This window comes from Lepisma saccharinum, assembly GCF_977018435.1.
Source record: "Lepisma saccharinum chromosome 12 unlocalized genomic scaffold, izLepSacc3.1 SUPER_12_unloc_1, whole genome shotgun sequence".
In the NCBI taxonomy this organism is placed as follows: domain Eukaryota; kingdom Metazoa; phylum Arthropoda; class Insecta; order Zygentoma; family Lepismatidae; genus Lepisma; species Lepisma saccharinum.
Genome location: NW_028142891.1, coordinates 4,044,203 through 4,116,291, shown reverse-complemented (window position 1 = coordinate 4,116,291; position 72,089 = coordinate 4,044,203). Strand labels below are relative to the sequence as shown.

The window sequence follows — 72,089 nt, the reverse complement described above, 5'->3', positions numbered from 1 at the left end:
TTCAGCTTCATTATTGAAAAAAAAAGAAACGCGGCAGTGTTTGGTGATTTTGTAGAAAACATACAGAGAGTCCAATATGTACCCTCGCATTTATCGTTAAGAATCTGTTTCGAGTTAATGGAACTATTTAAAAGTGTAAGGAATGAAAGAGCAGAAAATAAAAAAACAGGGGGAACGGGGAAAGAGCTAGAGGAACGGATGGTGGAGATGTTGAAAAAGAGAAAACTGAACGAATAAACATTACTAATCTTACTAATACACTAACACGTTTCGTTCAGTTGTGGGATAATTAAACAATCTATCTGATTTTAAATTTATGCACAGAACCATAGGTTTCCATCGGGAATCGAACCCGAGATTGTACATATAATGTCTACATTGAGAGGTGTTGCATTTAATGGGTATAATGAAATATGTATAATAGTTTTTTGTAATAAAAATATATGGTGTATACAGAAAATATGTTATTTTAATACGAATATGAAATAGGTACGTACCAAATTTCCATCAGCCATCGTACGTTCTTCTTATCCAGCACGAAGTAACAGAATGAGTGGAGGAAAATCTGTTTCAGAAGTTCTGCAGACGTCCTTACATGCTTAAGTCATTAGCAAGCGTGTTACGCGGAAATCTGTAGAAGAGATTAAACTGCGGTGGCTGGAGTTCTTTATCACATCATGACAGATTTACAAGGAGGAAATTGCTGGACTGAGGCCTGCAGTTCTGAGATGAGTTTCACAGTAGTTCCTTGTTGCATCCGGTTGACTCTGATAACGTTATGTACATAGTACTTCCTTGTTTCATCCAGACAGATAATAAAAGTATGGAGATATAATTGCAAAACCAACTTCCTTGTTGGGTCTTCACAGAACGTCTGAGAAAGAGCATCGTGAAATAGATGATGTTGAAAATGCAGTGTTATTGTAATAGCGTCTGTTTCTTAAATAAACAGAATCAGAGTCGATCTACACATAGGGAAAATTCGTTTTTACAGGGTTTGAGTGGACTCGTTGCAAAATACAAAATTAAAGCAATCAGTTTGTTTTTTTTTGTTTTTAGAACACACAGAGGGAGTCGAACCCCTTTCAAAATGCAAAGTTATTTCTATTATTTCTTCCCGGGGCCAAACCGAGTCGGAATCGCCCTTTGAAAATGCACAGATATGGCAAATCAATTTTATGTTAAATCACACAGGGCCGGACAATAGGGCCCCCATGTTGACGGCAATGTAGGGTTTCTGTATTCCAGATCGTAGACCCCTTCCATATACTTTTGACATACAGATTCCGAATCTACAATTGCCTTCACTCTAGTTCAGTTAGGGGCCTGCTGAACGGCCCTTCGAAATTTTCCGGACATGTTTTTCGAGTTTGAGTTTTTCAATTTACCTACAACAGATAGGTGGCAGTAAACATCACCTACGGTTACTACGTAATATTATACAATTAATTGTCATCTCACCTCGTCATGACAATGGGGGCCGCCATCTTGGCCGCCATATTGGTTTTTGTTATTTTGACCGTAGACCTCCGTCCATATACTCTATTTAAAGGTGTTGACGTACAGATTCCGAATCTACAAGTGCTTTCACTCTAGTCCAATTAGGGACGGCTGGACGGCCCTTCGAAACTTTCCGGACATGTTTTTCGGGTTTTTCAATTTACCTACAACAGATAGGTGGCAGTAAACATCACCTACGGTTACTACGTAATATTATACAATTAATTGTCATCTCACCTCGTCATGACAATGGGGGCCGCCATCTTGGCCGCCATATTGGTTTTTGTTATTTTGACCGTAGACCTCCGTCCATATACTCTATTTAAAGGTGTTGACGTACAGATTCCGAATCTACAAGTGCTTTCACTCTAGTCCAATTAGGGACGGCTGGACGGCCCTTCGAAACTTTCCGGACATGTTTTTCGAGTTTTTCAATTTACCTACAACAGATAGGTGCCAGTAAACTTCACCGACGGTTACTACGTAATATTATACAATTAATTGTCATATCACCTCGTCCTGACAATGGGGGTCGCCATCTTGGCCGCCATCTTGGTTTTTGTTATTTTGACCGTAGACCTCCGTCCATATACTCTGTTTAAAGGTGTTGACGTACAGATTCCGAATCTGCAATTGCTTTCACTCTAGTCCAATTAGGGACGGCTGGACGACCCTTCGAAACTTTCCGGACATGTTTTTCGAGTTTTTCAATTTACCTACAACAGATAGGTGACAATATCTATCACCGACGGATACTACGTAATATTATAGAATTGGTAGTCATGTCAGGTTCTGATGCTGGTGTGACAATGGGGTCGCCACCTTTGCTTGGAGGATGAGTGATAGTGTGTTGGACTCGGAATAAAGTAGAACAGTTAGGGATGGTTCGGGGATTTATTGGAAAAGAGTGTTAAGTAGTTCCGAGAATTTTACATGGTTTCATAGCAATCAGGAAAACATCTGGTGAGGACAGTTAGCTATTTCCGAGAATTTTACTTGGGTTTGATATCAGAAAGGACAACATCTGGTGAAGACAGTTAGCTTTTCCGAGAATTTTTCATGAGCATTCATATCAGCCAGAAAGGGCGAAGACGGTTACCTGAGGACTGTTACATATTTCCGGAGAGTTTGCAGATCAGACAGCAAAACCGTTAGGAACGGAAATAACTGGTTTGGTATGCTTGCGTATATAAAGTACGGTGCTCTCCCCACATGACAGTCTTCGTGACACAGACATCGCACGATCATGGACGTACAGTTATCCGCTGACGATCTGTTATTGCTATATCGTGATGGATATTTCACAACACCTAGACAGTTACGGGAAGTGTTGGTGCAAATTGCGCAAAAAATCATAGCAGGAGAAAATCTCCTTGATCGAGGAGTATGACCGGTTACTACAAACAGTGACAACATCCGTACCCGATCTTTATGGAGCAGGTATTTCCGAAGAATCACCAGGTCCTTCATCAACACCCGATCCTGTATCCCCAGCTACCGAGGAGAAGCAGACAACCGCATTTGAGCCTGTTACATCACCAGGACCTTCAAGGAACGTCGCACCTGGATTAGGCTTGGAACCTGTGCCAGGACCGTCATGGAGACCGGATCCCTTGCCCCCAGCAGAACCGTCATCCCAGAGTGTTTCTGTAGCAGATAGAAGAGGTAAGAAAAGAAAACGTGCTTCAGTGTCTCGTGAACAGATAGGGAATATAATATTACACAACATTCAAGAACGTGAATATCCTAAATTCCGTTCCAAAGGACGACGTGTGGAATTCAGTTTCTCGCACCCTCCAGAAAATGTCGATCCTCACACATGGATCCGCGAAGGTGTCGAAAATCTTCTCACCTACGTTAAAAAAACACCAAAGATGAAGACAAGATAGGTTTAACTCTGTCTAACATATCTGACCCCACTGTGAAAGATATTTATGTCGGGTGGCACAGATGTGACCAGTTACACAGTGATATGGTGTGGAATATCATGTATAAAATATTGCAGAGTGCGAAAACATTCACTGCTACAGATCGCTTAATTTTGCGCGCCGACCATGTCGACATACCTGTCGGAGGTGGCGGAGGTAAAAAAACATATTGTTTACCTAATTACATGCTAAGCACGCAAAAAAGAAGTGTCGTCGGTGTGCCGAATAGAAGGAAACCACTCTGTTTAGCTGAAGCTTTGATCATAGGAAAATCCCATGCTGATAATGATCCGTCCTATTCACAGTATCGAAGAAATAGAAATCTTCTCAAACCTGTTTTCGAACTTATGCGTAAAGCAGATGTAGATCTCACAGACAATGCGTGTGCAGGAAGCGGAATTCCTGAACTGAGAAAATTTCAGCAAGTTCTTGCAGAATATAAAATTGTTGTATACAACAATCTTCGTGATGTGAAAGATGTTTTGTTTGAAGGACAGGTTGAAAATGCTTCCAAATATATATACCTTCTCTATGATAACACTCGCCAGCATTATGATGTGATAGTGAACCGTGTTGGAGCATTTGCGGCAAAACAAGAATGTCGCGGGTGTAACGAACTCATATTTCATAGACCGCATAATCATCTGTGTAAACAATTGTGTTCTATGTGTCGTTCAACTCCGCCGTGTGTGCCTGAACAGGGTGTTCGCAGAATATGTCAGACATGTCACAGAATTTTCAAAAATGAAAACTGCTTCACGAATCACGTTTCTACACCATTCCGAAACGGTACAGTCTGTAGTGAAATCCAACAGTGCCCCAGATGTTTCAGAATTATTCTAACAAGCAATACATATGAAAAAGTGCATAAATGTAATATGAAGTTCTGTACTGTATGTAACTGCGTGAAACCTATAAATCATTTCTGTCACATGGCTGTACCGAAAAGTAAAGTGAATTCGAAATTTCTATATATATTCTACGATTTTGAATGTTATACAGACATTCCTTACTCTGAGAAAGAAAAAACGTTTCTTCATGTTCCGAATCTTATTGTAGTACAGACAGCCTGTCACTCGTGTTACAAGAAGGAGGATTTAACAGTTCCCTGTTCTGTTTGTGGAACCAGAGAGTTTATATTCTGGGATGATCCTGTGGACACATTTCTGTCCTATCTCGAATTGCAGCACAAGTTTTCCAACATAACCATCTGTGCACACAATGCACGAGGCTATGATTGCACATTTCTGCTACGGAGAATGTTGGAAAGAGAAATGAAACCTCATGTGATCTTAGACGGTACCAAAATCATCAGTATGTCATACCAAAATCTTCATTTTGTGGACAGTCTCAACTACGTTCAGACAAATCTTGCTGGATTTTACAAACTTTTCGGTTTGCCTGTTCAGAAAGGCTATTATCCGCATCTGTGGAACACCTACAAGAACAGAAATTACATAGGACCGATGCCTCCTCCTTCTGCATACGGCTATGAATATATGAAAACAGTCGAAGATCAGCACCGTTTTATGTCTTGGTATGACATTGAATGCAGCAAAAATGTACCTTTCAACAACAAAAACCAACTTCTTCAATACTGCATCAAGGATGTTACCCTGTTGAGACAAGGATGTTTGAAGCTGAGACAGAATTTCCTAGACATATGCAAGATCGACATTTTCAAGGATTGTCTCACAATAGCATCTGCCTGTTCACTAATTTACAGGCAGAAATTTATGCCGGCTAACACTATAGGAATAATACCTAAAGGAGGTTACCATCATGCAGATCAGATGTCCAAGTTCGCATTGAAATGGTTAACCTACGTGGAAGAACAAAATGATGTAATACTTCTTCACGGTGGACGTACTCGTGAAAAATATGTCATAGGAGGGCGTTACAGAGTGGACGGTTATCACGAGGAGACGCAGACGGTGTACGAGGCGCTGGGCTGCTACTGGCATGGTTGTCAACGCTGCATATCAATTAACAGGGATATGTATCCGAAAGGTGACGAAGAAGATGAAACCGATCAGGATAGTAACAGTGATAAACATAGTGACTTGTTGAACACTGCAGCCTTCAGATACGAGACAACGTGTCGTAAACTTGCGGCTCTACGTTCTGAAGGATACCATGTTGTCACAATGTGGGAATGCGATTTCAAAAAAATATTGCAAGCAGATCCTGAACTCGACAGACATCTATCGTCACATCCTATCGTTTGCTGCATTCCTTTAAATCCACGAGACGCCTTATATGGAGGAAGAGTTGAAACAGTCAGGACGTATTACAAAATCAAGGAAAATGAAAAATTACAGTACTATGATTTTACAAGTTTGTACCCTTATGTGAACAAATACTGTGCCTATCCTGTCGGACATCCTGCCATATTTCTAGGAACTTCTATTCCTTCGGTAAATGAGGTTTTGAACATGGAGGGGCTCATAAAATGTACTGTTCTGCCACCAAAAGCCCTTTTACATCCTGTTCTACCTACAAAAATGCATGGAAAACTGATGTTTGTCTTGTGTAACGAATGTGCTATCAGATTAAAATGTGAAGGTACGTGCAGCCATTCCGATGAACAACGCGCACTTTCGGGGAATTGGGTCATCGCCGAGGTGCGTAAAGCTTGTAGTTTAGGCTACAGAGTACTGTCAGTGTCGGAAGTGTGGAAGTATGAAACATCGATGTACAACCCTGTCACAAAAACTGGAGGACTTTTTGCTGGTTATGTCAACACCTTCTTGAAAATAAAACAGGAAGCGAGCGGCTGGCCTTCATGGTGTCAGAACGACGAGGATAAGAAGAAGTACATACAGAAATATTTCGATAAGGAGGGTATTCTATTGGAAGAAAACAGTATCGAAGTCAATCCTGGTAAACGTACTCTGGCTAAACTTTGCCTTAATTCTTTATGGGGTAAGTTCTGTCAACGGGACAACCTTTCCCAGACGACCATCATCAAGGAATCGAAAGATTTTCTCGATAAAATGACTGATCCAAATATAATGATTGGAGGAGTCGTATTCATCAATCAGGACACCGTTTTAGTGAACTGGAAATATGTTGAAGAGGCTGTCAGTCTGAACAGGAAAGTAAATGTTCCTATCGGAGCCTTCACAACATGCCATGCTCGTCTGAAACTGTACGAACTTCTCGAAAAATTGGGTGACAGGATATGTTATTGTGATACAGATTCTGTAATTTACGTAGATAGTCCTGAAATGGAATATCATCCCCAGACAGGTGACGCACTAGGAGAACTCACCGATGAATTGGCAGATTTCGGACCCGGTGCAGTTTGTGAACAGTTTGTTTCAACGGGACCGAAAAGTTACAGCATGAAAATAACAAAACCGTTCTCCGAACCGCAGTATATCTGTAAAGTGAAAGGAATCACATTGAATACCTCCACATCGGAATTGGTCAATTTTGATACCATGTGCGACATGATAAACAGTGAGCAACCTGAAGTTATGGTCGAAAATATTTTCAGGATCAGAAGAACAAAACAGTTCCAAGTAATCAGTACATATGAAAAAAAGCTGTTTCAGCCGGTACTGTTGAAACGACGTTTCGACGATGAACATTTATCGTATCCCTTCGGATACTGTGCTGACTAAAATATGTCTGTAGAGGTCAAGAGTTTGAACCCTTCTTCGGACAGTCAGTGTATAAAATGTGTTTACAATGTGCCAGATCTTCATTTTTCTTCAAATCTCCAGTATAAAACATGTTTCCTAAACTTTCCCATCCTTTCACCATGATGGTCTGCGGAGCATCAGGAAGTGGAAAAACTACTTTTGTGACAAATATGGTCGACTCCATCGTTCATCTTGTCGAAGGATCCGTCAAGAAAATCGTATGGTGTTACGATCAGGAAAACAGTATTCCGCAAAATCTTCGAGATGTGCAATATCATAAAGGGATCGTCGATTGGCAGTCGTGGAACGGAAAAACCCCTACTCTCATAATCCTGGATGATCTTATGATGGTTGCTCAAGGAGAAAAAGTCGCCGACCTTTTCACAAAAGGCAGTCATCACAAAAACATTTCGGTGGTGTTCATAACACAGAATCTTTTTCATCAAGGGAAAAATTGCAGAGACATTTCGCTGAACGTGAAGCATTTCGTTATTTTTAAAAACCCTCGAGATATGAACCAATTCACTGTGTTTGCACGACAACTTCATCCTCACCGCATGAAGGAACTCGAAAAAGTATATATAGATGCTACCGCTCAACCTTTCAGTTATTTGTATATTGATCTTTCACAGTCAACACCGGATCCTTTACGTTATCAGACAGACATTTTTAACCAGAATTACTCAACTGCATATCTTCCTCAGGAATGTTTAAAACATCGAGATGAGGAGAACGAGGAAGACACGTACCAAATCACGTTCTAACAGGAATAGACATTCGTCTTCTTTCAAGAAACATTCACCTTTCTTGCACGTGTTGAAAAATTCACCGACCAAAATCCGTAAATCATTATTGAAAAGTGCTCCGAAAAAGACAATTCGTTTCATCAGCGAATGCTGCCTGAACGTTTTAAAAGGAAACGTGAAAATTAAACCGTCCACAAAACGTCGTCTGACACCTTACAAGTCGGTCTTACGCAATCTCGTGAAACCGAAAGTGAACATCGAAAAACGAAGAAAACTACTTGTGCAAAAAGGTGGATTTCTATCCTTACTTCTAGGTTCTTTGTTATCGGGTCTTCTCGGTACTCTCATTCCTCATTGAGAAATGACATCTTCCTACAAAAAGATGATCGTCCTTTCACCGGAACAGTTAGCACGTATTCGCGGTTCCGACTCGTCTGTAACTCAGAAATTATCCGTTCTGGATAAAAAAATGAATGATATTCTAAAAATGAAAAATATATCAGACGATCAGAAATGGCGTCTTTACAGAAAGGAACTGGACGAGTATTTATGGCTGAGTCGAAAATCCAAAGAACCATTACAAATTCCTATTGTTCAAGATAACGACGGTTCTTCTACTATTTCGCCAGGATCGACGTTCTTTCCTCCGAACCTGGCTGAGACGTTACCCCGTAATACACGTCATCAGTTACAAAATATCATCGACGAGTACCAATCTACGGCTCAACATTTGATAGACGAACGTCAGGAAAAAACACTTCCTGATCCGAAGACGTTGAACTTCTCAGCGTCGTCAACGGAAAGCCCTGGACCGTCTCATCGACAGAAACAGAAAAAGAAGAAGAAAGCGGCTGTCCGTGTTTCCAGAAAAACTACACCGTTTCTGAGAACACCTGACGCATACAAGCTGGTTCCTCTGAGAAAAAGCCGTAGACAGAGAGATCAGTCATGGGAGTCCCTAAGTTAAAACACGATAAAATCCTCACCAAAATATATTACGATCCCCGATACCGTGCTTCATTCTCATCTGTAGATCGTTTATGGAACGCGGTACGGGATAAAAATATATCCCGCAATACGGTGAAAAAATGGTTGATGCACCAGGAAACGTACACTCTCCACAAACCTGCAAGGAAAAGGTTCCCCCGAAATCATTACAATGTGTGGAACATAGACATGCTTTGGGAAGCCGATCTCAACGACATGACATCGATACAAAAACATAACGATGGATACAGATATCTTCTGACAGTGATCGATGTTTTCTCAAAATATGCCTTTGCATTACCACTAAGAAATAAAACAAGCAATTCGGTAACCGAAGCTTTCAAAATTATTTTCGGACAAAGCAGACGAAAACCTGTCACACTACAGACCGACCAAGGAACGGAGTTCACAAATTCTACATTCCAGAAGTTTTTAAAAAATGAGAATGTAAATTTCTCGATCGCTTCAAATTATCCTGTGAAAGCAAGTGTAGTGGAACGTTTCAACAGAACATTGAAAGAACGAATGTGGAAATATTTCACATCGAAACAAACAAGACGTTACGTAGACATTTTACCGCAACTTCTCGAAGGTTACAATACAACTATCCACAGTTCCATAGGGATGGCACCTCGAGATGTGAACGAGTCTAACGTTTACATCGTGTGGAAACGTCTCAACAAACCTGACAGACATATTTCACAACCGTCTTCAGATCTGAATGTTGGTGATTTCGTACGAATCTCTGTCGTCAAAGGACATTTTGAGAAGGGATACGAACAATCGTGGTCACGAGAACTTTTCAAAATCCACTCCCTTGTTCAGCGATCACCTGTACCTGTATACATATTAGACGATTTAAACGAAGAACCTGTAAAAGGCACATTTTACAAACATGAACTGCAAAAAGTTTATTCGGATCCTGACGAAGAGTATAAAATTGATAAGATTTTGAACAGCCGGGGAAAAGGTAAAAATTTGGAATACCTGGTTCGCTGGCTCGGATATCCACCTAGTTTCGATTCGTGGATCAAGGCATCTTCCGTAAAACAGTTATCAGAAAAATAATTTCCAAAACATATTTATATCAAAATATATCGTCACCACGATCCAGTGAGTTCTTTGTGTTCGGCGAGAATGGACGATAATTTCTATGTTTACCTACCGTCATCTGCATCGGAGAAGTATTTTCCGAACAACACGCTGACCCATTTCAACGTAAAACTTGCAAAACGGATTGATCTGTCTCCAGAATTGTGGGAAGTCGGATTAGCAGAACTGCATTATTCAACTCTATACGACAATGTTTTGGAAACAGATTACGGAACGGTGACCTTTCCTGTTCGGACGTATGCAAATGCTGAGGACCTGATCTCTACCATCGAAGAATCCCTCCCCAACGACCTGGAAATACGGAGAAACGTTCTTAAGCAATTCTGGCATTCTCTGTTGGAAGCGCAATGGGACGCGTCGGGATCTTCTGTTTCTACGGATAATACACTCTATATTAACGAGCAGCCATTTTATTTTCCTGCAGCAACATATACAATAGAGGAGTTCATTCAGTTCCTGAAAACAAACCCTGCTAACGCCTTTGTTCCTACTCATCTCAGATTTTTCTTTAAAGAGGCTGTGAACAAACATCTGTCCGTGATAGGGGTTCCCGATCCTGAATCGGAAGGTGTTCCAACAAATACTGTTACACCCATAGACGAAACTGATGACTACGCTAAATTTCGATATGACGTATTGAAATCTATTTATTCTACGCACGCAGTGTCCAATAACGTCGTGGATAAAAACCCTTACATATTCATTTATTCCGATCTCGTGAAACAGCAATTGGTCGGAGGAGAAATGCTACGTCTTTTACGTCTTGCCCGAAAACAGTATTCGGAAACAGAATCATCTTGCACAGTACCCGTAGCCCATCATACATTTAATCCGATTCATTACGTTTCTCTGGATAAAGGTTCTTTCGAAACAATAGAAATTGCGATGTATGATAGACAAGGATATTTCCTGCCTTTGAGAAACGGCTCCGTACCTACAATAGCTGTTTTACATATTCGTAGGAAAGCAAAGTCCTTTTAAAAAACAGTAAGGAATCATTTTGCTCAGTCTATGTCGAAAAGCTGATGAATCACCATGAATTCGCAGACCGAATATTACAGTAATCAGATCCGTGGGGGAATTGGACCCATCTATCGTTCAACTAGAATTCAAAAAGGTAGAGGATTGGGGTCTCTCTTTGCAGGACTCTTTAGAATGGTGAAACCTCTACTCTGGAGTGGTGCAAAAGCGATCGGAAAAGAAGCTTTGAAAACAGGCGCTAACATTATCACCGACATTGCAACAAGCCAGCAAACTCCGAGAACTATCGTTCGTCAACGTGTACGTGAAGCGGGTCAAAATCTTCAGAGTAAAGCACAACGCAAAATCGACTCTCTGGTAGGTTCCGGTATAAGAACAAAACCTGCAACAAAAATTGCTCAGTCGATGTTAAAACGTTCAGCCACCCGTATTAGAACATCTACGATCCGTAAAAAAAGCGCATCCAAAAAGCGGAGAAAAACATCCACAAAATCTAGGACGACACGCAAAAGGAAAATTAAACAGAAGGCGGCAGGAAAAGATATTTTTGGATAATAATGGAGAATAACACTTGCATGATCTCGCAGTTCGATCTTTTCAGTAAAAAACCTATTCAGCAAAATGTCGAAAAAACTTACACGGTCGCCTACAAGCCTATCGCTTCCATCGATAATCAGAACATACTTCAGTTTGCCGTTCCGCCGGCAGGAACAGATTTTCTAGATCTTTCATCTGCCTATCTTCGTCTGCTAACGCAGATGGTCAATCAAGATGGGTCTCCCATGAGTGCTTCCGAACCTTCCAACGCTCTCACAAAAAACTGCGGGGTCGTAAATTATCCTCTCCATTCACTTTTTTCACAAGTTACAGTGGCTCTCAACGGTATCGCTGTAACCGTTGCCGATAACAATTACGCATATAAATCAATCTTCGAAGCAGAAATCAATTACGGCAGCGATGCTGCGAACACGCATCTCACAAATGCCTTGTGGTACTTGGACACACCTGGACATCAACATGAAATCACCGCCGACAACAAAGGTTTTACCACCAGAAAAGACTTTTTCCAGCACGTTCCGACAACCGGAAATCCTACGGAAGTGTCTGCCGTAGTCGAACTTATGGGAAAACTGCACATTGATTTTTTCCACCAGCCTAAATACCTGGTCAACGGCGTTGAAGTACGTATCGATCTAGCCAGGTCACGTGATGCTTTTTACATCTGGGGAGATCAGACTTCACCAACCACCAGAATAAAAATTTTAAAGGCTGTTCTCGAAATAAATCACATCATTCCTACTCCTACCACCAGTTTAGCCATAGACAGAGCACTCTCTTACGCTCCTGCCCATTATCCGTTCACCAGAAGCGTCATCAAAGCTTATTCTTACGTTGCCGGAACGCAGCAGATTTCGATCGATAATGCTTTTCAAGGTCCTTTTCCGAATGTTGTTCTTTTTGCTATGGTATCCACCGCCAGCTTTCTCGGAGACAGTAAGAAAAATCCGTTCGACTTTAGAAGTTTCAATCTATCTTCTTTCCATCTTGTGAAAAATGGAGAACTCGTACCTTACGAACCCTTGCGGGTCACCACAGGAGGGAACGGCGGATTGATAACACGTGCCTATCAAACTCTATTTTCCGGTACAGGCATTCACCACGCCAATTACGGACACCAGATCACAAGGAAAATGTTCGAGAACGGATCCTTTTTCCTGATTTTCGACATAACGCCTGACTCTTCAGGAAACGACACGCACACCAGTCTCCAGGAACAAGGTATCATCGGAGCCGAGATGCAATTTTCCCCCCAGCTGTCGGAAAATATAACATGCCTTCTGTATGCTGAATTCGAATGTGCAGTAGATATAACAAAAGACAGAAGTGTTATCCTCCATCAGTGAGACCGACTTGTCTATAAATATGTGTGCTCGTGTTTCTGGCTCGCAGTGTTATCGAGACAGTTCTGATGTAGACATTATACTACCTGTGATGGAAAAACCTACCAAAGTGATAACCCGTACTATTAAGCATAGTAGTGTTTCTTCGAAAGTGACAACTTCAAAACCTGTGACCATACAATCGTTTCCCGAACTACTTGACAGCAGCCCTGGGAGCATAGAAATGACCAAAGACAGGAATATTATTATAAACATATGAAAACATATGTAACGTGAGATGGGAAAACTCATCGAACTGATAACCTGTGATGATATTTATAATAGTGATTCTTTGGAAGTACTGTCTGCCAAACCTGTTGACACGCAACCGTCCCCCAAATATTAGAAGAATATCATCTTGAGAGTATAGAAATAACAGAACGCTGTACTCTCATTTTCCGTTTTCGAAAACATAGGCAGCATGAACACGTCGCAGATCAGGGAGATTCTATCTCGAAACTGTTCCACCAAGAACATTTTCTACGGTGTTTACTCGAGAGATCTTTTACCTCGGACGTTTCCTACCCCTGCCTTGATAATCGCAAACACCGACACTTCCAACTTTCAGGGTACACACTGGGTGGCCTTCTATTTTGGCAAAAACAATATGGCTGAATATTTCGATTCATACGGATTTCATCCATTCTATCCAGAATTCGTAACTTTCCTGAACCGTCATTCCTCGGTCTGGACTTACAACAACATTCCCTTACAGGGGGTGTTGGCCACGACGTGCGGACATTACTGTTGCGTGTATGCTTATTACAAAGCACGCCATGTTACGACCAAGGATTTCATTCAAGCATTTCCACCCGGTGTCAGTAAAGATGGATATATCCTACACCGTTTTCGTCAGATCTTCAAATGTTTACCCCATTGCAAGTGCCCGAGAGGGGATCAATCGTGTTGCTCTTTCCACGCGATCCGGTGTCGTGTTATGCAAAAAGCTATATAAATGTGTGCTGCTGCATCTTTCTCTCAGTGCCGTCGAGACAGCTCCAGTGAAAACATCATGGAGGCTGTTAGGGATTCTACAATGGAAAAACACGACAAACTAGTGAAACGCATGACCCGTCAGGATGATGCTTCCAAACGTAAAACTCGCAAACGTGTGCAACCCCTCAAAATCGAAACTGTCCCTATCAAGAACGAACCGATGGACGAGGGAATAGATGTGACTACAGACTGTGATTTCATAAAACGGCGTAGGGAGATCGGCTTTTCTCCAGATACAATCGAATGTCCTGGACTACACAACGTAGAGGCATGTTTAGATCTCTATCTTGCTAACACATATTTTCTGAACAAGGAAAAAAACAAGTTCGTAGCAATAGGATTCGAAAAGCGATCCCCTTTCAATTTGGTGTGGGAGTTTTCGCAGCAGGGGAGATCACCCGTACGCATCGATTCTAAGCAGATTAGAGAACTGTGGGCTTTGAAATCTGACTTACTGAATTACGTCGAAACAGGTTGTCGATTCAATTACTTGGTTACGGGAAATATCACCGTCAGTGGTGTAAATTTTTTCGGGAAACGTTGTATCTCGATGTATCAGCATCATTCATCCGATGCTTTTATTTTCACAGCCTCTGAACTACACTTATTTTTGTGTAACCTTTTTTGGCCTCTGCAGAAATTAAAGAACGAACGTTATGATAAATTGCAACCCGAAATGGAGGCTTTTGTATATTGTATCAAGAACAATATGGTTTCAGAAAAAAAAGAAGTGCCCAATTTAGTGAACTATTTTTATATTCTTTGGTACAACGAACTGATGATTGAAATATATCTTGAGAACAATCATGGACAGACATTGACATTGTAAATAAGTTCTGTTACTTTCATGTATCTGATGTTGTAAATGAACCATTGTTCTTTCTGTGTATTGTTATTTTATGTATTGTAATATAACCCTTCAGGTATTGTAAACCTTTCATATTCAATTGTAAATACAACATTTGTGTTATTCTATGTATTGTAAACCTATATCCATATTGTAAATAAAACATTTGTATATTTTAAAAACGCTTTTATTTCTTGTACTTATTACAATAGAAACTGTACATCTTCCACACATTTTCAACTGCACAGGTTTTTTTTACATTTTTACATTTGCTATGTTCTTTGCATTTTCCTGAAGTGTTTTTCACACTATTCAATTTTGGACATTCAAGTTCTTCGATGTTACGTACGGATATTTTACCCATACCTTTTTCTCCAAGTAATTTTTCAAACCATTTCACTTTCTCCGTACCTTTGACGTACACTATTTGATTCACAAGCACGACATATAACAGATCTCCTAATTTCTCATACGGCAGCCATCCATCTCCCCAGTTGAGACCGTGTTTGTTGGCACGGAGCCAGTAATTCACTCGGTGATACTTTTCACTCAAAAAGCGTAAACCATATGGCGATTTCACTAAACAGTCAAATGCATTGTCAAAAGGAAATTTTAAAATTCCGACTTCTTTCCACACAAATTCTCCTCCTGCTCCTCGAAGACCTTGAACGTCCAAAAAACAGACATCCATTTTGGCATCAGGTGAAAACTGTCAACGTATCTTCAATGCTACCCCGGCATACGGCGCACTTGTCCAATTGGGAAGCACAGGATCCGCAGGAAACAAAATGTCGACACGGGAGAATTACAACACTGCTAGGATTCTGAAAACATATTTTGCACACAGAATCCACACTAGGTTTATCGCATGTTTTCTCAGGAGTCTCTATACTGTCGCAATACTTGCAGCTCTTGGAGTTACGATGTAACGCCGCAACACTCTGTATAAAAGGACACTGGGGTACCAACATGTAATGTCCTAGAATCGGGCAATCTTTGGATGTCCAATCGCAAAGTCCGTACGAACAATGAAAACATAATACTCTGTCGCTAAAGCCTGAATAGTAAAATCCTGCAGTCACTAATTCTTCCGGAGTCTGACGTAATCCTATAGGCCACTTTCTGTATGTTCTGTATCTAGAATTCACTGATACGTAATTGATAACGTACGGCTCGGCGTGAGTCCAGCAGACGTGGTGAGTAAACACTCTCATACGTCATAAAAGGTAAAGTAATCGGATACTGTAGGTGACGGCGTCCCAGGTATCGGCGATAAAGGAACAACCTGAAGATCGTCGGGGAACAGACGTCTGCGGACGCCGAAACCTTCTGCAGGAACCACAGGGAAACAGGGATGTCCTTCTAATTTACGTAACAAAGGACGATCACAGCCAGAACACCACAAGGAATTTCTGTCTGCCAGCAATGAAAGCCACTCTTTCACTCTCTGCTTCAAAGCTTCACCGATCTTGTCCTCTTCCTTCCTGCGACGTAGTTCGCACATACACCCGTGACCTGGAAATCCTGTTCTCTCGTCCGCTCTTCTTTTCCTCTCTTCTATCTCCTTCAACGTCTCGCAGTGATGGTGGACTCCTTTTCCTAATCCGTTGAACAGGTAACATCCACACCAGGGAGATTCAGGTATCGCTACATACATAAACGGGAAATAACTCAGCACCCGATGCAGGGCCGTTGGATCGTTGTCCAGGTCGCCGCAAGATCGAACAAGTTCCCAGAACTCCTCGTAGCTAACCTCGTAGAAATTCACGCCATTATCAGACAGTCTTGTACCGCACACATCCATCCTCACATGATACTATTATCCTGTATCCCTTCTATTTATACCTTCTTTTTTCTACGTCACGATTTCCGTTAAACATACTTCAAACAGTCGCCCTGGAAGGTTAAACCTAAAACATGCTAGGACATGATTTTCAGACCACACCCAATTCCAGGAATTTCAAACTCATCAACGGCCCTCGGAGAAAAACACCACCTTCCCCAGAATGACTCATCAACGCTATCTCTCTTCAAACAACAAAAACACGTACCCAAATTCCCAGAATTTCAGAATCATCAACGCCATCTGTCTTCAGACAACAAAAACACTTACCCAAATTCTCAGAATTTCTGGAATGCAAACGCATTACCATTCCAAACCCATTACCCAAACCACATCCGTTAATTCTCACAACATTTCCTCGAAACAACACTCGACAAACCCCATTTTCCAAGAAAAGGCACTTAACCTTCACCGCATGCCTTAAAAGCCTCATCAACGCCATCTGTTTTCAGACACCGGAAATTCCAAGAATCTCCCCAACCCAAATTCCCAGAATTTCAGAATCGTCAACGCCATCTGTTTTCAGACGCCGCGGGAAAACCCCGAATACTTTTCCAACCAATCAAAACGCTCCTCGCAAATTAAGCCACGCCCATTTTATGACGTCATCGCGAACAACAATAACCCTTGCTTGCCCACACAACTACATTATCAATTGATCTTTGATCGATCTTTTCCAATCAATTGATTTATCGACTCCAAGGCGGTACACTAACTACTATGCTATATAAGGAATTACAAAAGTCCTAAATACTTCCTAATTTGACATAGAACCAATCTTGGAACATGCTCCTCGTTTATTTTGGCTAGTGCTATGCGTTTCTTGCACGAAAATAGATCGTTTTACGTGTGCACAGAGCCCTTTTCAGACATGGCGTCGATGGCCATTTTGTAAATAACGCATGGTTTGGTTTGATTTGGTGTTAAAATTTTGGGTGCGTCAGCACTTAGGCTATTTTGCACCCGTCACATTATACGGGGTCCAGCCCCTTATCTTTACAAAGAACAACTCTAACGTTGCATAAGTAAAATCTTAAAATGTTCTGACTTCCGTTAAAAGCTGAGGCTGTAAAGGGCACTCAGCACACACAAGGACAAAAAACAGGACAACACACACAAAATTATACTGGGCAGTTCCAGTCGCCAGAGCCTCGTTCGTCTGCAAAATGCAGTCCAGGGTGTACTAACGTGGAAGTGAGGTTGACAGTTGGGTGTACTACGTGGAAAATCACCCCTTACACCCCAATAACGCATGGTCTGTGGCGTGTACTAGTACCGTTTCCCATAAGATCCAACACACGCGAGATAGCTATCTCTTAAACAAACTTTGCTTAAACGTAGTAAACACGATTTTCGAGAATTTTCTTCCTCTCAAAGTCACTTAAGATAATTTAATTTTCTCACCTGGTGTGTCGGGAACGAAGAATCCAGCACGCACGAGTCCACTCTTACCTCTCTGCTAACCGAGAGCTCGATTCCTTTCCAACGCCTTTTTTTGCGTTGTGCTTACACTTCATGCTATTATCTGCCGTTTTATCCTAACTGCAGATGTCAGATTCCTCTCGAAAGAACTGAAACAATTCTGATTTCCTCCACTGTCGTGACATAACTCTGTTCACTCCATTTTTTTTCTCCCGGAAGTCCTTCTCCACCACTGCACACCCCTATCGATCACTGTTAGTCATTTTTGCAGAGCACATTTCTCTTTACCAAACAACAATTTTACATGATTTAAATACCACACGTTAACAGATATGTATATGCTTTAAAGAACCCATTGTAATGCTTATTAAGATAAACTTTTTGCTGTTAATTAACCAATGGCATCTAGACCAAAACGCTGTAAATTTTATTCTTTTGCGCCATAACTGCGAATTGCCCATGCGTGCAGTGACCGACACATCAAAATGTCCTTGTGCATAAGGAAACCGCGAGAAAATCGGATCTCAAACAAAGGAATTTACAATTCAAATGCGCACAACGGTCAGAGCCATCTAGCGATTCTTCGCGTAAGTATTAAAGCAACAAAGTTTTCATATTGCATAGGCATTCCACCTATCGTGAATTCTCTGCACTAGACGAGTTCATCGTCTTAGGACGTGAGATGGGCTACTTTACCCCAGCAACACACACACGAAACTCAAGTTTCCAGAATACCTTATGACAGTTCGTCATAAATGGCGCCCAACATAGGGCTGAACCCTCACACAATACTGTTGATACAATACTAAAGTTAGACTTACATCAAATAAACATTCATATTCTACATATTCACTAATATACATATTTAATATATACAGACATATTACTTTATTGTTTACAATATGAAACATCCCGGATCACCAACTCTGGTGACTCCATCATTCTCCAGAAAGAAGGAACCCCGCATGTGTTTTGGCGTCTTGCAGAACATAGTGGCTTGTATATTTTTGGTTGGAGCAGGAAACAAATGAATGCCTAGGCCCACCGCAACATTATACTTACTTGACTATTAGCCCGCTGCAAGCATAACCTAACTTGACCTCTACCGCATCATACCTGCCCCCACCCGCAAACTCAACAACACCCCCATGGAACTACCTAAACAACTCTTAATTCGCTTCTGGATTCATTCTATCTGAGCTAATAACTATTGTAAACGTTTCACCTTATTTGGGAGCAATCAGGAAGATTTCAGGCTCATCTCGCATGCTAGTACGCCGCATAAATTTCACCTACTTGGTCAACTCGCCCGCCGCAGGCTCAATCTCACTTTACCCATACGAGAAATTTTAACCTTGAACTTCCCCTACCCCGCCTATATCTACACTGTCCTTAACTACCACGTCTGATTTACAGCTAAACCCCATCGTCTGTAGCATTTCATCCACACCTTCCAAATTCAAATCTAGTAATCTTTTCACCCACATTTTTACCTTGTCCTCTGAACAATTCCAAACTTTACAATTTTCTATCGACTGGTGATCCAATTTTTCTCCTGTCACACAATCTATCAATGAAAGCGTGGAATCTTTACTGTTCTTAACACAAAGATAAGGGCCGACAAAGAGGTCACAATATTTTCTTATCACCTTATCTCCGGTACCACTTAAGATCTGATTCTTAACGTGTTAAATTTACTTTTACGCAATATCTATATTCAAAATAGATCCAAAAAACTCAAAATTTGGTGTGTCAGATAGCTAGAAATATGTTTTTCTTACAAACACAATTCGATGTTTGGACAAACTCAGTAACCTTAAATGCGACTGTGCAAGGAGAATTCACTGAAGCCAGAAGCTACATCAAACAGATGATGACAACAGCCCCGTAAATACATGGCGCGCAATCACTACCACCAAATGTACCACTAACATTTTTGTTATTACTACTGGAACCGAACCAGGACTCGCCCTGAGTAAACCAAAGATACGTTTTATATGTCTTATGATTTCACGCTGCTATGCAAGATTAATTGAAATTAATTTGTTCCCTCTTGAATACTGGTTACCATCGGGTGGCATATCTCAGATACCCCCTACCATCACCATGTCATGTATACAGAGAAATCAAACCTATTGAATGTCGTTACTTAAACTCTCCAAAATACAGACTCCAGACGAACTTGTGTCAGGACTAAGCCGACACTAATGGCAAATGTCCCCTCGACACCCTATCGTTCTCACATTTTCTATGTGTGGAGACGTATTTTCCCAAGGACGAACAAATACAACATCCAGTGTCCCTGATGTTCCCTTGTGTTTCTTTAGAACGCCAATCAACACGATTCTACCCGAGAAATTTGCACAAAAGTTTACAATGAAACTTGCATGCACATGTGACAACAAATTCAAAATGATACTGCCCACTTAAAAGCTGTTGGCTCCAAAATGATAGTGAGGCTGCTTGACTTGTTAAATACTCCCATTTCAAATTTCCCGCATAAGACTGTCCATCAGATATCTTTCCTGAGCTATAAATTTGACACCAGACCCCAACTGAACTGACGTTTGAAAATAAAAAAAAATAGTATTCAAATGATAATTATATTCAAAAATTTATTTTAAACTTTCCAAAGATCCATACGTTATTAAATCCTTCAAATTAAATATAATATTATCTTTAATATTTACATTTTGTACAAAGCGAAGTTACTTTCACTGATTAAAGAGTGATCAGGCTTCATCTTTGAGCAATCATATTCAACCATATGCATCCCATGCCATTTTCTTCTGACATGAGTGCGATGCCAGATCATTCTAACCCTGTACCAAAGAGACAAAGCCAAGAGAAGACAAATACTCAAAATTTCCCCCAAAACTTTTGTATTGGTACTTTTCCGAGGAGACCTTTTTATTCTTCTCTTCCTAATATGGCTTGGATGGAGAGATACTCTTCCTCCAGCAACAGTTCGACTGACTACCAAAGTTTTCCTGGGAAGTGAGTCAGTAGGTGACTTCATTTTAACTCTGATGCGCCTCCCATATCTGACTGAATAACCAGTGCCTAATTTCATGAAAGAAACGACACATGCCATACTGGCAATTCTTTTGGGCATAAGAACACGCATAGGACCACACCTAATGCAACTTCTGGTTTCGATTACTGAATTCCTCACAACAGTCTGCAATGGATAACCAACTACTGGTATGACTACGTTGTGTACTGAATGATTTTGATCTATGGACACTTCAGGTAAGTCAATACTATTTTCCCCAACTGACACTACAGACAGGGTAGATTTGTTCTGAGATGATACTGCATTTGAGTGTAGGCAATGAGAAACCACCTTACTTTCCGAACACCCTGTATCAGCTTGCACCGTGTAGACACGCTTACACAACGAAGATGAACCCGAAGAACCACTTTGTTTAGAACCAACACCCAATAAAGAAAATTGCAAGCTCGGTTTTGGGAAAGATGCATCTTTTGTGCAAAAGCCGACAGGGAAAGACTCGTCTCTGTTACCCGACACCCCAAAAGACCACTCCTCGCTTATCAAATATTTTCCTTTATTACCCTTGTGGTGTTCTTGCTCTAACGTTCTGTTTCGGTTCATTTCGCTGGTACTCTGTGCATAACTTTCTGACCAGGAAGTCAGAGTGCCTGTGCAGTGGTCATGTTCGACCGAATGTGAAGTACACATGCAATTGGTGACCGCAGAAGAAGTTACCATACCATTCATCAGTTCAACTTTACTCCCTGACAAATCAAACTCCTTCGTCAAAGACTCATGCCTTTTTTCTACCAACTCAGCCCTGTATTGTGATACTGAAAACGTGAGATCGTGCAGACCCTCATTTGTTTTAACTACATCTTGCCGCAAGTCTAAGATACATTTGCTGGTATCACTAAGATCTGACTGAAGTTTCCCCACCACCTTACTTGTATGAGCTGCAAGTTCTGTTTTGAGCAACTGATTGCTTTCATTGAGTTCTGATTTGAGCAACTGATTGCTGTCTCTGAGTTCTGATTTGAGCAACTGATTGCTTTCATTGAGTTCTGATTTGAGCAACTGATTGCTGTCTCTGAGTTCTGATTTGAGCAACTGATTGCTTTCATTGAGTTCTGATTTGAGTTCTGATTTGAGTGACTCAGTGCATTCCTTGTACCTTTCCTGACTTTGTTTAATAAAGGCGAACAAGGAATCTAATGTGACCGGTTCCTGCTCTGTTGCCATTATTAATATTAGCTTTAACAACAGCAATTAACCAACTAAAGATTAACCTACTTGAAACCCAACAAAAAATTCAATAACTCAGCCCCTCTGCACTTGAGTCCTCGTAATCTTGCGACGAGCTAAATGACATTCGTTCAATTTATTAATTTAGACCAGACAACAACGACTCAATAACTGAGTCTCAACGATCCTGAAACGTTGAAAATGTCATTAGTTCGAATTATCTGTATTGATAAACTTTGCCTGGTAACGCTGGTGACGCATGCAGATCGCTGGAGATTGAAATTTTATACCTTCAGATTTCAAATAGGATTTCAAATCATTTACAACTAACAATAACCACTTTCCATAGCAACAGCATTAACCCAATTTACACATGCGAAATTCCCCCCTTCTGAAAGAGAAGAATTATTCATTTAAACATTTTCACAAACAACCACATACAAATGGAAGAAAATGCTGTAATACGTAAATATGAACACCAGAAACAGTAAACTTATTTATTGAATTAAATTTAACACAAATTTCCTGCGTATGAAAGCATCAACAATCTGTCCTTATTAAGTTAAGAGACGTGAAATAACTGTCGATACGTGATCGAAAAATTACCCATCATAGTCATTTAACATGCACCTTTAATGCTATATAAGGAATTACAAAAGTCCTAAATACTTCCTAATTTGACATAGAACCAATCTTGGAACATGCTCCTCGTTTATTTTGGCTAGTGCTATGCGTTTCTTGCACGAAAATAGATCGTTTTACGTGTGCACAGAGCCCTTTTCAGACATGGCGTCGATGGCCATTTTGTAAATAACGCATGGTCTGTGGCGTGTACTAGTACCGTTTCCCATAAGATCCAACACACGCGAGATAGCTATCTCTTAAACAAACTTTGCTTAAACGTAGTAAACACGATTTTCGAGAATTTTCTTCCTCTCAAAGTCACTTAAGATAATTTAATTTTCTCACCTGGTGTGTCGGGAACGAAGAATCCAGCACGCACGAGTCCACTCTTACCTCTCTGCTAACCGAGAGCTCGATTCCTTTCCAACGCCTTTTTTTGCGTTGTGCTTACACTTCATGCTATTATCTGCCGTTTTATCCTAACTGCAGATGTCAGATTCCTCTCGAAAGCACTGAAACAATTCTGATTTCCTCCACTGTCGTGACATAACTCTGTTCACTCCATTTTTTTTTCTCCCGGAAGTCCTTCTCCACCACTGCACACCCCTATCGATCACTGTTAGTCATTTTTGCAGAGCACATTTCTCTTTACCAAACAACAATTTTACATGATTTAAATACCACACGTTAACAGATATGTATATGCTTTAAAGAACCCATTGTAATGCTTATTAAGATAAACTTTTTTGCTGTTAATTAACCAATGGCATCTAGACCAAAACGCTGTAAATTTTATTCTTTTGCGCCATAACTGCGAATTGCCCATGCGTGCAGTGACCGACACATCAAAATGTCCTTGTGCATAAGGAAACCGCGAGAAAATCGGATCTCAAACAAAGGAATTTACAATTCAAATGCGCACAACGGTCAGAGCCATCTAGCGATTCTTCGCGTAAGTATTAAAGCAACAAAGTTTTCATATTGCATAGGCATTCCACCTATCGTGAATTCTCTGCACTAGACGAGTTCATCGTCTTAGGACGTGAGATGGGCTACTTTACCCCAGCAACACACACACGAAACTCAAGTTTCCAGAATACCTTATGACAGTTCGTCTTATCATATCATATATATATATATATATATTAACCTTTTATTATTATTAACAAATATGTTATGTTATTTTTAAGTGATAGAGTTTAATTACTTTATGTTTGTGCAATTATGCAATTGGTAAGGTTGTGAGATGATAGTTATTGCTCGTCGAAGGAAAAGAAATAACGAAATCATGAATATTCCCGGCATAGATTCTCAAGCTCTCATACAGCTCATGTTAGCTGAAAATGATTCATATGTCAAGTGGCATATAAATAAACAAGTAAGAAATGCTTAGAATCGTAGAGAACACAAATTGTTCACAGCATATATAATGCAAAATCCAATTTTAATACTGGACAAATTTGTTCAATATGCCTACGATAGAGCAAATATTTTCTATCGATACGGAGACATTGAACCAATTTGTCAACCTTTCAAGACAAACTTAAAGGAGTTTATATGTTTTGCCTTAAGTAAATGTAAAAGGACACGAGAACAGAATTTGTTACATCAACATGTTCTCAAATGTATATTCAGAGTAATAGAAGAATATCATGAGATTCTTGTACCAAAAGAATCTAGTGTGTTTAATAACTTTTCTTTACTATGTACGGAAGAAAAACCCTTCCCTACATTGATAGCCTATTCTCATGTATCAGAAACAGAGTCTAAGCCCAGTCTGCTTAGAGCTCTTCTTACAGAAAATAGTGTAAGGATCTCATTAGATCCCTTTGATCCTTGTCATTCGAGGAAAAACATGCTATGGAATTAGTATCCCTTAGCTTTTTGGTCAGGTTATATTCCTGAATATAATTAGTTTTAATGTCTAGCATTTTAAGTAATTTCATTTTTTTATTAGTATTATTAGTTACACATATTAGATTTAGGTATTACAAATATTTCCATATATGTATAATCACCGTTCCAACTTATAATTTGGATTGATTATATAAATCTTTTTCATTTGTTCAGTATACACATACAACTGTTTATACTTTCGAATATGCGGCACTCTATTTGTAAGCCCCAGTGAAGTTCGCTTCTAAATTGTTGAACCAATAACTGATTAGTTCTGAATCAAAGAGATAACAGCACCTAGTGTATCTTCGACAATATAATCCAATGTAATCTGCATAAGTAATGATATTAATTACCCCTTTGTTTATAATAAAGTCTGAAAGAAACGCCAGGGATAAATATAGAAGCTATTGCAGCCTAAAGCCTTGTAAATGTTAACGAAACAGATTTTGTTTCACCCAACATTAACATGGAAGCACTAGAGAAAATGAAACATCGGGAGATATTTCAATTTCAGGTGGAGGGGATTGTCACACCTAGAATTTTAGTCACCCACCAGAATCGAACTTCGTAACTACCATATTCCTTTAACCATAATTTCCTTTATGTTATTCATTGCTCAGCAATGGTAAGTTTTTAAGAGGCTTAGAAGAGCTGTTTTAACAAGGAAAATACTTGTTTATCAACTTGGCAAGAAGCCACAACAGGATACAGTTTATCTCATATGTCAGAGGTCTGCCCGCATTGGTTGATAATCTGCATTGTTCGTCTTCCGGAGGGAAGCACGCGCTGTCAAGGGTTATCAAGCCAAGCAGCAGAAAGAAATAATGAGCTTCCTTTTTGTTTGCAGAGTTGATAAGGTCACGCCACTCATATGCCTCGAGCGAATGATTAATTACCATGATTTCCTTATCCAACTCTCCAAGCCCAAAGTACAAAAGTACCAACCTTTCATATATGGTAGCAGGAATTTCCCAATTCTTTAGAAACTTGTTACTTCTTTGTTTTCAATGCAAGTCAGAGTTCAAAGAATAATACGTCAGTCAGAGGGCACTAGTAAATGACCCCACCCAGTGACAAGCCTTTTTCAGTTGTATAAAAGCTTAGGCTTTGTTTTAAAGAGCAGAGTAGAGCAGAGCTTCAGAGAGTTTTCAGAGAACAGTTCTTTTCTTCAGAGAGATTCAGAGTTTTTAGTTCGAACTCAGGTTCAAAGCCTAAGTTATGAAGCCAACTTCACTAGAAGTATAGCCGTAAGGTAATGTATGTGTTTTTGTATATTTTTGTATACCATTAGGCCTAACGGGCCCATGTAACCTAAATGTTCATCGTAAAACTCCACAAGAAAGGAGATTCGATCAAACAGATCGATATGTACTATTCAACCCATCACTCAAAGCGAGTGAATATATTAAATTTTGTATAAAGCCCAATATTGTAATACTTAGGAAAGAATATATGTTTATTAAGTCTATCTTTGTGTTTCTCTTTTATTTATCTTGATTTCAGAAGGTAATGCATACAAGTTCCTTTCCAATAGTCATGGTTATACAAATAGTGTCTAGTCTCTACGGAAATGGTAATAGTAAATGTCAATTTACTTTAGATTCTTAACTCTTAGAAGTTAAGTGGTGGAACCCCCATATATATAAATTGCCCTTTTCTCTTTGTATCTTGTACTCTTCTGCCGGGAGTAGATGAGAAAAGAGTGTACAGCCCAAGAACCTAGTTCTGTGTCAGGTGAGCGCAGTGGCTGTGAGATCCCTGGTGAGCCCCGGCAAACATATGTCCCACGGACTCTGAGGGTAGCCTAGTGGTAGACCTGGGAGTCTATGGTTCGAGTCAGGGTTCGTGACATTTGTTTGGTGTAATAAACCCTCGATCACATCTGTATATTTTTCATTTATTTGTGAAAGTGTTAAGAGTGTAAAGAATAAATTTGGCAACGGTGAGTGGACATCAATAGTGACATCATTGAAGGGTGCTGATTCGTGGAAGAGTTTAGGTGCACATGCAGGAAGATAACGGCCCTGGTCTATCAGCAGCCATGGGAGAGAGAGTCTCCTCAGTTTTCAGTTATTTAAATAATTAGTTTGAACTTTATTATCTAAATGTTGAACCCAAACTATGTAATTAAGTCACTTAAGGGATAGTATGAATTATGTTGTCGAATTTTGATTACTGAAAGTTGAGTTACTGTTAGACTGAGCTTTAAAGCCCTCGTATGGGCCGATTCTGGTAGGAGTTCAGCCCCGAAAGGCAGTTGTAAGTCAGAGCATGGTTCTTAATGCTGTTATTGTGACAGAAAAGAAAATACTCTATTTCCAGTACTGACAATTTCGCAAAAGAGCTGTAGTTACAACTTGGGTAAATGATTCTACTGAACAAGGAAATGAAGCATGTTGAGTCACATGTTTAGTAGCCAACGGAGGTACTCAGTTTTGTTTCCCCTTCTTTTCCTGGCCATAAGTAGATAAGTAATACCCGAGGTTAATCAGTCAAATCAAACTACAGACAAAAATAGCTTTCGCATTAAACCGTCTTGATTGTATCGACGTAACTGGACTACCAGATCCACTATTGGCAACTGATACAGAATCAACTGTGTATATTCCTCCTGTTTCGTCAACTAAATATGAACACGTAGCACTAACGAGAGAAATGCAAACTTCTCCGCTAAACTTGGCAACCCAGCTAAGGGAAGGTCAAGTACAGCGGACTTGTTCGAGGCTTCCTTGTAAGCCGTTGTGTATTGATAGACAGCCCACTTGCAATTCAATGTCTTTCGGTAGCTCAAGTTCTAGTGACGAAGAATTGGTCCTACAGTTTTTTATACAGGGAATGCCTTAAAGAAACTGTCTAAAAATTTAGCATAGGAAACGTTGTTGCAATTAATACAATTATTCCCCTTTGTAAAAGATGACACAGCTGAAAGCATCTTTGAATTTTTGTATAATGTACAATTAATAACAGAAAATAGGCTGTATACCCTAAGAGATATCATGTTGGCTGTAATGAGTAAATTATGGATATAAAATATCTATAAAAGTTATTCTTGGGAGAAAGTCTGTGATAATTTCATGAAGAAATTTGTAAATTCCTCGAGTCGTGAAAGACTGATTACCAATTATGTATTAAGAGTGCAAGATAAGAATGAGGATCCTGTGGAATTCATTGACAGTAGAGTACGTGCAGCAATAATTTTGCCAGTGACAACATTAGAAGAAACATTCGTGAGCATGTTAGTGGACAGACTTTTACCCCACATTTCAAGACAGCTAATGTTTCAAGAACAGATTACCGCACTAAAAATGTTGAAAAGTAAGCTTACCCTTTTTCAACATAGCTGCCTCGCTCAAGATTTTTATGGTGGAGAGAAAAGGAAAATGGAATTAGCGGGAACTAAAAAAGAAAAAAAAATGCTTCTTTTGGTACTTACAGGAACCAGGCATATCCTAAATTTCGAGCGAAGGATCGTCAACAGGTGCCCTCAACTTCTCAGGTGATGTTTTCTTCCATCAAAACCATAAGTACAAACAGTATCAAAGCAGTGTTTGTTAGTGGATATTTATTTGATTAGATTTTAAAATTTTGGGTGCATCAGCACTTAGGCTATTTTGAACTCGTCACATTATACGGAGTCCAGTCCCTTACCATTACAAATAACAACTCGAACGTTGCATAACTAAAATCTTAAAATATTCTGACTTCCGTTAAAAGCTGAGCCTGTATAGGAGTACTCGGCACACACAGGGGCAAAAAACAAGACAACACACACAAAATTATACTGGCAGAGCCTCGTTCGTCTGCAAAATGCAGTCCAGGGTGTACTATGTGGAAGTGAGGTTGACAGTTGGGTGTACTAAGTGGAAGATCTCCCCCTTACACCCCTTAATGGATATTTAGAACATTTACCAGCTCTTTCTGTAGAATGTAGCAATATAATGAAATTACCATTAATGTTTGATTTGATTCGAATTTAAAATTTTGGGTGCATCAGCACTAAGGGTATTTTGCACCTGTCACATTATACGGGGTCCAGTCCCTTATCGTTACAAATAACAACTCTAACGTTGCAGAACTAAAATCATAAAATATTAAAATGTTCTGACTTTCGTTAAAAGCTGAGGCTGTAAAGCAGCACTCAGCACAAATAAGGACAAAAGAACAGGACAATACAAACAAAATTATACTGGCCATGGGGCCAGTCGCCAGAGCCTAGTCAGTCTTCAGTCCAGGGTGTACTATGTGGAAGTGAGGTTGACATTTGGGTGTACTATGTGGAAGGTCACCCCCTTACACTCCAAGAAATTATTGGTCCTTTACACAAAGTGAAAAGAAAAAATGTAAAATTTGTATGGGGGGGGGCTTGTCAACAAAAGGCATTAGATCACATTAAAAGGTTGTTTCAGGAAAATGTAGTGTTAAAATTACCAGACATGAATAAGTGATTTGTAGTTCAAGCTGATGGCAGTCTATCTGGTTAAGGTACAATCCTGTTACAGGAAGACGAGACGGTTACTTTAGGACCAGTCTCTTTCCACTCCAAAAAGACTAAAAGAAAACTAAAAATAAAAAACCATCTGACATAGAATTATATAGTTTAATGCTAGCATTGGATAAATTTTCATATTATTTGAAAGCACAACCATTTATCATTCAAATGGACTGCTTAAGTGTAGCTTCAATGATAAAATGTCCAAAGAAATTTACTAAATATGCCCCTTATTTAAAAAAAAACTGTCAACCTTTAAATTTGAAATTCAACATATTACTGCCGAAGATAACGTTTGTTCAGATATCTTATCTAGAATATTTGACAGTAAAATTTTGCATGCTGAAGAATTGGATGAAGATGAATTACAAAGTTTAACTCTGTCAATGTAGTCTCACCCCATATATTCACATGTATTACCTGAAGAACAAGCCAAATACTCACAATTGAGTGAGATAATAACTAACTGTAAGAATAAAGTACCAAGTAATAAGTATAAGTTAATGAAGGACATATTGTATTTAAAAAAACTAGAGCTAAAGGAATGCCTTACACAATTTGCATGCCACAGCATTTAAGAAATAATTTAATGGATTATTTCCATAGCAATATATATTTTGGTGCACACGGAAACTGGCAGAAAACTCTTAAGACGTCTTCAACGTCATTTCACGTGGGACGGGATGTCCAAAGATGTTAAGGCCTCTTGTCAGATTTGTGATGAGTCAAAGGGCTAAAGAAAGAAATGTAAGACCTGCCAATACTCTTTTCTCCGAAAATGTAAATAAAGTAGGTCAAAGGAAACATAGACATTGTTGGTCTGCTACCAACATCTAAAGGTTATCAATATGTACTTATAATTGTAGACGCTATGTCTAAATTTGTTTAGAGCCACTAAGATAACTTTCATCTAAAATATTTGTGAAACATTTATATAATGTATTGTTAGATCGGGGATTTGTATGGAAGTAGTTTCTGATAACGTTTCCTATTTTGCTTACCAATATTTCATCTCTTTTTTGTTCAATTTAAGCATCAAACACATTACTTGGTCTCCTTATAATCCACAAAGTAACTTGGCTGAAAGGTGTATCAAGACCTTAAAAAGAGCTTTGAGAACTTTTTTTTTGTAAGCAACAAAACCATTGGATGAACGGGTTAAAACAAATACAATATTCAATTAATTGTTCATACAATTTAATAAGCAGTCCAGCTTTGCTATATATGGGCAGAAATTTCTATGATCCACTAGAAATAAAATGCCAACTGACTTGAAATGAAGATGCCTTTCTCAATAACAAGAGTAATGGTAAAAAGAAATAGCCAGTTTGCACAAACATTGGGATAAGCGAAATAAGTTTTACAAAAAAAGATTCGCTGATATTCCCTTCGTAGTAGATCTTGTTCTTGCCAAAAAGCAGGTTATCTCGTCCTTGAAAGACAACATAATAAAAAGCCTCAGTCTTCCTTATGAGGATCCCTTCCATATCATTTGTTATCTCACTTCATCTAGTGTGTTGCTGGAATACAAGCAAAACCGCTCTCTTCAACGTAGGTGTCACATCACTTTGCTCAAGCATTATCTGCCCAGAGTTCAGATACTGCACACACACTTCACAAAAACAGCCATTCTGCAGCAGTGACATGGTTTGGGACCCCACGAGAGGAGAATTTCAACACTGAAAAACAAAAACAGAAAACAAAAACAGTCTCAAGATAGGGTGTCTGGGTGAGAGAGTAACAGACTTTGGAGTACACTAAGCGAATCAGCACACACGAAGACTTTGTCAAGTTATTCATCAAAAATGAACTCTAGCACTTTAAAAATAGCATGAACCTGTTATGAAAATGGAACACAGTAAGACGTAAAACATAACTCTGTACTTGAAAGTTGACAACACAGCACAATGTACTCATTCTTCTCATTTGGGCTCATCTGTACAAAATGGGAACATGTAAAAATAAACATAATTTGTATTCATGTCCAGATATTATTAGAATAATTAAATCAAAAAGACTTAGGTGGGCAGGCCATGTGGCACGAATGGGAGAGGAAAGGGGAGTTTACAGGATTCTTGTTGGGAAACCTGATGGTATGAGACCAGTAGGAAGGCCAAGACGAAGATGGAAGGACAACGTTGAGATGGATTTAAAGGAAATCGGTAGGGATGGAAAAGAGTATATAGATCTTGCTCAAGATAGGGACACATGGAAGGACTATGCTGCTGCAGCCATGAACCTTCGGGTTTAAGGAGGTGTTAGTTAGTTAGTTGTACAAAATGGGATATAGTTAATTTATATTAACTAAAGGAAAGCTCAATAAATCTCGGGTAGAATTTAACCTTTGGTGCAACCAATACCTTCAGGCAAGTTAGGAAGATGCCATCTTTCATCCAGCTGAAGATCATTGGATATGTTATGCTGTTATTTTATTTTATCCCTTATATTTACAACATTGTTACTTTTAAAATAAATTACATTTAAAAAAAATTCAATGCTGGGTCATACATTAAATGATCCACCATCTAATTGTGATATTTTTTTCAGTAAAATAATAAATCACATTGTTTCAGCAGCAGTAGGAGTAGCATGTGGAAAAATCATTGAAAAATATGTTACAGTCAAATGGAGTTAATCCCGACCATGCAGGATAAACCTGAACAAAATAGGGTAAAACAGTAATTACTACTGTTGCAGTAATACTACTTATTGTGGTGCAGTTTAAAAATATGTCACTAAAAGCATGTGTTGTGACAAACATATTTATGTGCATACAATGTGTGAAAAAATTATGTATTGCATGAACCTGTTTTGCTGTATTTGAGACGCAAATTTTACTGTAAAATTTGCTGTAAAAAGTCGGCAGTCCTGGAATGGTATACCATAGCTGAAAGAAAGTGATTTATACTAGTAATTTAAATAGTCATTTAGCAGTGTATGTTGCAACTGTTCTGTATTACTTGAACAAAATGGTATCCATTTTCATCACATTTTGGGGCAATGCTGAACGGACATTAAATGCAGGGCATCCTGAACAACATTTCTATTTCTACCTTGTGTGTGAAATTGTAATTCATTTTTCTTTGTTTCTGCCAATTATTTTCAAATTCTGAGTTACTGGTATTTGTTTTCTTCCAGATTTGAGATTTGTTGACAGACTCTAAAATGGTTCGACAATACAAGAAGAAAGGTGGCCGTGGAAGCCAAAAATACAAAGGAGAAGATCTTCAAAATACAATATACTATGTAAAACAAGGCAATACACTTAGAAGTACTTCAGTAAAATTTTGTGTGTCCTTAGGAACATTACATGCGCACCTGAAAAATCAAAATATTGAGTGCGGTGTTGGTCGAAGACCTGTGCTGAGTAAAGATGATGAAAGTGCCATTGTTGAGCATCTGTGTGTTATTGGTGATTGGGGTTTCCCATTTGACTCACTACAGCTGAGTCTTTTGATAAAGGCGAATTTAGATTCCAAAGGTAATGTTGAGCCAAGGTTTAAAAATAATTTCCCTGGTCAAGAGTGAACATACAGCTTTTTGGACCGAAACAAACACGCACTAACTCACGAGTTTGCCACAAACCATAAAATTAGCAAGAAATACTGAGTGACTACTTCAATAATTTAGAGAAAACGTTTGATGGTGTACAACCCTGGTCCATGTTCAATTATGATGAGACAGGAATGCACAATGACCCTGGCAGGAAAAGGATGTTTTTCAAGAGAAAAATCAAACGGCCTGAACATGTGATCAACACCACGAAGTCTGTGATATCCGTAATGTTTTGCGGTACAGCCACAGGAGAAATGTTACCTCCATACGTAGTTTACAAGGCCCAAGAAATGTACAATGAGTGGCATCAAGGAAGTCCTCATGGTGCATGTTATAACCATTCTAAATCTGGGTGGTTCGACGAAACAATTTTCACAGATTGGTTTACTACTGTAGTCGTTCCATGGGTAAGACGAAACTCGCATCGTGCTCCATTTGTATTGATTGGTGACAATCTATCATCACATTTTTCACCTCGTGTTCTTGACATGTGCACAAAACTGAACATTCGTTACACTTGTTTATCACCAAACAGTACCCATCTCACACAGCCACTTGATGTGGCCGTGTATGGACCTCTGAAGAAGGAATTGCTACTCACATGGAAAAGTGGTGTTGGTAGAACATGCTCATCTATTCCAAAAAGTATTTTCGCATCACTTCTGAAAAAGTTGCTGTCAGTTGCCAAACAGAACATGTCCCAAAATATGATTAAGGGATTTCAAACTGCAGGGATTTTCCCACTTAACCCTGCTTCTGTCCTAAAAAATATTCCAGCATCTTCAGAAGAGCCTCAAGGTACCAGTAGCTCAAATGCAGATGGAAGTACAGCTGGTCCTTCTACCGGTACCGGTAATCTGGTTTCTCCCGCTGTATCCAGTGTACTTATAGACATCCTCAAATCACTGTGTTATGGTGAAGACTTCCAGAAAAAAGATACAGTTACCTCCTGGTATGAGTGTAAGTGCAACTTGTCACGAGACAAGTGATAATGACTCTCCTCCCTGTGCAAATGAAGTGACTGCAAATGCTGAAGAAAGTGATGAAGTACCGGTACTATCTCTTGGTTCAGAAAATGACCCTTCACATGATGAAGAAGTTTTTGATGATTCCCAACAACAAACTTATAAAGGTGGAGAGTGAGTTCTTGAGAAATATGCTGGAAAGAAGTCTGTGAAACACTTTGTGGGGGAATAATTCTTGAAGCTTTCCTGGCGGTGAATAGTGAAGAGGTTTTCTCGGGCAATCAGCCAGGTGATTTCCAGAAAGGCTTCCAAGCTTTCGAGAGCTGTCACTTGAATTCAAACTGCAAAATAGTGAATTTGGAAAATTATTACAATTCACAAGTTACGGAAGGATTACGGAATTTTATCATACGCAGTAAGTTTAAAATAAAATACTTGATTATTTTTAAAGTTACGAATAAATGAGATAAGAGTGAATGATTAAGAAATACAATTTGTAATTTATCACTCTCCTTATACATTCTCGGTATTATATGTTGATATTTCCACTGCGGTTTGGAACTCTCTGCATGCAAGAACCATGAGTGCGGACTGCGGACTCATTTTTCAATGCATAAAGCTACTTCTCTCTTCTCTGTAAAGCAAACAACTTAACTATTGTATATAAGTTAAACAATTGAATCAAACAAAATAAAGTGTCATATTTCCTTACATTATCAATGGGATTTCTGCTTCAGTACAGTATATCCAAGTGAAGTACTGTGAAACTGACAACATGCAGTTATACCATTATTGCTGACGAAAAGGGTATGTAGGTATTAGAAATTTAACGCAAGGAATTTATAGAATTGCATTGTATAGGTACCTGATTTAGCTAACCACACATTAAAACAGAAACACTCTAATAATAAAAGCTTCTGAAAGTTCATATACAAGGGGAATCCTGTACATTCAAGGCCAGGGCTGTACAGGGATTGGTCCAAGATCTCTCACCTGAAGTGATGCAAAGGGCCCGTGTGTACTCAGCTGTATGGGGTTGTGGGGTTGTGCACATTCGATTGGGGTGAACTGTCTGCACCATCGTCTGACCATACTATCACTCACGACGTCTGGTCTGCACACCTCACACGATTGCTGGTGGTTCTGTGCCAAATTCTGAGCATGCAATATAGGCTACATCGCAGTCGGTGGGAGACTGTATGAGAGCTGCAATCTCTAACCTAGAACTGTACCAGATTACAGTTACATGCCACTTCTTCCTGCCTGCATGTGTGTGTGTCGCTCTCCGACCACTAGTGCTGCGTATAGGCACCATTGGAGATTTTTTAGACTTTCATCTATTTGCTTAACTGAAGAGGTTTCTGACAGGACAAGGATTTGACAGCTACACTGCGGTAGAGATAGTTCCAGTCTTTGCTGTCAGACACATATACCATGGGCATACAAAATTTAGTGCCATGCTACGACAAATGCCAGAACAATGGTGCTGATTATGCCGAAAATTAGGTTAGGACTCACTGTTACTAATGCAATAAATTACAACTGATATTCTTGTTTAATTTATGCCTAATCAGTAGGGACCTTGGTATTTTGTTATTTTTTTTAAAAAAATGGTTTATTTTCTTATTTTTTACTATGCGGTGTTATTTTTCACAAAATTCACATTTTTATTTTAGTGCATTTTCTGGCAAATATCTGAAATTATATCTTCATGGTGTTTTTAAACTACTGTTTCAAATTATAAGTCACATGGCTTACGCCTCTTCGTGAGAGTTTGATATCTTGAAAGATATTTTGGGAAAGTTATTTTCCATGCCCCATTTTTTAATTTTAAGGTAAGGATTTTAGATAATGGAATTTTCCTCGTATATACTGAAGGGTGCATAATGACCATAAGTGGTGATGCACCCAAAAAATTAAAATCAACCAATCTCACGTGACAGATACCGATATATTATGGCATCAAAAATTGGCATTATCTTCTTTTGACTTGTTAGTGTTACGTTTCCCAAAATTCGCGTTTTTGTTTTAGAACCTTTATCTGCTAAATATACCTAAATGTAATACTCCATTGTGCTTTTAAACTATTATTTTAAATTGTAGGTCACATGGTCTACGTATTTTTGTGACAGTTTGATGTTGGAACAGATTTTTGAGAAAGTAAAAGTAAAGTGCCCCGTGCACTTTTCCTTGAAAGTGTATAGTAGGGGTGTGGAGTTAGGGCCCCACACTTTCTTGATCATGGCTGAAGGTAGGGGTGATGTGATTAGCACCACGCTCCTGGCTACCTTTATCCCTCAAAGTTTCCTCAAGGTACCAGCTTCATATGATGCTGGGTGGGTACCAGGGCAGTTTGAATAGGTAGAAAACATCCTGGTTCTCCCCCGCCGGGGATCGAAAAAATCGTGGAAAATACATAATTTAATGTGGCTGTCGGAATTATTCCATGTACGTATAATTTACTCTTAAGTAAAATGTTGGAAAACTTGCATGTTCTATGTACACAAACATGGCCTAGAAAAGACAAGGATGTTGGATTTCATGGAATTTTTTGTTGTTTTAGGACATTTCTTTAAAAAAAATTGCTAAAAACGCCAACAATTCACATTTTTTGCCAAATTCGCATTATTTTGATATTTCGAACGGGCGAAAAATGTGTCCAGACATCACTGCACATTCCTAAACATAATTTCGCAGCAATTACCATTTTTCACGGTTTTGGCGTTTGCGAAAAATCAATGTCCCTACTAATCAGAAATTACTTTCTCTCCACCCCTCGTATAAATCAGTAGATGGAAAGTGAAAATTTAGCAGGGCTGGCAGAGAATAGTCAATTCTTGAAGAAAGTTATTTGTTTTTATGATTGAATGATTCGAGTAAACATTAAAATATTTACGTATTTATTATTAGTATTTTATTTCATAACATTGGACATTAACTTCACTCAGTGAGAGATTAATGACCATCTCTCATGAGTTTAAACAGACAGGGCAGAGAGTGGCGTTATTTCATTGCACTACTAGTGTTGCAGTAAATTTGAGGTTGGGAGCATGCACTTGCCAATTTTTATAACGTTCACTAATGCAGATTTATGTTTCCCTTTTTCGTGATAGTATTCAATATATATCCCATTTGGTTGGATTCTTCTTGATATCTAAGAATAGTGCAATGTCATTGTAAACGTACGTTAACTTGTGCGAAACCAGTAATACGTCAGGATGATGAAAGAAAACCTTCGTTAAGCACTGCTACATTAAATAAGGTGAAGTAAGTCAGAAGAGTAACAAAATTCGAGCAGCATATTTGCAGTCTAGAGCTCTTCTTGTTTATGCATACGATTTTTGTTGGATGTTGCAGTCCATGCAATTTCTGTCGCATGTTGTAGTGGGTACTTTGTGGGGTGGCGATATTCTACAAAAATCGTATATATCAATGGAACCTATTTGTTTCCATGTTCCTTTAGTTTGCCCAACAAAATGCCTAACTATGACATCCGACAACTATCGGATGGCACCGCTCGCTCTTATCCCCTCCATCTGTTGACAAATCCCCTTACTACTCCCATACGGACAAGAAAAAAATTGATAATTCAATGCATTTTCCACGTAATATTTAGAGGCTTAACCTTTACTCTCCCGATGATACCATATGGTATCGTGGTGCTGATTACAAAATGAATGTGCTTTTTGTACCTTCATACTCTTATGTTTGGGTGGAAACTCTGACACAGGTCTGGAGCAAGCCTGGGAAATTAATATTGATGACTAGAGCCCGGAAGTTTGGCAAAATGCCAATTTTTATCTACTGCATGTACTGATAAAATTTTTCCGGATATACGTTTCTTATGTTGTTTCGAATGTTTTAGAAGCCTTTTCATTTTGCCTATTTTGCCTATTTGGGACCCCACTGCCTATTTTTAATTATAATGCCTTCTCTTGCCTTTTTCAATGAAATTAATGAAAATTATTTTTCTCCCAAAAAACGTTGTTGGCATTTATTTTTCTTCCGTTTATTATGTGAATAATTTTCGCCTTATTTAAGTAATATTGAACTCACGCATGTTTCAACATTGCTGAAGGAGAAAAGTGTGAGAAAAAAGTATTTTATGCTGAGTCAGGATATTGCCTATCGGTTAACATTTCTTGTGCATGATTGACTGCTGAAGTGGACAGGTTGATTTCGAACACAAAGAAAATATTTCTGAAATCTCCCTCTCGAACCCGAAAATTTCAGGAAGTTGCAATTGAGCTTAGTTTACCTGGATATCAGCAGCTATATATTATGCTAACAACCTTGAAGAAATCAGTGAGGTGATAGATGCTCTTCCAGAAAATTAAGTGGCTTCAATTCGTGAAGTGAAAAAACTCCTGTGCTATTCAAGTTTACTTTTGAACATTATGGTGCATTGCCAGAGACAATTACAATTATAGCATCCATGAAAATCTTCGAGGAATCTATGCAGCAGATGATGGAAGTGCCAGGAGAAAAGGTGTCAGCTGTTGTGGAAAAGTGCTAACGGGTAGTGAGTGCAAATGAGGACTTGAAACAATTTTTTGAAGATAAAACTAACGTTTGCACCTTCTCCCCAAAATAGCGAGAGAAGAGGGGGCAAACTCCAGATTTTTGTTTTTTTTTCATTGAAATTCAGTGGTCGCGCACCCAAACCACCCTTCTCTCAGTTTGGCATTCTGAATTGTACACGGTTGTATGCTATGATGTTTTAGCTGCAAAACAAAACTTATCCGAAGTAGATTGCTCCCACAGTGCCCGAGTTATAACAATTTTCCTCCAAAAATGCAAATTATTTATTTTTCGTAAAAAAAATCACATTTTGGCTTATTATTCAACTTGTATGGCACCCAAGAACATGAAACATGTTTCATTCTCTTGAGAAATATCCATTCTTTGAAAAGAATACTAAAGTTTGCGGCTTCTCTCCAAAATAGTGGGAGAAGAAGGGGCAAACTCCAGATTATTATGTTTATTTCCATTGAAATTTGGGTATCGCACCCCGCAAACCCCCTTCCTGGGTTCGGCATTCTGAATTGTACATGTTTGCATGCGCTGATGTTTTAGCTGAAAAACAAAAGTTATCCGAAGTAGATTGCTCCCATAGTGCCCGAGTTATAACAATTTTCCTCCAAAGAGTGTTCGAATTTAAAATTCCTGCCGAGAAGCCCGGACAAGAGAAATTTTTCTCTCTCTCTCTCTCTCCTCCTGCCATCACTGGTTTCTGGCGCCGTGTTTGTGTTGCGCATAAAAGGGGCCTAAAAGTTGAGGCCGAAACTTACGAACGAGATTTCCTGTTCCCATGCAGAGTTCCATAACAATATCTTTAAATAAATAAAAAAATAAAAATTAAAAAAGTCAATGAAGACGAAATTCCCTGACATTTCCCTGACTTTTTTTGACTCCTCAAATTCCCTGACTTTTCCCGGTTTTCCAGGGCTGTCGCCACCCTGAATTAATATATACATACGTCCTGGATGCTGAATAAAAATATATAGTTTGGATCTATGTTTTTGCATTTCAGCCCAAAAGATCATGCAGGGTGTAGTTGATTAGTTGTATGTTATGTCAACATTCTTTCCCAGAAAGGGGGAATGTTCATCTCTCATGGGTCACTACGGGTAATCTTTGTGCTTATGTAAATGTGGAAATAAATAGGGGAATACTGTAAAACTAAGGAATTTATGAGGGTTTGTCTTAGGTTCCTGGAACAATAATTTTGGGGTATTGTGGGTAGTTTATTTAGAAAATTTATCATTGTAATATACCTGTCACCGATACGAGCGCTACCGATAGGATGGGTTGCATTGGGGTTTGGGTTTTAGTTAATGATCCCATCATTGACATAGGTCAGATTCCGTGAGCCCGTCACATGGTGGAATTATTGGGCCGCACTTCTTCGAAAACGAGTGCAGTAACCGTCAATGGTGTACATTATCGCGAGATGATAACAGCATTTTTGTGGCCTCAGGTGGAAGCCATGGACTTTGGCTTTCATGTTGATGAGATGTTCTTCCAACAGAATCGCTCCACTCGAAACCATTGAGATGTTACAGCAAAAATTTCAAGGGCGGCTGATGTCGCGCAACAGTGATCACAATTGGCCACCAAGTTTATGCGATCTTACACTGTGTGACTTTTATCTCTGAGGATTTGTAAAGTCCAAGGTTTACAGCAAACACATCCCAACCATTCACGAACTTAAAGAAGAAATCTGACGTGTTATTGCAACAACTGAGCCACAAGTTTACGAAAAAGTGATTGCAAATTTTGTCAAAAGATTGTGCGAGTGTCATATGAGACGTGGAGGACATTTGCCGATATTATTTTCCATATTTAATGGGAGTGTTCACTCTTTCAAAGTATGTTACAACTTTGCCAATTCATGTATAAATAAAGGATCATTTTGTAAATTTAAATCCTGCGTTACTTTAGGACACCCTTTACTATGGTTCTCCATACTGAGATCCGCTGGTTGTCAAAAGGTAAAGTCCTGGAGAGATTTTTATGAGCTGAGAGAAGAGCTATTAAATTTGTTTAGCGTCGAAAAGCCAGACTTCGCTGCTCTGTTTGAATTTGATTTTAAAATTTTGGGTGCGTCAGCACTTAGGCTATTTTGCACCCATCACATTATACGGGGTCAGGCCCCTTACCATTACAAATAAAAACTCGAACGTTGCATAACTAAAATCTTAAAATATTCTCACTTTCAATAAAAGCTGAAGCTGTAAAGGAGCACTCAGCACACAAAAGGATTCCCAAATCTTATCATTTTTGTATTTGCTGTACAATATTATCAAAACGTTGGAAAATATCACCTCTTGTTGAGATAGTGTTGTTGAATTTGATAGCATTCCAATACATTCCAGTACAAAACGTTTACACTGTTTGTCATTTGTTGCCTTTTTCGCATCCTGTGCAACAATGTGCATAAAATGCACAACACACACATGTAGTTGAACCACTTGAAATGTCCCTCCCATGTTATTATTGGTCAACATGGTGTACGTTAATTTCAAGTAACTCAACATAGACATCTTATTCCATGCTTGAAGGACTGCATTCATTATGGCATAACTGAAGTCTGTCACAACATGAAAAAACGCTGGCCACCATCTGAACTCGTTATAAAATATAAATTTGAATTTAAAATTTTGGGTGCGTCAGCACTAAGGCTATTTTGCACCTGTCACATTCTACGGGGTCCAGCCCCTTATCGTTACAAATAACAACTCTAACGTTGCATAACTAAAATCATAAAATATTAAAATGTTCTGACTTTCGTTAAAAGCTGAGGCTGTAAAGGGGCACTCAGCACACATAAGGACAAAAGAACAGGACAATACAAACAAAATTATACTGGCCATGGGGCCAGTCGCCAGAGCCTCGTTATCATTAGTCTTCAGTCCAGGGTGTACTGAACTCGTTACATAAAAAAAAAAAAGCTCTGAAAGAAAGAAGAAAACCTGCTATCTGAGAGGTGTTGTGTACCATAGAGATCATTTACAATATGGGCAACGATTTGCCTTTGAAACTTATAACTCCCGCATAATAAAGAGGTATTTTCTCCATGATGTCTACAGAACGTGTAGCATCAAAATTCAAAATGCAGGTTTCTGGTTGCTTCGCAGATGAATACAATTTCCATACCTCAAGCTGCAGTTTACTATACATGTATGTTCAGTTCAGAATGGCAAACTCACAAATTGAATATATCTGTTGGGCGATTGAACAGTTTCAGCATATTCCAAACACAAGTCGAGAAAATCAGCTCGTGATTTATCACCCCACGAAAGAGCTTCAGATCTTACTTTACGAATGACTGCCTTGGACTAAATACCCTGGCAGTTGCCAGGCTTAATAGCCTCAATATCAGCTGCAGATATTTCGTTTTGGATCTAGGCAGCAGGCTTGATGTGAAGCAGACGATTTTGGGCTATTTCCCTATCCAATCCCCTCAACTGGCTAGTTTTCTTCTTTCCATCATGATTTACCGATCCCTGACACCACACTTGAAAACAAATTGATTCTGTGGTGTTCGGGTTGGGTCAGCTGTCATTACAAATTTGATGCACCCTTCAAATGAACACTTTCCATTAACCTTTACCAAGAGGCAAGACTTTCGTTTTTTATCATTAATCTTACTCTCTTTGATTGCAAGTATACAACCGTTATTTATGTCAAAAAATTTCTTTGTAGCAAGAGATAGCCAAACGGATTTGTTCATGTGAGCGCCTTCATACACTAAACGCCATTCTTCAGCACTAAGAAAAAACGATCCACAGTATTTCATATCTTTATGTTTTGTCCTACCGACTAATTTAACATTGGGGGGTTTCTCTGACACAGCAAGCAAAGACGTATGCAAGTCTGGCAAAACATAGTTTGTAAAGGCTTCATCACCTTCAGTAAGGTCAATAGGATTATAATCAACAGATTTATGTATTTTAGAAACACTATTGACAGTTGCCTCATGTGGCCTACTGATTGTGTCAATTCTATCAGAAGTATAAATTTCACAATCTGGAGAAATAACGTTAGAAAAGTTATCAATACCGGAATTTGACATTCTTTGGTCTGAATAATACGGATGTTGTGAGATTCACCTTCATTCATAGAAATGACACAATCATTTACACAATCCTTCGAACCACAAAAAGATTCATCACGACCCCCATTCTTTAACTCTGGAACAGATTTACAGATTACTTTTTTAGGAGAAGGAGTTTTGCGAATTGTATTATAACCCCGGGGGGAGGCAATAAGCCTCCTGCATTCAGCCTTCACATTCCCACGATTCCCAAACCTTCCACAATCTATGTGTAAACACGCGATCATCATCACGAAAGAAATGCCGTGCGGCCGACGCAATAACAGATTTTACACCAAATCCCTTCACATGGGAAACATTGCTTACCTTAGTGATTATATAAGCTGCTAATTCGTGCTTATCTAAACTGCTTTCAAACGTCATCTCGATTAAATTTCAACCGGCGACAGCGTTCTATCTGGAACTCTCAATAACACTGGAAAACACACGCTAACACCCGGAACTGAAAATGCAGTTCATTTAACAACTCGCCCGGACACACGCCTTCAACAGTCGGCTGAAGATTACTGAAGATTCAGCACCAATCTGTCAACACTCACGAATTTTGAATTTTTTGAATTTTGAATTTAAAATTTTGGGAGCGTCAGCACTTAGGCTATTTTGCTCCCGTCACATTATACGGGGGCCAGCCCCTTATCATTACAAATAACAACTCTAACGTTGCATAATTAAAAATTTTAAAATCTTCCAACTTCTGTTAAAAGCTGAGGCTGTACACGGGCACTCAGCACACACAAGGACATAAAACAGGACAACACACACAAAATTATACTGGCCATAGTGCCAGTTGCCAGAGCCTCGTTAGTCTTTTGTCCAGGGTGCACTATGTGGAAGTGAGGTTGCCTTTTGGGCGCCTACATGAAAGGTACCCCTTACACCCCGTCAACACTCACGAACTCTCAGGACCAGGTGTGCGATAAAACTTTCATGCCACGGGCAGCTGCAAGTGTTGGGCACCTCGTATTTATACTCTTTTCTTGCAGGGCATGTTTATTTTCAGAAGAGCAAATGACATTACGAGATTGTCTCACATCCACAAGCGTAGGAGTATAAAAATATAGATATGTTGAAATAAACCTGCTTGTTTTGATCTTTCATTGGGAACACTGAGGTTGCTTTTGAATCACTATCATTACTTTTTTGGAGTTGAAATCCTTTTTTTCTTCGGTAACTTGCACGAAATGGAAGCAAGATTTGGAGAATACACTTTGGTAGGAGACAGTCTCCTATAACGATTCTGGGAGCACACCAGCGGAGTGACCATCCACAAAAACCGTAAGTATAACTACATTTTTTTCTCCTACTGGCCTACGTAATTAATGTTTTTTGATTTGGTGATGTTCAGTTGTGTTTCTGTGTTAAGTTGCTCATCAGAGAAGTCGTGATTGGACCTACAGTTCAAAATAGAATCCGAACCATTATGTGCCTGCACCGGGTATCGAACCCGAGACCATACACTCTGTGATGCATATGTAAAGGGCTCACACATATGCAAATGATTATCACTCTTGCCTTTGGTGCATACTGTCCCGTGTTCGATCCTGTTGTGAACTCCAAAATGTCAATGAGGGACAGCAACTATCAAGGAATGTGTCCGATTCCAGTGTACGGACAACTTATTTAGTAATAAGATATGTTTTATAGAGCGTATATTGATACACTTGCAATTAGGGGTGGGGGCGAGTGGGGGGCAGTTGCCGTCCCCCCCACTTTTCACCACTTTAGCCCCGGCACTATGCTAAATCTTATCTACAACGGGAAATGTACTGTCTTTGCCCCCCCCCCCCCCCCGTTTTTGCACCTGCACTGACCGTGTACTGCATACATTAACTAATACAGCAATTATCCATGAAAATGTAGCTTGTGTATCAGCGGGCAGACATCTACGGATCTTCTCCGGAGACTTCGTTTGGGGGAGAAAGAGATTAGCAACAAAAAAATACTTCTCATGATCGGGACAAATGATTTATTGAAGGCAAGTACTGTCTTTCCGTTACCTCTATTCAGAAGACGTTCATGTAATTAGTAGCAATACAAATTGTTACTTGACTTGGTGTTTTAAGTCCACTTTTTGTACAGTAAGGCGTCGGGACACAGCAAGCAAAATAAAAGCTAAACCAAAGGGAACGATGATTTGGCATTTTTTCCTCCTACATATCTCCAAAGTGTTTCAGTCGGAACTTTGCAACATGGAAGTTGCATAGCAAGAAATATGCGCAAGAACAAGTTTACCCCAAAGGATGTATTCAGTAAATAAAATCCGGCTACGTTCTACCTTCATGTCACCCTGGCATCCGTGAAACAACAGGGGGTACGGCCATACCATCGTACCCCCCCCCCCCCTCTGGAGCCACCGATGCCTATATTGTTACTTCAGAAATATTTGTCGCACAAGCAATCTTTAGAACGATATGCACATTATGTGATGTTTCAAGATGATAATGATTATGTCGCCTATCACCTCACCGCTTCCATTTTCTTCAGTTAGAATTTCCTTTATGTATATGCCTTATGGTCCTGTATCATGAGCTAATGGTTGTTTATTTTTAGGGACTCGAGGCGAATCATATAACCTACAGGATACGTTGTATTAGTGAACTGTTGGAGAGGATGAGGAACTCTGTTACCATCCTTATCCCACCCGTTGTACCGTTCATGACGAAGAAGAAAGAATGCCGTCAAAATTACAAAATATTTAAAGATGGGTTGGAGGCTCTGAGGGCAGGTGAGTAACTTTCTTCTAACATGACATCTTGATTTACTCAATGTTCGATTTGACATATAAAGATAGTTTATAAAATGTAATATTTTGCCTCCGTTTTTGTGTTACACTAGATACGTCAAGGTTTGGCAATTGACTTACTTTATTGAACGATTGAAAATGTCAGAAAATTTATATGCAGTTTTAATTCATTCTGTACCTTCTCGTTTCAGATAACCGAAATTGTTTGAATGTGGGACGATTATTTACGAGGAGAAATGGGCATGTGGTATATTCCTTGTTTGAGAGGTTGGTCTTATGGTTTATTTATTTTATAAGTTGTGTTGCCAAAATTGTATTGCTACAAAAATTATTTTTTGGCCTAGAAAAACAGTTAGTTCCTGTAAAATGTCATATAAAGGAAAAATATTACAATATCATGTGGGTACAGAAAACCAATAATATTAGTTACTTTGTTATTATTACTATTTCTAGTTACCTTTTTTCTTATATTTAATCCTGTATACACGTTGAAAGATATTTTTTTTTATTTTAACAGGAGATATTCAAAAAGCTCCAGGACAGACTTGGTACACTGGAGCGGAGAGGGGATGCTGGCCGTGATGCTCCACATTTAACACCGTACCCTTTCATGGCTTTTTCTATTTTTTTCGAAATTCCTTTACGATAGGGAATACAAACAAAGCTAACTCCATTGTTCCATCCCTCCTCTTTTTCAATTTCCCTATTGGCAATATTGGTTATTTCATTCCTTATAACTCTCCCAGCTTTCCTAGCAATTCTATTCATCTCCAAGATTGAATATCCGTTCTTCAAGCCCACTCCCTTATCCAAGCTATTTCTTTCTCTTTCTCACTTTTGTTGCTCTAATAAAGAAATTGAGATAAACATTATATTTGACTCTACATGAATGTTCAGATCTCTTGTTTATGTATAAATCACCTGCAAGGGGCTTATGAAATACACACGTTATTATTCTGCAATCAGTTTTTGTTATATTTAGGTCAAGAAAATTAATCTTCTTGTTGACTAGGTAAAAAAAAAAGGTAAAGTGTTCCCCTGTGCATAGCACCATGCCATGAAGGCGTATAGGGGGTGTGGGGGTAATGCCCCACACTTTCTTGATCCGGTCGTGAGTGGGGGTGATGTGATCAGCATCATGCCCCTGACCGCCTTTACCCCCCAGGGTTTACCCCAGGTACCCATGTTATTCGACGCTGGGTAGGCGCCGGGGCCGCTTCCACCGTTAGAAAAGTTCCCGGATTTGAACCGGCCAGGGATCGAACCCGGGACCTTGAGCATGGCAGTCAGATGCGTTACCGACTGAGCCACCGCGGCCACTTGTTGACTAGGTCTTCCCTAATAAATTTTATCGTTTCCTCCTGTTTTCCCATTTCAGTGAAAACAAGGTCTAGGTCCTTTTCCTTCCTAATAATAATTTGATTTTGATTTTGATTTTAAAATTGTGGGAGCGTCAGCACTTAGGCTATTTTGCTCCCGCCACATTATACGGGGGCCAGCCCCTTATCAGCACAAAGAACAACTCTATCGTTGCATAATTAAAAATCTTAAAATGTTCTGACTTCTGTTAAAAGCTGAGGCTGTAAATGGGCACTCAGCACACACAAGGACAAAAGAACAGGGCAATACAAACAAAATTATACTGGCCATGGGGCCAGTCGCCAGAGCCTCGTTAGTCTTCAGTTCAGGGTGTACTATGTGGAAGTGAGGTTGACATTTGGGTGCACTACGTGGAAGGTCACTCCTTACACCCCTCCTAATAATGAGGATGTCATCGACATACCTACCATAGAATTTTAAACTCCCCCCGGTAACGCGTCTGACTACCATGCTCAAGGTCTAGGGTTCGATCCCCGGCCGGTTCAAATCCGGAAACTTTTCTACCGTTGGAAGCGGCCCCGGCGCCCACCCAGTGTCGAATAACATGGGTACCTGGGGGAAACCCTGGGGGGGGGGGGGTAAAGGCAGTCAAGGGGCATGGTGCTAATCACATCACCCCCACTCACGACCGGATCAATAAAGTGTGGGACGTTACCTCCACACCCCCTATACGCCTTCATGGCGTGGTGCTAAGCACAGGGGAACACTTTACCTTTTTTACCTTACTTGGTCTAAGGCAGCTTTTTCGATGTAATGCATTAAGATATTAACCACGAGGTCGGATATCATGTTGCCTTTAGGGGGTCAAGTTTAGTCAAATTCAAAACATTCTCGCTTGCCTTCCCCCCAATTCAGTGTTTTTCCATTTTTCCCATAATCTCCTTATTTATTCCTAATTTTGCAAGCTTTTTGCCAATGCTGTCAAAATCCCTACCTCTAGCCCATGGACGTCCGCAGGATTTTTTCCAGGGAGGGGCAAGGAAGGTATTTTTTTTCCAGGGGGGCAAACAAAGGCAAATTTTCTCCAATTTTCTAAAAAATATTGTTTAAATTTGAATTTATGGTGTTCATGCAATAATTAACACATATTATTGTGGCTAAAATGAAATTATATTTGTGAATTACATATTTTTTGGTTGACTTTCATTTTTCAGGGATGCCCATGCGTCTTGCCCCAAGATTGTTGTTGCTTGCTCAAGTATGAAAACTTCTATCACAGAACTTAAGGTTGGCAATTTTGTGATTGTTCAGTATGAAGGTGATAATCCGTATCCTGGCATCATAAATGACTTTCTTTCAGAAACAAGAGATATCATTGTCAGTGTCCTGCACAAGTGTCGTGGTGGGTTGCACTGGCGTACTCCTAAAGATCAGACATGGTATTGCACAGAGAATGTACTTGCTTCCATTGACACACCAGCACCTGTCAATAATAGGGGTGTAGTGCAGATTTCAGTTCCCTGTGATGTGTTTTGACAAATTCGTATGCAGATGTTGCGTCAGTTACCATTTTTTTCTGAATTTGTGATTAATCAAATAATATTAAAGTTCAATTACTTTGTTTTCTCAATGTTAGTGATCACCTTGGTTGTGTGTGAAAAATTTAGGATAATTAAAAATGTTCCATCTCACAGAAATTGTGTCAGTAAGTTTCACAAACCAATGTATTTTTTGTGTTGCCTCATTTACCACAGCATTATTATTTTTCTGGTTTTTATAAGAATTTATTTTGATATCTTGCTACCTCCATAATTTCAGTTAACACTGTAGTGTTATCAGGAAAAAATCCTGGATTTGAATTTGAATTTAAAATTTTGGGTGCGTAAGCACTTAGGCTATTTTGCACCCATCACATTATACGGGGTCCAGCCCCTTACCATAACTAAAATAGCATAATCCCAGTGTCGTGTGTGTAACATATTAAAATATTCTGACTTCCCTTAAAAGCTGAGGCTGTAAAGGGGCACTCGGCACACACAAGAAAAAAAAAACAGGTCAACACACACAAAATTATACTGGCCACAGTGCCAGTCGCCAGAGCCTCATTCATCTGCAAAATGCAGTCCAGGGTGCATTACTTGGAAGTGAGGTTGACAATGGGGTGTACTACACAGAAGGTACCCCTTACACCTTCCAAAAATCCTGGATTTCTAAATGCAGCACTAGCAACAGATTAAATAATTGAAATCTAATACAGACTTCCAGATGTTGCATCACTTACCATGGAATGCTCCATGTCATTTTAAGAAAGTGGAGAAAACACCAACATTGAAAAGTAGAAAAACTGAAAATGCAACAATATACGCGTATATATATAAAAATGTATGTATGTTTGTTCCGGCATAACTCTCGAACGCCTGAAGCGATTTCAACCAAAGTTGGTATACATATCACTTGTAATCTGGAAAGAAATACTGTGGGGGTAAGACACCCCTGAAACCCCTAGGGGTCGGAGTGGGAAGGGATAACATGTAAAATTAATCGCAAAGAACCGATATTAGTGTGGAATCCATGGTTTTCGGGGTTGCTAAGATGAATAGTGACATTCCCAATGCCATTCAACTCCAAGACACCTCTGGCACCCCTAGGGGGTGGGGTGAAGGGGGTGACATGTAAAACAACCGATATTACTGTGGAATCCATAGTTTACGGGGTCGCTAAGATGAATAGTGACACTCCCATGCCGTTCAACTCCAAGTTCATTTTACACTATAGTTAAAATTCATTATTTTTCTGTTTAATAGAAGATTGACGAAGGAATGATTAAAATGACACTGTACAAACCTGTTTCTTTGAAAAAAGACAATGTACAAAATATATGAGACTTGTAATTTGGCATACGCTGGTGGACTTACAGAGTTCGTTTGTCTATCATTACCAATAAAATAGCACTGAACTGATTGTACACAAGTTAATAAATGATGTGGTTTTTTCAAGATGGCTAACGGAGAAGCTCTTTTTGTCAAAGCTGTCAATACTGTATCCCCTGGTGACTGGAGAAAGAAGAGTTTTATTGGAAAACGGATGCATGCACTGTTAGATGAACTCTCTGCTAGTTTTGTGATTCACATGCCGCCATCAGATTTCTCCCAGGAGGAAGGGATTAAAAGTCTGTCTTTGAAAGAATCACCCTTACATCCCTAATGAATGACTTATTTATTTTTGCCACTTTTGGCTAGACGTGAAGATAAGGATGAAAGTTGATAACATGCGATGAATGAAGAGACAATCACAAACACATAGAGATGAAACAACACAAGGCCCAGAGTGGATTACACAAAGGATTTTTCAGGCTGAAGTTGCAGGCACCGGAGCCTCGCTGGTCTGCAAGAAGCAGTTATCAAGGTTTACTATGGGGAAGTGAGATTTGGATTTCGTAACAGAAGGTCATGCTTAACACACCCTGTCACAGGAGATTGATTGATTCAATTAATTTACTTTACTTCACATTTCTGCCAGTTTCAGTTAATTATGAAGATAGATGAGGGTGAAAGGTGATAAGATAAGTTGAAGGGGTAATCACAAACATATACGAACAAGCACATAACTCAAGTCTCGTATGACTTTATTGGCCATGGGTTCAGATGCCAGAGCATCATTAATCTGCACAATGCAGTCCAGGGTGTACTATGTGGAAGTGAGGTTGACAATTGGGTGTACTAGGTGGAAGGGTCACCCCTTACATTCCCTGTCACACGAGAGTCAGACCACAGTGAGTTTTGGTAGGAACAGTACCAGTGAGCAGACATGGCAGTTTATGAAATCTTACGGATCAAAAGCAGCAGCATCATGTTGAAAAGAGGTTGGTTGTTGGCAATTAGTGCAGTCATTCAACTACAGCTGAGTTGAGAAATGAAGGTTTCAAGTTTCACTTCACCAAGTACCTCAACCAAGATTGTCTTGATAATTTTATGGTTTGATAAGGAAAGGTGAAAACGATGACAATCCTGATTGTTCTCAATTCCAAAGCTCCATGCCAGGCGCACAATGTGTTCAGCTGTTCTAACTTCAACTTGAAGCTTTAGTTTATTTCATTTCGAGTTTCTGCACCTTTGTCTATTTGCAAAGACGAGTATGAACGATGATAAGATGAAGAGAATCACAAACACACATGCACAGGATACAAGCCGCACAAATGATTATTCTGGCCAAAGCCTTGTGAACCTGCAAAATGCAGTCCAGGGTGTAGTATGTATGTGGAAGTGAGGTTGATATTTGGATGCCTTCCAAAAGGTCACCACTTACACACCTTAATGTGGCCTGAAGAATTTTGAATTTGAATTTAAAATTTTGGGTGCATCAGCACGTAGGCTATTTTGCACCGTCACTTTATACGGGGTCCAGCATCTTACCTTAACTAAAATAACGTAACTGTAACGTCGTGTTGTAACTAAAATATTAAAATTTTCTGACTTCGGTTAAAAGATGAGGCTGTAAAGAGGCACCCAGCACACACAAGGACAGAACACAGGAAAACACAAAATAAAGAATTATACTGGCCATAGGGCCAGTCGCCAGAGCCTCGTTCGTCTGCAAAAAGCAGTCCAGGGTGTACTATGTGAAAGTGAGGTTGACTTTCGGGTGTACTACGTGGAAGGATCACCTCTTACACCCCGTGGCCTGAAGAATTTGTATGATGATGTATACAAAAAACATATTAAAAACTTAACCCTCTTTCGAATATTACTACAGAAACTAAGTCACACGCTTGCCATTCCAACCTATTATTGCTTGCTAATCACATCCCAGACATAAATTAGCTAAACATCTATTGCAAACACTCCAGCTATTAAAAGTTTAAATTTCCAATTACAGGAGTAAAGAAGCAACGTGATCAAATAACAAGCATATAAATCCTATCTCTTTGCGCCTGGTAAGTATTCATGTTAAGCTTTTCTCCTGAGTCTCTTTAAATAAAATAATGGAAGAAATTGTGAAATTATTGTATAACAAGAAAATGGAGCTACTAATAAGAGAGGACTGCTTGGGTGCACTTTGTACAGAAAATAATTTAATGTAGCACATGAAGCTAACTATAAAAATGTTTATGTCACTGCAGTAACTGCAGGTTTTTGCATTCATACCAGGTAAATTATGGATTTATCTTCCAATTGATTTAATTTGTAATTTTGAGTGCATCAGCACTTAGGCTATTTTGCACCCGTCACATTATACGGGGTCCAGCCCTTTACTAGAACTAAAATATAACTAATATATACTACCTGTAATATCGCAGCACTAAAATATTCTTACTTGGGTTAAAAGCTGAGGCTGTAAAGGAGCACACATAAGGACAACCCACACACAAACAGTCCTACAAAGATTATACCTGCCATAGGTCCAGATGCCAGAGCCTTGTTAGTCTGCAAAATGGGATTTATGTTCTCTCTACCGAGTCTTCTTTTTCAAGTATGTTGTTTTCATATCCTCTTCTGAAACCTCAACCTTCCTACATTCCAAAGCGAGCATTTCCTCATTGGTATCTTCCATTATGCTTGCGGAACCTTCTTAGACTTTCTTTCTAGGAGAGAAGAATGCACATCAAAGAATATGAAACATTTACACAGTACACTTACGGCATGTGCATACAGAATAACATTGTTACAGTTTTGAAAGGTATTCAACAATGACAACCATGGATATTATTATACAATATGCATGGTGGGTGTTAGAAAAAAAAAACAGTTCATATTCTCACAGAGCTGACTGATCAATACGTAACCCATGAAATCTTTCATGTTATACTTTTTAAAAAATTGCAAAAATGTTTGGCAAGTATTTTGAAAATAAGTTATTCCCCAGCGGTAGAAGCTTCTCATGGAGCTTTTTTCCGAGGCAAGCCTCAGCCACTGGGCAGGTAGCAGATAGGGAATGGGCACCAGAAATGGTGGTTACCTGCGAATAGGGTATAGCAAAATAAGCAGTCCCGGACTGACGCAACAGTGTTAACAGGGCCTGGGGAGGATGATCTCTGGCAGGAGCATCCTCATAAAAACTCAGAAAAGCCAAATGACAGCAATGTGACATGGTGAGGAGGTGCACTGCCCCTGCTGCCTTGCAGGGAGGAGAGGGATCCCAAAAGGCTAAGGGAAGGATACCCTGACAGAAAACCAAACCAAATGGGCGGGAGGAACTCTGTAGGTATGGTGAAGCCAGTCCTCCTAGGGGAAAATAACCCTGATAGAAAATTCGGTCCTCCAGATTGGGGGTTGGGCATAGGGTTGACAGCCCTATGCCATAAAAAGCACCTTGTTAAGAAATCAATAGAGCGATGCCTGTAGGCAAAGGTAAAGTGCTCCCCTGTGCTTAGCACCATGCCATGAAGACGTATAGGGGGTGTGGGGGGTAATGCCCCACACTTTCTTGATCCAGTCATGATTGGGGGTGATGTGATCAGCATCATGCCCCTCACCACCTTTACCGCCCAGGGTTTACCCTAGGTACCCATGTCATTCGATGCTGGGTGTGCGCCGGGGCCGCTTCCAACGTTAGAAAAGTTCCCGGATTTGAACCGGCCGGGATCGAACCCTAGACCTTGAGCATGGTAGTCAGACACGCTACCGACTGAGCCACCGGAAGTCATTACGGAAAATGAATAAGGCTATGAATAAGGTACATGATTGGACACTAACTACTTGGAATGTAAGAAGTCTACATAGAGCTGTTGCACTGAAAAATCTAACAAATGAACTTCATAAATATGGAATATATATTGCAGCCCTCCAAAAAAATGAGATGGAAAGGAAGTGACATCTTTGAAAATGATGACTATGATCTTCTACAGTGGCAACATGGAAACAAATGTGTTTGGAACTGGTTTTGCAGTGAAAAAAAAAAAGGTAAAGCACATTGTTATCAATTTTGAAGCAGTAGATGAATGTATGTGCAGTCTGAGGATGAAGGGAAAATTCTTTAACACTACATTCATTTGTGTGAATGCACCCACGGAAGAGAAGGAAGAAAATGTTAAGGATGCGTTTTATGCCAAGATGGAAGCTACATATCAAAGAGCCCCTAATCATGACATCAAGACTATTATGGGAGACCTAAATGCTAAAGTAGGGAAGGACATGGAGTGTAGAAATGTTGTAAGTCACAGTCTACACGATGAATAAAATGATAATGGCTTAAGGCTAATTGACTTTGCCATTAGAAATAACTTAAAAATAAGCAGCACAACCCCCCCCCCCCCCAAGAACATTGACAAGGAAACATGGGTGTCTCCTGATGGCTCCACAAAAAATCAGATTGACCATGCTATCATTGATATGAGACATGCATCTGACATAACAGATGTCAGGAGTTGTAGAGGAGCAGATGTCGACTCAGATCATTCTATGGTCAGAATCAAATACCACCCAAGGATAACAACAATTGCAAAGAAAATAGGAGAAAGGAATATCAAATATGATCATGAAAAACTGAAAAATATTAATATTGCCAGAGAATATAGAAGTAGCATAGAACAACAACTAGAAATGAGAGAGACTGATGAGAAGGAGGCAGCAGAGAGATTGTGGCTAAACATCAGGCAGAGCATTGAAGTAGCAGCAGACAACACTCTTGGTAAGATGAAGCAATGCAAGATTAATGAGTGGTTTGTTGATGATTGTAAGCAATCCATAGATGAATGCAATGAAGCAAGAAAACAAATGCTCTGCAGAGAAACTAGAACAAGCAAAAAGAATTACCGTGAAGCTCAGAGAAAGGCTTGTAAAATTTTACAAATGAAGAAAAAGATATATATGAAGAGGATATACTGGAAGAGCTGCAAAGAATGTACCTCAGAAATGATGCTAGGAAATTTTGTGAGGGAGTGAGGAGAATAAAAAGAGGTTATCACCCTAGAATGGTAGCATGTCGAGGTAAAACTGAAAACTTGGTGTGTGGAGAAGAAGTGACAGAAGACTGGAGAGATTATTTCAAAGAACTATTGAATAGACCCACAAGTAGAAATGACATACAGGGTGGGCACAGTCCCATGAGCGCCACTAATATATGATATGGTATGATGTATACCAATCCAGTATTTCACAGATCATATGCCTACACCTTAACTGTCACTAACTGTCCAAAGGGTCCATATGAACCCCATCACTTTCGTAACACAGAATTATTCGTCGCCATGTCCTGTGTGACATCTTCCTCAACATTGCTGAAGTAACATGTGTGAACACTCTCCGCACAGCGTCTTTCAATTCTTCAACCATATCACAATGGTCCTTCGCAACAATTTCCTCGATAAAACCCCATAGTGCATTGTCACACATTCTGAGGTCACGGTTGTGTGGTGGCCAGTCAAGTGGAGCCGGTAAGGCAGGAGACTCACGACCAATCCAACATCATGGAAAGACTTCATTGAGGTACTCGTGAACTTGAATGGCAAAATGAGCGGGTGCACCATCTTGCTGCAACCAGCATGTCTGCCTAACCTCCATGTCTGTCAAGAGGGGTACAAACCAATTACGGAGCATGTTCAGATATTCATGCTGATTCACAATATTGTCCATAAAATAAGGACCATAAAGGCATTTACTGTCCATGCCTGCCAATATCATGACATGAGGAGGGTTGTTCTCCAGTTCTTCGTAAAAATAAGGGGTTTCCTTTGACCAGAAAACAACATTTTGTGCCTGGGAGCTCCGATAAATGGCACACTCATCAAAAAAGAATACTCTCCTCCGCTTCGGTATCATGTCAAATGTCTGAAGCAGTGTGGCACATGCATCCTTCCTGTGCATCAAGTCATTGTCTGATAACTCATTAACACTCATCGGTCGATATGGTCATACCATTAAATCAAACTTCATGTGCTTATGCATTGTGGACCAGGGTAAGCCCAGTTCCGCGGATCTCTTCCGCATCGACTTCATTAGGGATCTTACCACGGATTCAGCTACCTCTCTGTACTGTTCCTATCTGGTGGAAGGTCTGCCACTTCGTGGTTTGTCCATCAAGCTACCAGTGGTAAAAATCTTCTTTTCCCATTGCAGCAATGTGAATTTGGGAGGAAGGGCTCGGCCTAACCGCTGTTGGAAGTCTGTTCGCACATTCTCCAATGTTCGCCCAGTTCGTTCCCTTTCGTGAACCCAACAGCTGGCAATCAGGCGTTGTTCAATGGTGTCACTTGTGTAAACCATACACCTGCATTAGCAACAAATAATAATTTAGCAATTGCAGTCACAATATGGAGGGAGGTCACGGAACTTTGTGCCCACCCTGTAGAATGTAAGCAATATTCTGGTCCTCAACAGTGGTTTGACGCACAGCGTACTGACCTACACATTTCTACCATGGGCAGTTTGACGTACACCATATGTCTGCATCATGCTCTAAATGAATGCCTGTTGCATGCCATCTACTGGCACAGAAAGAAACGAATTTTCATCTGCTTGCTAGTGAGACTGTATTTTGTCCCTTCTTTGTGGTAGTTTTTCTTTAAAAAGGATGGCAGAGAAGAACAGATTGAAGGGTCTTGCAAGCCCCAAAAATTCGTTAAATTATTGCAGAAAGTGACGATGATTTATCCTCTAGATTATTGTCAGGTAGTGAGGAAAGTGATTTAGACTATGCTGAAGTAGAATCTCAACAATCAAATGAAAACAGTGCTAATAACGAAATAGATTTGTCACCTGTTGCTGCTTTGGATGTGAAGTGTGATTGGAAAGAAATTGACGAGTCTTATCGAGCAACAAATCTAGCTCTTTCTGGTGCATGTGGACTTAAAAAAATGTGAGTAGTGTACTTGATGCTTTTCTCTTGTTTTTTGATAAGGACATTGTTGATATTATCGTAAAAGAAACAAACTTCTATGATGAAAATGTAATACAACAATGTACGCTGATGAGAAACTGGCAGCTTGTTTCCTCTGATGAAATATATCTTTTACTCGGCTTATATATGCTTATGGGGATAGTACAAAAGCAAACTATAAAAAGTTATTTTAGCAAGGATGCATTTTTACACACAACTATATTTCAGAAATACATTTCTAGAGATCGATTTGAACTCATTCATAATTTGAAGACCAGCTTTTGGAAGGTGAGGGTAACGGTTCCGATTGTTTTCTGATTTCACCTAGCACAAAGACTACTTATCGTAGAAATTTTGGAAATCATTGTCACACAAATTTTGATCCTTCCTTAAAGTAATGAGCACTGTTTGGACTCGAAAAGAGTTATGTTGAAAAAAACAACTTGAAAATTACCTTACGCACTTCTCATGGACAAGATATTCTCAGTCGACAAGCGACAGTAAATATCGTAGAAGCGTGGGAATGAATGTAGAAATAAATCAGAACCTTAGTAGAATGCATTTAGGGACCTTATGTTAATGCTAAAGGAACCCAACCACGAAAGTATATATTGAACAAAACCTTAAGTAATTGCTAAAACTCTGCAGTATGCGTTAACAGAAATCAAAATCGAACCATGTAAAAATTGCATTCGTAGCATGATGAAATCACAATAAAACAAAAGGAACTTGGGCCAAAGGAAGTTAGCGCTGGCTATCCTTGGCACACCATAGAGCCACAGAGAAAGGTGAGAGTAAGAACATCAGCCCGCATAATCATTAGGGGTGTTCTACCAGGTTTGACTACACCAGCAAGGAGATTACGACAAAAACTTGATAAATTAGAGGTTTGGAACTTACTATTTGACCAAAATATGATTGATGCAATAGTTAGTAATACTAATAACAAATTGGCAAATGTAAGGAATGGTTTAGATGCAACAACAAATAAACAAAGTTACAGAGATACAGACACAATGGAAGTAAATGCCCTTACTGTACTAATGCTTTTATCTTCAGTGTTGAACTCTAGCCATGCAACCGTGATGTCCATGTTTTCAAAGGACGCAACTAACCGGCCGTATTTCGACACAACAATGTCGCTAAAGCGATTTGAGATTCTGTTATCTGCTTTGCGGTTTGATGATGCTAGAAGTCGGGAACAGAGAAAAGACACTGATAATGCAGTGCTCTGTCTGAGCACATAACAGTTGATGAAATGCTCGTGCCATTTAGAGGGTGGTGTTAGTTTCAAATGCACATGGGCAAAAAAAACAACAAAAAAAAAACACACAAACACGGGATAAAAGTCATGTGCCTTGCTGATGCTAAGTCGTCATATTTGTACAACGTGTACATATACACAAGGAAGGGCAGTGATGGTATTGGGCTAAGTAAAAAAGAATGGAACAATAACAAACCAACAGTCTGTTCTGCAATTAACAAACCAATCCGAAGAACTAATCGTAACATTATTGCAGACAATTGGAGGTATAATTTAACAATACAGGGAATTTCTCCAATTTGTTTGAAATTTCGGATACTTACTAATTTGGGTCTCCTAATCACGAATCTGCATCATAACAATCAAATTGACAAAGAGCAAAACAAGCCGGAGGTAGTTTGTTTCTATACCAAAACAAAATGCGGAGTCGATCTGGTCGACATGAAATGTGCTGTCTATGCATCGAACAAAAGGACAAGGCGTTGGCCCATGGCAATATTTTACAGACTTCTAAGCATTGCCAGTATCAATGGATTTTTTTTATACCTATGATATCAGGAATCACCACTGATCACACGATTTCAGTTCACAAAGGAACTAGCTCAAGCCTTAGTTGAGCCACACCTCAGAAGACTACTGAATATCCACAACCTTCGGCGTGACGTAAGAGATGCCATTAAGAGGGTCCTTGGCGAAACCCAACCTCAAAGGGCTGTTGAAGGAATGCCATCAGATAAAATGGAAAAGTGAAATACTTGCACTAAATGTTCGTCAGTCAGTGAGAGGAAAACTCAATATAAATCCATCCAGTGCGACATTCCAATATGCTTGGAATGCAGTCGAAAGGTGTGCAGTGACTGTGGTAAAGACATGTGCTGATTGCACTGTGAACTCAAAATAAGTGAAAAACATTTTTGAGTATCTGTAACACTTATTTTGTAAGTAATTTTGGACAGTTTTCTATACTATATTATTCATTAGCAATACATGCATTTTGTAAGAGATCTTTCTTTTTATGTCACTTAATCAGGTGTACACATTGTTTTCTTTTAAACTCGGTATTGTTAAACATTGCCTTGTCAAATTTAACTGTTAAACAGAATGTTTCGTAGCATGCTTTATTAGTAAATAGAAAGAAAACCCTTAAAAATCTACTCCCGGTAGTTCTGTTGGTACTACTTTCGTATAGGTGAAACACCTAGAAATCATTTATTTTGCACTTTCTTAAATTGCTAACGCACTATTCTGCATTGCGGAAGATTTCTTTATGTGTAATAATGAATTTCTAATGAAAATAATGTATATTTTTTACATTTCCGAGTACTTACTGTTCGTTATTTTGATTCTGTAACACACAATATGGTGATAGCGTACTGGTTCATCACGCGTTGTGCCAGTATTTTGTCGATTTGGAGTGTGCATGCAGTGTTGCAATCTTGTTCACCTGAAAAATACCTACTTTCATACCCAGATTTGAAATTATGCTAATACCTCGCAAATCATTGACGTTGGCCCCACAAACCATTTCCCGTAAGGTTAGGTTAGGCAAGCATAGTTTAAAAAAAATTAAAAAAATTAATATGCCATTTTATAGTGAAAACACTGCGAGGTTTGAAACATTTACTAGTGGTTACCTCATGTAACACACGGAACATTGTGCTCACGTGCAGGAAGCAAATGGCGGAGAGAGATTTTTGCAGATAAACACATGATTTCGCATTAAAAATGGATCAAAACTATAAGACTGCAGAATATGGGCTGCTTAGGAAGAACATGGTTCATAATTTTTTGGTAATGTTTTGTAGTTAGTAATTGGGAAAAGTAAGTTTGAAGGTGCGGAATTTTTTTTTGCTTTGAAGAAAACTAGAAATACGTATCCAGGTTGGGCACTCTTGGAACGAAAAAGTGACATGGTGGCGCACATTTCTGCACAAATCTAGTGAAAGCATGAAATGGCTACATTGTTAGGGAGCTAGGTTTAGCTCTCTTAGCCTGAATAATAATTTTGTCTTGTATTTATGCTAATAGAACCTAACCTAACAGGCCTAACCTAACCTTGTAGGCATTCCTCGTCTGACGTCAGAACACAAGGTAGCAAAACTCTTGTGCGGAGAGGAAGACCCCGAAACAAATTATGGCAACTGTGCGTAAACAATATGCAAGCAAAAGAAAGGAGAAATGCATTGCTTTTAGCAGCACGAAAAACATTCTTTATGTGCAATAATATAATAGTAATCGGAAAAGTAACACCGGAAAATGGAAGTAGAAGGTTCGTACTTTCAGGGAATATAAATTTTGTTCGTCTGGTAACATTATAGTTAAAGGGAAACTGATTTCTTCAAATTTACAGGAGAAAGTACTTATCGAAATAATTTTCTGTAGCGTTGTGGAAGTTCGTGAATCTAACTTTTGATCAATTTTAATGCGAAAAGATGTAGTTTTCTGCGAAAAGCTCTGTCCGACACGCTGTTTCTGCTGCCGCCATTTGCTCTCTGCATGAGAGTACAATGTTCTGTGTGTTAAGATGACGCAACCCCATAGTCAGTGTTTCAGCCTCGCCGTGTTTTCACTAGAACATGACGTGTCGAGTATTTTTATTTTTTTTTAACTATGCTTGCCTAACCTAACAGTAAATGTTTACTATCCTTCGGACACCTATAACTTCTGAGTTTCGTCAATTTTTGACATTTCTACTTACCTATCTGCTTCGTGGATAATTTTTTAACGTGAATTCACGTTTTTTATTAAAAAAAAGTTTTTGTAACTGAAGAACGTACGTTTCCGCAAATGGTTTGTGGGGCTGTGTGTCAATGGTTCGTGGGGCTATGCATATTTTCGAAACCAATTTTTAACTATTGTAACCTATTGTGACCCTACCTAACCTAACCTTAGCAGAAATGGTTCGTGGGGCTATGCGTCAATGGTTGAATTTCCGCTATGAAACATTCCCACATCACACAAAACACCTTCCAGATGTTAGACAATACTACATGAACTTATTACTGTAAGTAGTTTCTTCTGTAGAAATGAAGAAATCTGTCCGAAGGATAGTAAACTAGTACCAACCTAACTTAACCTAACCAAACGGAAAATGGTTCTTGGGGCTAACGTCAATGGTTTTTGGGGCTAACTTCAATGGTTTTTGTGGCTAACGTCAATGGTTTGCAACGTATTAGCATAATTTCAAATCCGGGCACGAAAGTAGGTATTTTCCGGTGAACTAGGTTCGAGGTTGCAACACTGCATAAATCGACAAAATACTCGCACAACGTGCCCTGAACCAGTACGCTATCGCCCGCCATAATGTGTTACAGAATCGAAATAACAAGTAACAGTAAGTACTCGTAAATGTAAGAAATAGACATTATCTTAGTTAGAAATGCATTATTTCACCTTAGGAAATGTTCCGCATTCGAAAATAGTACGTTAGCAATGTAAAAAATATGATTTATAGGTGTTTCCCTCATACTATAATAGTACCGAAAAGTATTTCTGTACGTACTTTCTTGAGTAAAAAAGTAAGGGTAAGACTGCAGAATATGGGCTGCTTAGGAGGAACGCAGTTCATAATTTTTTGGTAACGTTTTGTAGTTAATAATCGGGAAAAGTAAGTTTTAAGGTGCGGAAAAATATTTTTTCTTTAAAAAAACCAGAAAAACTTGTCCAGGTTGGGTGGTATTGAAATCGCAGCAGCGAAGGAAAAGGCATATTCCTGCACAAATCTAGTGAAAGCTAAAAATGCCTATGTTGTTAGGTAGCTAGGTTTAGTTCACTTAGCCTAAATAATAATTAGTCATTGTATTTATGCTAATGAAACCTAACCTAACAGGCCTAATCTAAACTTGTAAGGCATTCCTCGAAGAAATAATGAAAGAAACTGTGCGTCTGTGGGTGGAATCCGGAGCGACAAATCAACTCGAAGCCGCGAAACAAAGGGTCTCACTTATCGCACAACACTTGAGTGCGAAAACAATATGGACGCGAACAAATGGAGAAATACATTGCTTTTAGTAGCAGGAAAAACATTTTTTATGCGGAATAATATAATAGTAATCGTAAAAGGAACACCGGAAAATGGAAGTAGAAGGTTCGTACTTTCAGGGGATATAAATTTTGTTAGTCTATTTAGAGGGAAAAAGCAGCCCATGTTCTGCAGTGAGACCAAAGTAAGAAATCAGTTTCTGATACTATTATCGTATGAGGGAAACACCTACGAATCAAATATTTCGGACTTCTTTACATTGCTAACGTGTTATTTTCGAATGTGGAACATTTCCTAAAGTGAAATAATGCATATCAATGTCTATTTCTTAGATTTACGAGTACTTATTGTTTCGAATCTGTAACACATTATGGCCATGATAGCGTACTGCTTTAGGGGGCGTTCTGAGTGTGTTTTGTCGATTTATGCAGTGTTGCAACCTCGTTCACCGGAAAATATCTACTTTCGTGCCCAGATTTGAAATTATGCTAATACGTCGCATTTACGTGTAGAACTTGTAAAATAACCTTGTGATTTACCACATTCATTGTCCATACACAGCAATTCGGAACCATCTTTCTTTCGCAATTCGTTAATGCTCTTCCTTTATGCACAACAATCTTGCAACCTTGAATATTGACGTCAGACGAGGAATGCCTACGTGGTTAGGTTAGGCCTGTTAGGTTAGGTTCCATTAGCATAGATACAAAGAAAAATTAATATTTTCGCTAAGAGACGCGTTACCTTGTCTTGCCTAACATGAAAAAGCTTTCTCCTGTGACGTCAAAACACATTGTTGCTACAGTGTTGTGCGATAAGTGACACCCATTCAGGTCGGAACAACCTTTCTTTCGCAATTCGTTAATGCTCTTCCTTTGCACACAACAATCTTGCAACATTGAATATTGACGTCAGACGAGGAATGCCTACGTGGTTAGGTTAGGCCTGTTAGGTTAGGTTCCATTAGCATAAATACAAAGAAAAATTAATATTTTCGCTAAGAGACACGTTACCTTGCATTGCCTATACCTGCCGCAAAATTAGTTTGGTATTGACACTTTTGAACCATGTGTTGAAATCGGGTCTACGTCACTGCGGGAGGGTGGGTTGCTGGCATGCGAGCCAATCAAAATCTTCCCAGTGCTTCACCCAGGCCCTGGTTACCTAGCAACAGAAAACTTTTTTCTCGGTGTTGCCGCTGATCGGGCGATTCTTCCTGCGATCAGATTTCATGTTGTTGGGAGAGGACGTGTTGTTTGTTTGTTGCGTTGCGTTACTGTGATATTTTAACCAGTCCGTTTGTTTAGTGTTCATTGAATTTAGAGTATTCTTTGTTGTATATAGCGTGTTGTTTTAGTGTGTTATTTTTTTGTACATAATTTTGTGTGTTCTGCTTGAGTGTGTCGTGTGCTTGTGTGAAGAATGTCAAGCACAGGAGGCAATACTCGAGATGACAATGTACCAAAGAGGCCATGCACTAAAAGAAAAAGGAATTCTTCTCAAAGGACAAACGCGGGAGATGGTTTGTTCTGAGCGCAAATAATTTGAGCAAGAGAAAAACAATGGGGGGTCGAATCATTTCTGTAAACAAAGTTCTGGACAGGACTGCTGCTGCTTTCGGCGTGTCTAAGAACACTATTGTTACCATAGGGAAAGAAAAATATAATGTGGTAGAAATAAATAAATAAATAAATAAATGCGAGGTTTCAAAATTGGAAACCCCAGGAAAGAAGAGGAATATCAGTAAACGCGTGACAAATTTAGATACTTTTCAGCAAGATGCTATTCTCGCCATATTTACTCTTATTATAGGAGGAAAGATCAACCCACTGTTGGGAAACTGCGCGTTTCGTTGAAAGATTCGGCATTTTTTCAAGGTGGGGAAACATCTTTAAGGACAGTCATAAAATATCTGGGATTCTCATACAAAAAAAATAATGGACGAAAAAAAAGTATGGAGGCATATGGAGATGTGGAGGTAGAGATCCTCACATTCTCGACCTCGACCTAGGCCATATTATAGATGTGATGCGGTGCTGTGGTTCACCAACCGCCTTTACCACAGGTTTGCCCCAGGTACTCACTTGGGCTGAGTCGACCCCGGAGCCGCTCGGGATATTTGAAAAAGTTCCACAAACCCCCGCGTGTCTCACACGTGAAAGTCAGATGCCCCACCAACTGGAATTTGTGCACTTCAGTTGCGGTATAATTGAAAGACAGGCAGACTTTAACGGCGACTTCGGAAAGAAATGATTATTGAAAGTGTATATACAGAATGGATTGAAAAGGTAACCTGTAAACAATGCTCGTTTCATTAATTCGTTCATGTTGTAAGGGAGATGAAAATGAATAGAAAAACAATAACACATTCATCATTGTTGTTCCTTTTCATAACACGTTTTCCTCGACACAGCGTCAGACGGCTGCACTGCGTACCGTACCGCATGATATGGCAACACCGTGACGCGTGTTCCTTCAGCTCTCAATACCAAACTAATTTTGCGGCAGGTATAACATGAAAAAGCTCTCCTGTGACGTCAATGTTGCTACAGTGTTGTGCGATAAGTGACACCCATTCGGGAAAAATGGCTTGTTCCGTGGAGCTGCTGTTCTTATGGTAGGGTTACGTTACGTTAAGAAAACAGTTTATTTCGTTTTTTATCGATTTCCATACTTGACCGCCAATTATTACATGCAGATTCGTGATTAGGAGTTCACAATTAGTGAGTAGGCGAAATTTCATAGCAATTGGAGAGTGGTCCGGTATTGTAAACGCGTTCCAAAAAAAATTAAAACTACTCGACACGTGGTTCTAGTGAAAACACGGCGAGGCTGAAACACTCGCTACGGGGTTGCATCATCTTAACACACGGAACATTGCACTCTCATACAGAAAGCAAATGGCGGGAGCAGAAACAGCGTGTCGGACAGAGATTTTCGCAGAAAACAACACGCATTCACATTAAAATGAATCAAATCTATATTCAGGAACTTCCACAACACTAAAGAAAATGATTTCCGTAAGTACTTTTTCCTGTAAATTTGAAGGAATCCGTTTCCCTCATACGATAATGTTACCCAGTTTCCCCTATACGAAAGCGTTACCATTCTGTTTATGTCACACAAAACATGGTTCGGTTGTGTTAAAGTGGGATCCGAACCACTATGTGCCTCCATCGAGTATCGAACCCAGGACCCCTTGAACCCTTCATATTTATGTCATGTGACATATTAGTAGCACATATCCATATCAGAATATGTGCGGCATTTTTGCAACTCCCTGGCATGCAGGAAAAATGTACTCGTCTCCTGTAAGAAAACAAATGCAAACCGATATGAGCTTTGTACACACGAACGTGTAGGAGCAGCCCAAGCTGTAGTTCAAAATCACGTGAAAATAGCTCAAAATCTAGCTTAACAAGGGGTGAAGGTAGTCACTCCGTAAATTAAAATGTATGTAACTGTTCCTACAAATTCCAGGTGGTATTTTAGACAATATGATTAATACATGAAAGAATCAAACAATTACATGTAAAATTCATAACAGAAGATAATTACTCGTATTTTCATTAAGAAAGAGGTGTCAGGCGTGCCGCCAGTGAAAACAAACCGCTGGTTACAATACAAATTACTGTACCTGTAAATTTTTATCGATTTCGAATTTTGAAACAAATATAATATAGAAAAGAAATGCCAAATCCAACCACGGACTATGTTCACCAGAGAAAATCAACGAGTCTGTGTCTGTGCCTCGCACACGTCCATGCCGTGACGTCATTTAATGAGCAATTCATACATTCTATTTTCTTCCCTCAAAGAAATTTAATTTTAGCTTCGTTTTCTGCCAGTTTGGCTAATTTCAACAATGATAATGAGTGATGATATTATGAAATTCAAGAAGAGAGTCTTACAAAGAAAATCCACGCTTTGGCACTGGTAGGGATTCGAAACTAGGACCCTGACGACTCAAGGATGACAATTGCCGCGCAGTGTTGCCAATCTACGAATGCAGGATTTCCCTTTTACCAGTGTAAAATTTCCCTTTTTCGACCTAAATTTCCCTCGATTTTCAAAACACATTTGAAGCTGTATCTTTGTATTACTATAACTGTTAATCAGGACCGTATATAAGGGGGTTTAGTGGGTTCAAACCCCCCATTGAATAAAATACTAGAAACTGATCATAGTTTCATAATATAATTATTTTAAAATAAACATTTGAATTTTAAAATAAAACACTAATGTATTGAAAAAATCCCCAAACAAAAAAAAAATTCTTCTGCAGAGCAATGATTGTCGGACTTTGAAACCCACCCATTGTCAAAGCTTAGCTAGGTGCCTGCTGTTAATATTTTCCTTTTGAAGCCTGTTTTGCCTAAGGAACAAACTTTATTATTATTATTATTATTATTAAATATTTATGAAAATCATAAAGCTACGCACCTACATTTACACTCATTACGTTTAACTGGTTGTAGCCAGCCTTTGAACTGCGGGTCTTCCTGCCACTCAATACGAAATTTTTTCACATGTGTCCCAGATATCTTTTCATCCGCAGATAAATCCCCACGACGTTTTCTAACCTTTTTGGGAATTGCAGGTAGCTTCAGTCACCTCTTCCATTCTCCTTGCAACGACACAGGACACACAAAGTCACACACACAGCCACTAAGACACGTTCTGAAATGATGGATGGAAGAAGGAAAGAAGTTGAAAATCGCATTCCAAAGTCTTTCCAGGTGCAGCGCGGCTCGTGCCTTGAGGCCTTTCTAGGAAACGCGACAAATATAAGACTGACCGGTCAAGGTCATCTATAACAGGAAGAAAGAAAGCTTACTGAAAAATGTCACTGTTGCTAACTATTCATTTGGAAAAAGTACACGCTGAAAAAAAAATATTTTCGAACTTTATAAAGAACGAAAATGTGAGTTTAAAGCCCCTATCACACGGAACTGGATTTCTAGTTGGAATGCCCTAGTTGGCGATGAACTGACTTTCTGGGTAGTAATCATGGCCGCCTGGCTGACTGCTTGACTGGTTTTGAGGAATAGGACATGTTCTAATTGCTACTAACTTCTTCGACTAGATTCGGTGGAACAGCCAATCAGAGCAAAGTTTGGCCATGTGAAGATATTCTGTGAGTTTGTGAAGTAGCCTTTTTTTGTCTGTGGCTTCCGAGGGCATACAACACGAAAGGCATGTTTACAATTGAAAAAGCTAAAATATTCTTCCATACGTGTATAGTGAACGTTGTAAAGTACGTATTTTATCAGCGCCGTTCTTCTCTACCTAAAACCATTTAATGCGATGCGATATTCCTCTCGGTTGGATAGTTATCGTATTTTAAAAGTGTGAAGTGATACGTTGTTTACATCTCGCGCGGCCGCCATTATGGGAACGAAAGACTATCGACAAGTACGGTATAACAAGTACCGTGTGAGGCGAAAACTAGCAAATGGGTAGCCAGTCCAGCGTCAACTAGAGCATTCCAAATAGAAATCCAGTTCCGTGTGATAGGGGCTTAAATTTCCCTGTTTTTTAGCTATTTTTCATTAAATTTCCCTTTTCCCTTTTCACCCTCAAATTTCCCTGCGCCGAGGGAAATTTCCCTGCTTTTGGCATTACTGCTTCCGTGCGGTGCGCCTGGCATATTCGCGGATCCCACTCAGTTCAGCATAGGAGGAACAATTCTTGCTTCCGATTGGTCGACTTGGCGGAAGTGACCTACCACTTGTCTTCTGCTGGTATTTCGAAAGCAAGACACGTATTCGGCAGCCAAACGATGTATTTGTTGAAAATGTAGCCTAATGAGAATTGTAAAATGTCCACTATTTTCTAAAAATTTAATGAAAATGCGTATTTTTATTCTGATGGTATGTTCCTCGGAATGTAACTGTAGCTAGTAGAAAATAAAATCCATTCATTTAAATCGTAAAGTTAATCTTTAAATATTCCAACTTAGTGAAGCTTTGCAAGCAAAATAATTCTTGTACGTCCTTTGATTTGCGTTTCATTTTTCTATCTGCGAGAAAGCAACAAAAATATACTTGGAATATTTTATCAATGAGTAGTACGGTAAATTACTGGAATTATGCCTGCTTCTCGAAAATTTGAATATTTTACAATTCCCATGCCAAGACACCTAAATGAAATCAACCGATTACAAGTTTCAATGTAAATCGTGAGATGGTACATAATTATTTGTCCATTTCGGTACTTGTTTACTATCCTTCGGGCACATTTATTTATTTTTACAGAAGAAACTACTTACCGTAATAAGTTCCTGTAGCATTGTCGAACATCGGGAAGGTGTTTTGTGTGATGTGGGAATGTTTCATAGCTGAAATTCATGTTGTTCGTTGAAAATTAATTCTCCGACGGAGAATAGCTAGCCCCACGAACCTTTGGCGCGTGGATAGGTTAGGAAACGTAGTTAAAATTTGGTGTCGTGTTAGTATCAGGATCTAGAAAGTGGAAATAATTGCGAACCATTGGCACTAGCCCCATGAACCATTGGCACGTGGTTAGGTTAGTTCTGTTAGGTTAGGAAACTGTAGGAAGGTAACTGTAGCTAGTAGAAAATAAAATCCATTCATTTAAATCGTAAAGTTAATCTTTAAATATTCCAACTTAGTGAAGCTTTGCAAGCAAAATAATTCTTGTACGTCCTTTGATTTGCGTTTCATTTTTCTATCTGCGAGAAAGCAACAAAAATATACTTGGAATATTTTATCAATGAGTAGTACGGTAAATTACTGGAATTATGCCTGCTTCTCGAAAATTTGAATATTTTACAATTCCCATGCCAAGACACCTAAATGAAATCAACCGATTACAAGTTTCAATGTAAATCGTGAGATGGTACATAATTATTTGTCCATTTCGGTACTTGTTTACTATCCTTCGGGCACATTTATTTATTTTTACAGAAGAAACTACTTACCGTAATAAGTTCCTGTAGCATTGTCGAACATCGGGAAGGTGTTTTGTGTGATGTGGGAATGTTTCATAGCTGAAATTCATGTTGTTCGTTGAAAATTAATTCTCCGACGGAGAATAGCTAGCCCCACGAACCTTTGGCGCGTGGATAGGTTAGGAAACGTAGTTAAAATTTGGTGTCGTGTTAGTATCAGGATCTAGAAAGTGGAAATAATTGCGAACCATTGGCACTAGCCCCATGAACCATTGGCACGTGGTTAGGTTAGTTCTGTTAGGTTAGGAAACATAGTTCAAATTTCATCAAAACAACGTTGATACTCCTTCAGGAATGTTCCGCGAAGCAGATACGTAAGTACGAATGTCAAAAATTGACGAAACAAAAAAATTAGAGGTGTCCGAAGGATAGTAAATTTTTACCCTTAATTGAACCGAAGGAGTGTTAATGGAACCTAACCTAACAGGCCTAACCTAACTTAGTAGGCATACCTCGTCCCCGTGATGGTTCGTGGGGCTGTCGTATGTAAGAAATAGACATTATTTTCATTAGAAATCCATTATTTTACCTAAAGAAATGTTCTGCAACGCAGAATAGTACGTTATCAATGTAAAAAATTGCGAAATAAATCATTGATAGGTGTCTTTGGTATAGTAAAGTAGTACCGTTTTAAGTCCACTTTATGCACAGTAAGGCTAATCGGATCGGGACTGGACCAACAGTTTAAAGTGGAATCCGAACCACTATGTGCCTCCACCGGGTATCCAAATTGGGACCCCTTTAGGTGGCGATGCTACCACTGCACCATCAGGGAGGCCCTGTACCTAGCAGGAATCTTACCTGAGACCATTTGATTACTACACGTATTTATTGATTGATTTATCAAAGGATCCCGGGTTTGATACCTGATGGAGGCACATAGTGGTTCGGATCCCACTTTAAACTGTAGGTCCAGTACAAATTAGCCGTACTGTGCATAAATGGACTTAAAACACAAAATCATAGATTATATATAAGGAAGCTCACTTTATGTATTAAATCAGGGTGGCTACTCTCCATGAATTCCGGGAATTATGCGTGAATTTTTCACTGCAGACGTGAAAAATTGTAATTTTTATTAATCCAAATCCCATTCAATTTATACTAATTTATAGATCCCCTGGGGCAAGTTTCACCATTTATCTTTTATTAAGGAAGGCATGAAAAAAATATGCATAGAAAATAGAACAGAATTCTCTCAATCCATGACCTATGTGACAGACGAAAGATTATTGCAAGATATCTAAGTTTATTAGGTAATTTGAGTATGAAATTCTCATACAACTAACAATTTCTGATAGGTTACTATATCTTGTAACATTTGTGACTTGTGTTTGTAGATGTATTTCAAGTCTGAGTATGTGAAATAGCAAATGTAAATTATGTACCTTAAATTATTTTAAATGGATATAAACCATTTAGTTGAATTAGACTTGTTGGATAAGTTTGAATCACACGGGACTCTTTGTATTGTTAACATATTTGTGTGGATGGTGAGAGGCGGTAATACGTAAAGTTGAAATAGAGAAAACATCTTCTTGTATACCTCTGAATTTTTTGAAAGTTCGTCTTGAAAACTGGCAATTGTAGTTGAATTTTATCATGTTCCTAGAGTAGCCACCCTGTAAATGTATCCATGTTATAGCTTGTTATATACCAGTGACCATTACCTTACATACCAAGATTGAGAATGGTTTCTCCAGAGTGTCTGACATGCCACTGTTGATTTCTATTTTGCAACTGCAACTATATAATTTCAGAATGTCCACAAGTACTGGAGGATTATTACCTTCGCATTTCATAAATTTTTGTTTGTGATAAAAAAAACTGATTTGGAGTCTTATACAGAATCTATTTGGTGAACAAATAATACCATGGAAAGAAGCATGCTAACGGTAACGAATGTTAATATTCAAATATCCTGCTTCATAGATGTGAACTTAGAAATGATTCTTATCTTGGATAAAAATGATTGATTTTAATGTGATACTTCAAGTGGTTCTGCTGTCTTCACTATATTTTATTTTTTACACTTGTTCATTAACTGAAAAACTCCCACCTAAAGTTTGAAAAAGATAATAGCAAAGAAATTGCATTTTTTCGATGGTATAATGTGTGTGTTAATGATGAACATCTTGAAAATACTAAGCCATGCAGAAAAGGCATGAGGATGGAGAGCACAGAAGATTTTATATAAAGAAACTTCAAAAGATAACAAACTGTACAGACCAATAAACTTCATTATACATTCTTCATATATTTACATATGACTTAATTTAGCCTCTTCATGAAGCAAAGTTAAGTTGACTCATGATCTCACCACCAAACGTTCCAGTCAAGTGGTCAGGAGTGGCATGTTGAATTGTTTCTACATGTAACCACTGACTTTAGTGTTTGTATGTGCCTATGTTTCAGAGACTGGTTCTGTCTCAGTCTTACATGGGACAAGATGGAAGCAAATACAGTACACTACCCAGAAAACGGGAGCAGAAGCAGTTTCTGAAACATTGGTACATATGGAAACTAAAGAGAGGACTTTACACTAAAATGACGTCTCACCTGGAATGAATAGCAACGATTCACACTGATCCACTGCACAAGCCACCATTGGATTGTCTCATCCTCAACTGATACATGTTGCTTCAGTGTAAAAAATATCCCTAAAAAAACAAGCAATGCAAAGTCCCAACCAACTTTGTCTTGGTTGTTTTTATGGTGTTAATATTTGATGTAAAACAACCTTTTTGAAATAAATTCCCCATACCCGTCCATAGCTTCCATCACAAGGAACAGTGCCTCGCCATCCTGAATGCCCTTTTCCACAGGGCAGTAACCTAAAAGCCAACAGTGCCCATCTCAAAGCACATCATCTCCCAGTCGTGAATATTCTCGCCCGCAAGGTTGACACACACACACACACACAGAAAGTTGGTATCTATATTTATTTTCTACATCTGCAAACCAGTAGAAACATACATGCCTTGTCCAGGTTTGAAAGTCAGCATCCCTGGTTTTACAGTGCAGAATAGAAGAAACAGCATGCCAAATACAATGTGCTGGTATTACAAACCTATGTATTGTTTAACTGCTTGCTCTTTTAATGCACTGATTTCTAGTGCTGCTTGTAGACATACCTTCATGACCAGTGCTTTAAGTGGTTTCAGTCAATAGCCAGAATGTCAACCACAAATGAATCAACATGAGTACTACTACTAATGATGACAATAATAATGGTGATTGGTATTATTATTATTGCATACAAAGTAAATATAAACACAAACTATCACATCTGTTATTTCAGAAAATTTAAGTTGTCATTTGGATTATAAAAGACAGCACTTGCCCATTTATAATATTTTTTCCAAAATTTCCACACTGCTTACTGACGAGAGACAAATTTAGTATCTATTGTTTGCAAAAAATAATGTAACAATGGACAGACTTTTGTAGTGTAGTAAATAAATAAAATGGATGACTAGCAGGAACTGAGTTCTGGCACAAAAGTGATTTACCAGAATGGAGTTCCAGCTCACTTTAAGCCCTGTTCATGACATGGCACTGTAAAGGACTTTCTAGATTTGTACGCATCCATCATTGGTTTCAAATTTGAAGCATTATGCTTAAGTAAGAAAAACACATGTTTCTGTAA

General features: G+C 39.1%; 1 long non-coding RNA gene across 1 annotated transcript; it reads right to left on the bottom strand.

The window, feature by feature from the left end:
* Positions 1–30,397: 30,397 nt before the first annotated feature.
* LOC145982153 (uncharacterized) lies at positions 30,398–65,188 on the bottom strand. The gene is made up of 3 exons (XR_014441026.1): positions 65,105–65,188; positions 51,798–51,989; positions 30,398–30,884 (listed from the first exon to the last, which is right to left on the bottom strand). It is a non-coding gene; the product is annotated as an uncharacterized LOC145982153 (long non-coding RNA).
* Between the last annotated feature and the right edge of the window lie 6,901 nt (positions 65,189–72,089).